General features: G+C 40.2%; 7 protein-coding genes across 12 annotated transcripts in view; 1 reads left to right on the forward strand and 6 right to left on the reverse strand.

Moving 5' to 3' along the window:
- sirt6 (sirtuin 6) overlaps nucleotides 1-5914 on the reverse strand; it is a 9522-nt gene extending 3608 nt beyond the window's left edge. Inside the window, exons 1-4 of the mRNA XM_029452835.1 lie at nucleotides 5822-5914; nucleotides 4165-4292; nucleotides 2042-2224; nucleotides 660-719 (exon numbers count right to left, since the gene is read on the reverse strand). Coding sequence (XP_029308695.1) covers nucleotides 660-719; nucleotides 2042-2224; nucleotides 4165-4292; nucleotides 5822-5887 — 437 coding nt within the window. The 5' untranslated portion in view covers nucleotides 5888-5914. The remainder of the gene's footprint in view (nucleotides 1-659; nucleotides 720-2041; nucleotides 2225-4164; nucleotides 4293-5821) is intronic.
- A 2477-nt stretch (nucleotides 5915-8391) lies between these two features.
- On the reverse strand, nucleotides 8392-12800 carry LOC115022039 (ubiquitin-conjugating enzyme E2 R1-like). Of its 3 annotated transcripts, none has more exons than XR_003833805.1 (6): nucleotides 11962-12800; nucleotides 11276-11362; nucleotides 11027-11124; nucleotides 10349-10483; nucleotides 9980-10226; nucleotides 8392-9359 (listed from the first exon to the last, which is right to left on the reverse strand). XR_003833805.1 is itself a non-coding variant. In XM_029452836.1 (5 exons), the coding sequence occupies exons 1-5, from the start codon at nucleotides 12145-12147 to the stop codon at nucleotides 10043-10045; spliced, it is 690 nt and encodes a 229-aa protein (XP_029308696.1). In that variant the 5' UTR covers nucleotides 12148-12798; the 3' UTR covers nucleotides 8392-10042. The 3 variants fall into 3 exon arrangements, 1 of the variants encoding a protein (XP_029308696.1); XR_003833806.1 differs by having other exon boundaries at nucleotides 8392-9044; nucleotides 9216-10226; nucleotides 11962-12798; XM_029452836.1 differs by having other exon boundaries at nucleotides 8392-10226; nucleotides 11962-12798.
- A 435-nt stretch (nucleotides 12801-13235) lies between these two features.
- Nucleotides 13236-18541, forward strand: cactin. The gene is given in 11 exon segments (XM_029452825.1): nucleotides 13236-13726; nucleotides 14173-14788; nucleotides 14945-15040; nucleotides 15123-15268; nucleotides 15409-15571; nucleotides 16535-16649; nucleotides 16801-16850; nucleotides 16852-16994; nucleotides 17103-17222; nucleotides 17332-17657; nucleotides 17837-18541. Coding segments are annotated over 11 exon segments (2679 nt in total). The 5' UTR covers nucleotides 13236-13313; the 3' UTR covers nucleotides 18328-18541.
- A 90-nt stretch (nucleotides 18542-18631) lies between these two features.
- Nucleotides 18632-27289, reverse strand: sema4e (semaphorin 4e). 3 transcript variants are annotated; one of them, XM_029452827.1, is made up of 16 exons: nucleotides 26904-27289; nucleotides 26742-26798; nucleotides 25421-25733; nucleotides 25120-25265; nucleotides 24072-24134; nucleotides 23897-23995; nucleotides 23666-23765; nucleotides 23455-23565; nucleotides 22335-22486; nucleotides 21967-22145; nucleotides 21704-21860; nucleotides 21310-21532; nucleotides 21076-21191; nucleotides 20777-20934; nucleotides 20635-20687; nucleotides 18632-19826 (listed from the first exon to the last, which is right to left on the reverse strand). In XM_029452827.1, exons 3-16 carry the CDS (start codon nucleotides 25527-25529, stop codon nucleotides 19153-19155), a joined length of 2340 nt encoding a protein of 779 aa, XP_029308687.1. In that variant the 5' UTR covers nucleotides 25530-25733; nucleotides 26742-26798; nucleotides 26904-27289; the 3' UTR covers nucleotides 18632-19152. The 3 variants fall into 3 exon arrangements, with proteins under 3 accessions (XP_029308687.1, XP_029308686.1, XP_029308688.1); XM_029452826.1 differs by having other exon boundaries at nucleotides 26896-27289; XM_029452828.1 differs by lacking the exon at nucleotides 26742-26798 and having other exon boundaries at nucleotides 27106-27289.
- A 1187-nt stretch (nucleotides 27290-28476) lies between these two features.
- stap2a (signal transducing adaptor family member 2a) lies at nucleotides 28477-33489 on the reverse strand. The gene is given in 13 exon segments (XM_029452831.1): nucleotides 28477-29880; nucleotides 30219-30347; nucleotides 30428-30482; nucleotides 30484-30524; nucleotides 30625-30727; nucleotides 31388-31457; nucleotides 31564-31695; nucleotides 31789-31916; nucleotides 31918-31941; nucleotides 32034-32090; nucleotides 32169-32288; nucleotides 32368-32439; nucleotides 33218-33489. Coding segments are annotated over 13 exon segments (1233 nt in total). The 5' UTR covers nucleotides 33464-33489; the 3' UTR covers nucleotides 28477-29824.
- Nucleotides 33490-33715: 226 nt separating this feature from the next.
- Nucleotides 33716-44032, reverse strand: LOC115022037 (endophilin-A2-like). Of its 2 annotated transcripts, XM_029452833.1 has the most exons (9): nucleotides 43988-44032; nucleotides 40227-40295; nucleotides 39836-40052; nucleotides 39505-39638; nucleotides 39145-39303; nucleotides 37983-38086; nucleotides 37502-37632; nucleotides 37286-37345; nucleotides 33716-36568 (listed from the first exon to the last, which is right to left on the reverse strand). In XM_029452833.1, the coding sequence occupies exons 1-9, from the start codon at nucleotides 44030-44032 to the stop codon at nucleotides 36381-36383; spliced, it is 1107 nt and encodes a 368-aa protein (XP_029308693.1). In that variant the 3' UTR covers nucleotides 33716-36380. The 2 variants fall into 2 exon arrangements, with proteins under 2 accessions (XP_029308693.1, XP_029308694.1); XM_029452834.1 differs by lacking the exon at nucleotides 37286-37345 and having other exon boundaries at nucleotides 36381-36568.
- Nucleotides 44033-44789: 757 nt separating this feature from the next.
- LOC115022034 (nuclear receptor ROR-beta-like) lies at nucleotides 44790-59398 on the reverse strand. Its single transcript, XM_029452829.1, has 10 exons — nucleotides 58943-59398; nucleotides 52309-52394; nucleotides 52038-52179; nucleotides 51004-51507; nucleotides 49707-49828; nucleotides 49144-49276; nucleotides 48681-48788; nucleotides 47920-48030; nucleotides 47372-47484; nucleotides 44790-47270 (listed from the first exon to the last, which is right to left on the reverse strand). Exons 1-10 carry the CDS (start codon nucleotides 58947-58949, stop codon nucleotides 47109-47111), a joined length of 1488 nt encoding a protein of 495 aa, XP_029308689.1. The 5' UTR covers nucleotides 58950-59398; the 3' UTR covers nucleotides 44790-47108.
- Between the last annotated feature and the right edge of the window lie 7161 nt (nucleotides 59399-66559).

Here is a 66559-nt window from a genome sequence, read left to right on the forward strand (position 1 = left end):
TAATATTGAAAATTAGAAATGTATATACATGAGTGTACATAAAAGAGTTGTAAGTTGGTTGAGTACTTCAATAAGTTTGCACCAGCATCATTTCCAGCGCATTTAAACAAAAAAGAAAAACAGTAAATGTACAAAGACCGTTGACGTGGCTAATAAACAAAAAGGGGGAAAATAAACATTGTAACATGTTACTGAAGAGCAGCTGCTGAGCTGCTTATTTGCTAAACCATTGTGCCTTCATCCCAAAGGTCTGAAGATGCGACTGAAGTGAAATGAATTCACAGTCATGTTCCTGCTTTCATCCTGAGATAATGAGCGCTCTGTGAAAGGATGAATTATCCTGCTGGAGGTTTCCATTTTACAAAAAGCGGTGCAGCTGGCCAGCCACAAATAGGAGCCACAGATAGAGTCAAGGCGACTGATGTGTGCAGAGAACACATTGACATACATCTACACCAGCGGCTTCCACCTTTGACATGAGACATGATGGTTCATGGATTCATACCTCCCGTCTGCATGCTTCATATATTGTGTTGCAGCCACATGATTTATTTTAACAAACAAGTATAGCAAATAAAAAGCCTCAAAATGAAAGTCAGTGAAAGGAAGCAGCTCGTAAAGGTGTGTGTGTGTGTGTGTGTGTGTGTGTGCACACATACCTGCCACACTTCTCACACTCCTCCACAAACATGTTTCCATGGAGCTCTGATAACATATCCCTAATACAGCCAGAGGGAGGAAAGTCCACAGAAACAGAAAGATTACAAAGATGATATTCACCAAAGTTAACATCAGGTGAAACTTTTTCGCAGTCCCTCTTTAATAAATGTTCATTTCGGCTTTCCTCTTGGCACATCTGCAGATTAGTGCCAACCAGTTTACTTTCCCAGTTCGTCTGCTGCCTCATTGATTTCCTCAGAGAAACACCATTCCGCTGTCTGGCCTCGTCGAACCGGGCTGATGGAGGGTCGAGGAAGAAATGGCTTCCAGGGAAAGCAAGTACATGCGGAAGCTGGGAGTATGTGCTGAATGTAAAATTGAATTTTTTGTCCCTGGGTGAGTCCAATATGTTTTGATGAGCCAGAGTCAGACCAAACATTTTCTATTATACTGAGCAATTGAAGTTACTTGAACAGTATTTTTAAGAGATCCTTATTTCTAGCACTTCTACAGCCGTTTTCAGAAAGGAGCAGCTTCATATTTAAAAACAATGAGTCACAACCCAACATGTAACAAACTGCTGTGAAACAATATGGTTATCTCACACAAGTATTTCTCTTTGTGTACTAGAAATGAATAAAACTAAAACTTATTATAATGTGGTTGTTTTCTCCACAATAAGGAAAGTTTTCCTCTAAATAATCACCTCACGTTCACTTCTCACTTATTCATTCCCTCTCCTCTCCACTCACTCACTTCATCTCCAAATCATTCAGCACAGGCATGTAATCCAACCTGATCTAAAATGGAATATGTATGAGCACATGAAGAACATTTTTATCTTCATTTGGGTCATTTTGTAAAATGTAGGACATTTGCTGCAGGTACACAGTAAACCCAGAGATTTAACCCCCGACTCTGCAGTTCCCCTCAACTCTATGCTGCGCTTTAGTGTCTTCCAGCTCATTGTTTTGGTGTTTTGTTTTGCATTTGGCAGCTAAACAGCTAAATATTTCCCTCAGGAGCTCATCAAGGGGAACACTGTTGGACTATTGGTTCAGACAAAACAAGAAGACACAAGCTTGTGTTGTAGCAAGTTATGATGGGAAATCTCACCGTTATCTGAAGTTTTATGATTAATGATTAAACAATTCATTGAAATGACTGACTAGCAGAATAAACAATTATACATTTAATTAATAGTTGCAGCTCTACAGTTTTTTATTTACAGTTCATTCAACTGCCAATATGTGGGGGGAAAAAACAATTATTACTGCTTTAAGTGATACGAGACGATATGTGGAGATACCTATGATTTCAGTTAGCTACTCAATGTGTAAAATGCTTGACGTGTGTACATCAGGCTGCAGGACAGAGTTACCTGGGGAAGCCTGATCGGACATGTAGGCCGTCCACATTCTGGCTGATTAGATACTTGAGGTAGCCAGCCCTCTGCAGTCCCAGGAGGGCCATGTGAGTCAAACTGGGCCGGGCATCTTCGAATGTGGTGTCAAAGTGAGGTGACTCACCCTTTTCTTCCATAGTCCACACACCCTTTGGACCCCTGAAAGAGAATATAGTAATGAACTGATGACTGACAGTATTTATAATCAGGATTGGACTGGAGGCATTACATGGCTGGAGCGTGGGTTTCTATTCATGGCTGAGGTGAGTATTAAGAATATCATAGGAGGATTTTATGCACCAAATTGACAACATGCTGTCAAATGCTGCACATTCGAGCCCACTGGAAATCTGAGAGACCAATAAAGACAATGTACAAAGATTCTCCCACTGCAAACAATGTAGGAGAAATTATATTAAACAAAAATATCCTAATAATCCTCAGTGTTGTGTGTCTGAATGAGGAATGAACGCAGCAGTCCTATCAGTAACTGGTGCTGTCTAACATCCTGACAGTTGCAAAGTTACTTTGAGGATACACACCTTATCCTAATGCATCAGATGAGGGAACGCATCCTGTGAATCATCAAACACTGCAGTACAACTGCCTCATCTCTCAACACCAATATGATTCCCTGCTTGTTCAGCAAAGACCAGTTCAAAGACGTACCAGCATTAACGGAGAGACTTGTACATGAGAAAGATGCAGCAGGACATGAAACCCACAGGATCGGTACATTCGCTTTGGTGTCGTCAATAATGTATCAACTTGAGGGGCTGAAATTCTCTATCTCAGCTGAAGAACGTGTGTGTGTGTGTGTGTGTGTGTGTGTGTGTGTGTGTGTGTGTGTGTGTGTGTGTGTGTGTGTGTGTGTGTGTGTGAGCAGTGGGAATATGATTTGTGATTGTGGACTTGATGTTCTAGCACAGTAAAGGAAGAACACAGAATGAGCCTGGATTTATTTTTAGTTTGTGTTATTGTTTTACAAAGAACTGGATCTGATATATAATAATAATATAATATATAATAATAAGCAAGTACTGCCCTCATCTGCTCATACAGTGGTACTACAAGGAAGGAGCAGGCGGCGAAGCCATTATGTCTTCTCATTATGGAGGGAAGAAAAGGGTTTCAGCCTAAATGATCATTTCTGGCCTGGATGGACTGATTATTCATCTTAATGAAGAACAGTATTTGTATTCGACGCAGTGGCATTCAATAGATAATTGTTCACAACTTGTCGCCCAGAGTTGTAATGTTCTATAATCTCTTTATAATCCAACTCATTCAGTTGCAAAGTGATATCAAAACAAATACATCATGATGGGGATGTAGTTAAGCTTGGGTACAAAGAAGTGCTAGGAAAAGCAGATTTGTGCGGAGGAGAGGTAAACAGTAACTTCAATTCAAAACAGGAGAAGAAAAAAAAGACATCTCCATTATGTTATAGACATTATCATAATCCATCTGTCCAAGGCTGCAAGCAATCTGAAATAGCACCAAGCAGTCAAGAGTCTTTTCTTCTCTTATCATTCCCATTTCTGATCAACTGTTTGTTTGTTTGTTTATCTCCATCAGATTGCTCTGCTGATTCACCTCAAGCATTTAGATTCACACAATGACTTTACATTCAATGATTTGGGACATTATGAATACACTGCATGCTTGGGACACTATTAAGTTGATTTGAAATCAATCAAAACATCCTAAGAGACATGTTTGGATTCCTACATATATTTTGAATAGATGTAAAAATACTTAGCATAGATTTTGCACCGGCTGGCTTTCACAGTAAAACCTATGAAAGGTATATGCACTGATGTCCCAAAAACCAACAGACACAAAACAAATGGCGTGCAGACACTATATGGATACACATAAACAAGCTAGTGCTGGTATTACAAAACGTTCCTCTAACAAGTTATTAGGAGTATTTCTTTTATAAGGGAAACTTAAACTTGACTTGGAACAGACTTTGCTAGGTCACTGCTGTCTTGCTAATCATAGTTATGAACATGAAATATGATTGTGAAAGAAAAGCAGTTTGTTAAAAAGGCTGATAGATGAAAAGAGCTGAAGAGACTTTGTTTCTGCCTCACCTGAAGTCGGGGATACCTGTTGAGGTGCTGATTCCTGCTCCAGAGTGGACAACCAAGCACTGAGATTCTTTTATCAACTGAGCGAGGGTCTCCACATTCGCCTTCAGCTCCTCAGGACTGTCAAACACCTGCCGCAGAACAGGAAACATCAGGTTCAGAAACAAATAAAACATCACAATATTTTTGAAACAGTACCTAAATTATAAGTCAAATGGAACACAAGCTACTACAACATGAGAATATTTAATTAAGAAACTTCACTGATTTTCAAAAACCCTGATAAAACCAGCGTGGCGGCTGAAATGGTTTGATTTACCTGCAAGGAACCTATGAGTGTGGAACTCATGTGTCTTTTAAGTTAAGTACATTTCATAGGCTGCACGTTCTCCTCTTCTGTCATTTCATGTTAATGTTTTTGTATTTAATGTTACGCATATATTTCTATTGTACCTGAGCAACGCTTTTACTATACATGTAACAGCTGTAAGGACATAATTGTTAAATCTATAACAAAGCTTTACAGAGAGGGTGAGGTTATATTTGCGTGAAAAGTAACACAATAATTTCCATCAGTGTACAATTTGGAAGTATTGGTACTTTTTTATTTTATGCATCGTAAATACTTATTTTCTACATGTCACTAAAATATTGAACTTATTGCCCCTTTACTGATTTCTGAAAATACTGTTTTTAACTAGCTTTGCCTCTCATGCAATCTAATTATTAATGCCTGTCTTGCACATAATAATATAACACATACAATGTAGACTCATAAAATTACTAGGTGCTAGTTAAACGTTGCACACCTGGACCAGCTACAACACTGCTTACACATGAGCTAATAATGATGTCAAATTAATGTGAAACTCTGAATGGAGACATTCTTGACTAGACTAATAATGTCAACACATTTGTGCCCGAAACTGAAATGTTCAAAATCTGTCAAACAGTATGTGAGTTTTTACTCTATTTAGTCTTAAACTACTGTTTCTTTTCTTTATATATATATATATATATATATATATATATATATATATATATATATATATATATATATATATATATATATATATATACACACACACATATATATATAGACATTTCAGGAAAACAACCCATGTTCCCAAATACTAAATATAGATAAGAAAATGGCTGTATCTCAGAAACTACAGGATGCACAATCCAGTATTTGTCAACTTATAACAAGTTGAACATCCACATATGCAGTGTGAATAGATATTTCATAAAGAAGACATTAAATAAACAAAATGTTAGTTTTCCCTAAATTAAAAAAAATATTGACTTGGCTATTAATAAAAGTGTGATTTTTCATGTGAACTTGCCCATTATATGTCCATACCAGAGTTCAAGACTAAATCGGAACAAATGTTGGGGCTTTTTCCCTTCCATAATAAACATAGTAACGTTATTCATAACGTTATCATGCTTCAGTGTTTTCTGTTATTAGCCCACATTTCCGCACTTTTTCTTCAGTAAAAAAGAGGAATGCATAATTCTTACTTGGCATGAAGTATTGATACATTTAAGTATTGCTATTTATATGTATGAATTTCAATTAATTTCCAATTTAACCTGTTAGCAGTTGATTAGCTAGAAGCTAACTATCAAGCGTTAGCTCACGGTCGCTATCTTTTACCTCAGGAAGTCCGCAAACACCTTTGTCTGCGTACGGTGAGAGCCCAGCAGCATAATTCACAGACATGGCTGTTGTTGTTGTTGTTGTTGTTGTTGTTGTTGTTGTCGTATCTTGACGTTATTATATTGTTGTATAGAAAGCTCAATAAGATCTCCCAGGCGGTTGTTCGATTGTGTTGTTTGGTTGACGTCATCTCTGAGCGACGACGAATGCGAAAACGTCACCAGTTGTTCACGCCCCTACATTTTGCCGCTCCCGTCTCCTAGCAACTCTCTGAAGTTATCAAGTGCAGTTGACGGCTTACTTTAACATTTTCCCAGAGAACGGAACCAGAGATACTTTAATTTTCAATCATTATTGAAGATATGCTTTATGACCGGCGATAATGTATTTTAGACAGTGGCGGGGCATCTCATACACACTCTGGACACCCCCCAGATGATGCATCAGGAGACACCAGGGGCTTTATTGTGGCAGCCCATCCAAGTCCAGCAGCAAACTTTATCTGCATGTACTATAAATGTTATATTGTTTTATAATACTTTTGTTTATAATAATCATTCAATCATTTTCTTTGTTAGATCATTCATTTCCATTCATTGATAGGTAGTTTTCTAAATTAAATAATCTCTTTTCTAAATTAATAAATCGTAAAAAATGTACAAAATAAATATTTCTTGAACCTTGAAATCAATTAAGTTTTCATTACTTTTCATTTATAGTTCATGTAAATTAAATGCACAATATATTCATCATTATATATATTATTTATTTCAATTAATTTACATTTCATTTGTCAACAAGTTTCTCCAGCAGAGAGAAGAGTCTCTCCACCCTCTCCTCTCTTCTGCCTCCGTCTCCTTCTCCCTAAAACAAAACAAAATGTTAGAACAAGTTTAGCTATACACCACTAAACAAAAGAGATTAAGTTGCAAAATAAGTACACATATTATAAATAATAAAATATGTATAATCAATCCGAACGATTGCACTGAACTGTTTAAGTGATATTCAACTGTCAGAAAACCAAGCAGGTAATATGAAGTATAAATTATCTGTACAATCGCCACAATCTATGTAAAATATAAATCAACATTTAAAACTCTTAGGTTTGAAAGTTAAGGTCTTAAAAGTTCTACTTTAAAAGGTTAACTTAGGTCGGATGCCGGCAGCCAAGCAGCCGCTCCTAACAGCTGCTGAGCAGCTAGCTTAACTAGCATCGGCACTAAAGTCCCGTAACTTAACCGTCATTTTAGCGAAAATTTTATGTTTTAAGGTCCTTTAATTTTATAAAATTTGTATCGTTAGCTATTCGAGCGAGTTGAAACCCAATACTTATATTTAAAAGTATATCCATTTGCCGCTACTGCTGGGTCGACGGGCGCCATTTTTCGTCAGATTTTTTTTCTCTGGGCGCGCAATGAATCTTGGGATACCTGATGACGTGAAGGATACATCAGATGTGTCCTGCAAATCTGGCAAAAGAAGGCTGCATTAGTCGGCTGCATCTCAAGGAGTCGTCGAAATGGGACACCCCTGTCGCGGCCGCTGTGACGTAATCGGTTTACAAATGCTGCCTGCGAAGGCTGCAGCCCCTGTATTGAGACACAGATATCTCCTCGTCCAGCCGGATTTATAATACAAAAGATACAATAATGGTAAATGGTACCAAAAACTGTTGTAAAATTCCTGAAATTTCCAATTACTCATAAACATGAAGTAATGCATTTTTAAACAGCAGAATAATCAATTAATCAGGTTTAAAGTTGATACATAATTGTCACCACTATGCTACACACATAGAACAAACAGAGAACCTTTTTTATGCTTGTGACAAGATTCAAAATTTATGGAGATCCTTGCATGATTGGCTGAGCTCCAAATCCATAAATATAGATTCCTTTTATTTAAAAACTATCAAACTAGGAGAAATCTTAGAACAAGAATATTGGATTTCTAATTAATAATATCATTATCATTTAAAAAAAAAATGCTAAATACATAAATGTTGCTTTGCAAAACAAAACAAAATGTGCCTCGTCCAGCCAGGATCTGCACCGATTATCTATGTTTCAAAGAATATATCAAATAAGTCTAGCTTTCACATAGACATAGACCTACAAATGAAAGACAAATATTCCTAGCAAATATTCTCTTTTCTTGAAAAACAAACATTTGTTCATTTCTGATCAAATATCCCAAATGAACATTATTTTGCTGGAATCCACAGATCCTATTAGCATTGCAAAGTTGGATGCAGTTTGACACAGAGAGTGGACAGATATAGTAAAACAGACAAAACAGGCCCGTTGTTATATATGCGACAAAGCTAAAGAAGAAAGCTGAAATATGTCAATTAAGAGATTACATCCATAAGAGAGGGAATATTGTAATGCTGTGAAACATGGAGTTTGTGTTGTGGAATTGATCCTTAAAGGAAAATCTCACAAACAGATCTACACAAGCCATTTCAGAAATAGGCATACAGTTTTAATAAAAAGTAAAAGGTGAATATATTTAGAGATAAGATAGTTCATATTTGAAGTGCAACCAATCCAATCACTGCAATAATGTTTTTCCCAATAAATCTTTATTTTTCAGTTTTAAATAGCCAAAAATAAAAAATAAAACACAGGTGAATAAAACAATACGGCGATCATCTATACAGCTACATGTGCATATCAGTTATGCTGAAGCTGTGAACCAACTCTGAAGACCACCTAAAAGAGGAAAATAGTTGCTTGTCTTAATTCTTTTTTCATTTGTAATTCATTATCCTGAGAAATTCAGTATTAAATCCTAATTTGAGTAAATTAAACAATCAATATTGCTGATGCAAAAATACAGAGAAGACCCATGCACTCTAAAAATGATATCAAAACTCTTCTACTCTCCGCTGACACTGAGATAGAAATGAAAATAAAACATGGCGGCCTTGTCGTCTTTCACTTCCGGGGCTGAAAAACTTTGATAATCCTGACAAACTGCAACAACACCTTTTGACAGACACTTTTCCTAAAGATCAATCAAACCTAATAATCTTATCACATAAATCATTCTGAAGCAAAATATTGCAGGCATAATGTCTAACCAAAGAAAGAGACTAAAATAACAAAGTCTGCGTGAGAGCAAAGACAAGAATACAAACAGTCAGAAAATGTTTTGGGTTTTCTTTTACACTGCTTTACGTCTTTGGCTCTGTCAGGCCTCTCAGAGAGCAAACCTGAAGAGAAAATACAATTCTGATCAGTAATTAGTTCTGCCGACCCTGAAAAACTTACACAACTCTTAAATCTGAGCTACTTCAAATAACATAACCCCACACTCAAAATGACACAGAAACACATCCCACAGTAACCAGAAGAAACACAGCAAAAGATCAATTTCTTGTTACCAAAACTGTTCACATGAGGATTTGACGCACTGACGCAGCTTGCAAGCCGGTCCTCCAGATGCAAAGTTCTCTGGGATCTCAGTCAGCACAACTATTTCTTCTCCCCGAGCTGAAAATGGATCGTGACGTAGGTAAACAGACCGTCTGTAAAAGGGACAAAAAGCTTCCGATGATATTCCGGCATGCACAAGAACTTTGAAAACATTGTCCCGTGACATCCCGTCGTATCGAAGAAGACAGATTGTGAAATTTAATGGATTTCTAGTAGATCATTCGTTACAAACAGGCTGATTGAAGTCCTCAATTTTCTGTCAGTCACTGAGACCAACTACTGCTGAGCAACAGCCAGTTACAATTAGGGAAATAAAGATATGCGAGAGAGGCTGAGAACAGTTTGGAAGTGTTTGCAGTTGCACAAGTGCAAATGTTGCTATTGTTAAAAAGTGGTATTAACCCCACAATACTATATACCATACAGGGGACTGAACAACTCAATAGAATTAAGTAATATTCTCTCAAAGTAAGGTTTTAGGTGATAATGAAAATTAATAATGTGTGAAGAAACTGGTGACTTTTGTGCTGGTGCAAATTTGACCAGGTCTGACCTTTCCACAACGGTGCATCGATTATCGCCTCTGAAAATAAGAGGCTCAAGAAAAAACTGCTCTTTTCATTGGTTTAGAAGTGGGAAGCTTTAAACCTTTCTTGGTTGCATGTTGACCAAGACTTTCTGGCAACCCAGACAGAAAAAACGGGTAGCGTACGTCAGCTAGAATGAGGATGCGGGCAAAAAATCTTGTCACGACTCCTCGTTGCCCGAGTCATCTTCATCGTAGCAGCAGTCGCCGTCCTCGCCCGTCAACATCGTCGTCGTCGTAGTAATAGTCATAGAAGAGGTCGGAGCCTTCGTCGGGAGCCGGGGCGCGTGTGCGGACGCAGTACTCCGCCAGTGTGGTGGGCACCTTCACGCCGTCGCGCTCAGCTTCTGCCTTGGTGGCCAATACCTGTTTCCTGAGGGAGATATGAAAGAATATATATATGATGTCTAACACTTGACAAAGAGGCTCTTTAAATTTGGTCGCCTCTTATGAGAAAAGCTTTGCGAACGACGATAATAAAGTGCAACCGTTTACCTGATGATCTCTACATATTCCCGGTCCTTGCCCTTGCTGTCCCTCCATTTGCGGTACATGACGGAGGCGTCCACATTGGCGGGAGAGAAGGTGTTGGGTTCATTCAGCAGAGAGATCACACTCAGCAGAATGGTCCTGGAAGCGAACACAAAGGTCAGTTACTGTACAAGTCAGAGTTAAACATAATGCACAAAAAAATTAAAATCACAAAAAATATCCTCCAGAAATCAGTGATAGCCATTTTGAACAGGATATAAACACATGAATTATTTATTAGATTACCAAATGTAGAGTGTATAATTTACCCTCTCCCTCGTGTCGGATTACTTTTTCGTCTATCAACTAAAAGGTAACATTTAAATTCCCCAATTTAGCATTGACAAGCATTATACAAACATTTAACCCCTGTGCCTAACTAGGGACATTTCTTGCTTTTTAAATTTCTAAATTTCTTTTGGCTGTGTAAATGCATCGGGCTATACATTTTGGCAAAATACAGACATGTTACACATGTGGTGCTAAATACCCAGATATTAATTTAACGCCTGAAGAGACTCCACTGAAGACCAATGCCATGTGACAAGGGTATGAGTCGGGTCACTTTAGCAAAGAAGTCAGAAGACAAAGAAGACAGAAACCAGAGACATATGAGGAAAGATAATGGGGGAGTGTACTAACCGGACATTCTGGGTGGGATTCCACCTCTCTGAAGGCAGCTCTCCGCTCTGTGGGTCGTCCACTGGAGGGTGCAAAATAGAAATACACACATCTCCATTCTAAAAACAGAGAAAATCAACTTCTTTTATTATGAGATTGTCATATAACAACTGAAAGACGTTAAACTAAATATAGTGATAAGAGCATGAAAAGGCGTCACGTTTTATTATAGAACAGATTCAGGGTGTGTGTGTGTGTGTGATACGTCACCTCATAGATGTTGGGGTGCCACATCTTGGTAAGGAACCGGAAGGCAGGTGGGGAGTACGGGTAGTCGATGGGGAACTTGATCCGAGCCTGAGAGGGACACAGAGCAGGTAATTTATATGTGGCTGTGCGCTGTATTACTACAATATACTGTATGACATATGTATATACAGCCGTAGATCAAAGACGTGTCAGGTGCTCTTGGTAAACGGGGAAAAACAGGATAAACAAGAAGGCCATCAAGGCTCTACAAAATACAAGTAACAATGAGGAAGGAATTGTTACTTGTAAATTATATATATATATATATATATATATATATATATATATATATATATATATAAAATGCCAACAACTTTCATAACATGTTTTTTTTATTGATTTCGCCACAACAATAAAGTAACAGTTCCTAAGTTAATTGTATTTTGGAGTAGCCATGCCTTCTTGTTTATGACATATGACAGACATGATTGTCATTGATTCCATATGGTGCTGCTGTCATGCATGTAGTGCAGTAAACTGTCTCATGCAGATTCATTTGAAACTTTGAATTTGTAAATTATATTTTATTATTTGAAGAATACGCACTTCAAATGCTGTTTTTTCATGTGCGTGTTTATTTTTAAATAACCTGCAAAACACGCCAAAGAAAATGTTCCACTTTGGTGGACATAAAGTGGTATTCTTACCTTAAAATAGCCCCCTTCATAATGAGTGTTTGGGGGTCCGAAAATGGCCACTTCCCAGTTGTACATATCAGCCTCGTCCACCAGTGTTATTTTGAATCCCTCGACAGGCTCCTCCTGAAGGCTCTTCATCTCCAACATGAGTGCTTTCTGTGAACTGGCTACATGAGAGTGCTCGTGATGTGCCATACTGGAATAGGTAGTTCTGTTGTAATATTACCTGGAGTCGACAGCTGACGGTTTTGTTTACACGAACACGGCTAGCCTCACTAGCCAAACAACCTACTGACAAAAACACTTGTCTGTTTTCGATGTTCGCAGACAATGAAACAGGCCAAACCAGCCGAGTTGCGCACAAGACGAACAAAAAGGTTGCGTTGATTTGTCCCCAAATCAGATTAATTATTCACTAATGTCAACACTCTGAAATTGATGAACTGACCACACCATTGTGGCGGACCAGCGCGTCTTTAGTTGATCTACCTGACAGGGCAGCCACCGTTATAAGCCGTAAATCTACGGGTAGCTGCTGGCTAATGTAAACTAGCTAACAAGCTCTACCTTACAGACCAACGGAAATCTTGTTTACCGAGTACGCGAGTAGTTTCCAACTCCCTATGAGAGCCCAATTAGAAAAGACAAAACTACTATTTATCTGAAATGATAGCAAACGCAAGTTTTAACGACAATAGTCAGAAATGTAGTTGATATCGCCCTAACAGAAGACTGGGTAAAGAAGAATGTTGCTGAAAGGAGTCTCCTCTACCCTCAACACAGGCAATGGCGCCTTGTGTTGTCTGGGATTTGCAGTCCATGCTTCATCTGTGAACATGACTTCTAACCATTAAAGCAAACAATGAGACACACAACAACGTATACAAGTACTTGTTTATACGAAGACAATGTGAACCAAGGGAAATTGGTTGAGCAATTACCATCATATCTTTAACTATTAATTTAAGAGTGAAGTCAGACAACTACATTTGCCAGCTGCCTGACGTCATGACAACACGAACGTTGTTTGTGTTTCTGAAAAGCAGCTTTGACCTGATTTATCTCTCAATACATTTTAACGAAACAACACATACTTATGATGCTAAATTGATTTAAGATGTCCCGTGTCGCATAACAACTGCAATTAAATCAATGGTAATAATTTTTACTTTATTTTCTCAAGCTATACTCAAGACGTCTAGTATACGCGCCATTTTGCAGAAGGGCCCTTTAAGATGGCTTCCTGCTGCCTGATTAATTCATTTTGAAACCAGACAATTTACCGCTTTGTTTTCATAAGGGTGAATGTGAGAGTCCAACACTTATGTCCATTTACTTCAATACATGTTTTAAAAACACACATGCATACTTTACACTGTGAGGACAGCAAACCGTTTTCTTTGTTACCTCTTATTTACGCGACAGAGGGCACTTCGGACCCCTCATGGACAGAAAGATTCGTGATGGATTCGAAGTCACGACGACGGTCCCGCTCCAAGTCCAGAAGTTGGAGCCGGGATCGGCGAAACAGATCCAGAGTGAGCAGGTCTCGATCTCCGGAGGAAAGGAAAGGTCGCAGTCGGTCTGTGGAAACGAAAAGAACCGCTCGTGGACGGGAGCGGTCGGGCAGCAGGAACTCCAGCGATGGCTCTCCTGATCGGCGTCGGCCTCGACACACGGACCGTCCAGGTGGCTCCAGGAGCGGCTCAGAGACCGAGAGGAGGCGAGGACCACCAAACCGTGCCAGGAGCAAGTCGAGGGGTCGATCATCAAGGTAACCACCATTACTATTATAACGGGCCGAATCCAGCCGTAAAACGTATTAAACGTTAAACGTCCATACCAACCAGCTAACACGAGACATCACATAGTTATATCATGAGTTAATGAGTTTTAATACAGTAGAATAAATAGTATCCGGGTTAATCCATGCATTTAATTGTCTTCCTGGCATATAAATCAACCTGAGCCCATGTCTCTCACTGCATTCTTGGTACTGATAATTGGGCGAATGAACATGCTTGTAATAAACCTCTTCACAACTCGAGCACTGTGAGATGCATACCGATACCATCATGTAATTCAATAACAATTGCATCCGGATTGTAAGTTTTTAGAGGGTATAGGGTTAACCTACCAACTCTAATCCTGAAGAGTAAATAATGAATACGTGGTTGCTCATCCAGGAGCTAAAATGTAAAAAACATTTTTTTGTCTCAGTTCTGATTCAGACGATCCCAAAGTGAATAAGGGGAGAAAGGAAATGGAGAGTCGGAGAGGAACATCTCGAGAGAGGCGGAGGGAAAGGTCCCAGTCCAGCTCTGACTCCAACGATGGAAGCACTGACAGAGAGAGGAGAAAACGGAGAAGTCCTGACAGAGCGAGTCCAATCAGAGACAGACAGAGGAGGGAGAAAAACAGAGATAAAGAGAGGTGGGGGAGCAACAGTAGAGATGTGGAAAGAAAAGGAGACGGAGACAAAAGCCTAGAATGCAGGAAGAGGAGTGAAGACCAAGAGCAAGGGAGGAGTGAGAGTAGCAGGGCTGACAGAGAAAGAGGGAGGCAGCGCTCCAGTTCACCAGAGTCTTCTGATAGCTCAAGGTCTGATCATGGAGGCCGTGTGGTCAAAGAAAAGGAGGATAAGAAAAACCAGAGGGAGATGATGAAAGCTCTGGAGACACCAGAGGAGAAGCGGGCCAGAAGACTGTCAAAGAAGGAAGCAAAGGAGAAGAAACGGAGAGAAAAGATGGGCTGGAGTGAAGAGTACATGGGTTACACCAACGCAGACAATCCCTTTGGTGACAACAACTTATTGGGAACATTCAAATGGCAGAAAGTGAGTTGGAGAGTAGTTTCCAACAGCATTTGAGGAGTTGTTATTGTAAACTGTATTCAAAGTTAGTTTACTGTCCCAGAAATTTGAAACGTTGCCTATCATAACCTAGCTTCCAGTATCTCATCCAAGATTCTTGTATTGTGTGTATTTTCTCAGGCGTTGGATAAGAAAGGTATCGGACATCTTGGAGAAAAAGACCTTAAAGACAGGAACAAATGTATTCAGGAGGAGAATCGCAGAGAGCTTCAGAAGGTATGAGCTGTGTGTTTTTTGTATTTTGTGGCAGTATAATGCTAGAGTCATTTCATTAATCCTACTAACTTTGGGTATGCAGGTAAAACAGTTGCGTCTGGAGAGGGAGCGAGAAAAGGCCATGAGAGAGACTGAGCTGGAGATGCTGCAGAGAGAAAAGGAAGCAGAGCATTTCAAGACCTGGGCTGAACAGGAAGACAACTTCCATCTGCATCAGGCCAAACTAAGGTCAGTGTGCACATCAACCATTACTGTTTATCCTTTTTTCATGTCACAGAGGATTTATTTTACGGTTCAGTTTGTTTGCACAATTCCACTAGAGTTCCAGGCTCCTACACTGTTCCTTAACACGCATTTGCACTTTCCAGGTCAAAGATCAGAATCCGTGATGGTCGTGCCAAGCCCATTGACCTTTTGGCGAAGTACATCAGTGCAGAAGATGACGATCTCGCTGTGGAGATGCACGAGCCTTATACATTTCTCAACGGGCTAACAGTCACCGACATGGATGACCTGCTGGAGGACATCAAGGTCTGTGGTTATGTGTCCATTCAAGCTTAAACGTTTTATGACTATCTTAGAATATCGGCAATCGCACAGAGGGAGATGATGTGCTTTAATAGGGGAGAGGTAGTAATTAATCGACTGACAGAAAAATAATCGGCTACTATTTTTGACAATCGTTTAAGTCATTTCTTCTCTGTTTAATATCATAAACAAAATATCTTTGGGTTTTGAACTGACACAAGTCATTTAAAGACTGATGGACATTTTTCACTATTTTCTGACATTTAATAGACGAAACGCTTCATTTAGAAAATGATCGGCAGATTAATCGATAATGAAAATATGTTATTTGCAGCTCTTACGTGCACTTTAAAGTTTCCAGCCTCTTTTACCTTGTCTTGTAAATATGAACTTGCACAAACATGTCATGTGCGAGTTAACAAATGTGGGATTGGAATTAGTATTGCATCACTTTCTTAGCAATTGGTCAACCGGCTGTAATCCCCTCACTGAGATGAGTCTTCAGTCTGAATGAATCTGTTCTTTGAAAGAACATTTCAACATTAATTGTGCAAGTTAAAGCCATTATATGTAGACTTTGTGATTACATTATAATTCGGATTATTCTGGTGGTGCTTAAATTATTTAGAGAGAAAATCCTACAGACGATCTGTTTTAACAGGTTGATTTAGTTTCCACAGGTCAGATCTGTTTGCCGTTCTTCTTTTAACGGCCACTGATCCCAAATTTCTAAAAGTGTTTCAGATGTCATGCTCTGGCAGATTTAGGTCAAATTTAACTTAGAAAATGTGTCACAATACAGTCATAAACAGACACAAGATTTATCTTGAATGATCAACCTGGCCACAGTGTAAACTAAATGTTTACTCTCATGCAGATTGACCTTTAACAAAAGTTGCTTCACATCTATTATTCTTCAAAAAATGTCCATCTGTATATTACAACATAGTGTTGTTGTGCCTGTAGGTGTACATGGAGTTGGAGCAAGGGAAGAATGTGGACTTCTGGAGAGACATGACGACCATCACTGAGGATGAGATCAGCAAACTGAGAAAACTGGAGGCCTCTGGGAAAGGACCGGGTACATACCCTGCTTTTGTTTTACATGTGAAGTTACATTTGCGGCAGTTCTCATCTGATTGCATAATTAAACTTGTAGCCGTCTCTGTGAACTGTACGTGCAACATCCTCAACCCCATTTTTATCTTCAATACAATCTGTTAAATTCTCAGGTGATCGTCGTGAGGGCATCAACACAGCTGTGAGCATTGATGTCCAGACAGGTGTTCAAAGGGAAGACATACAGCCAGATGCAGGCGCTGCACCTGAACATTGAGACCAAGATTCGGGCTGGAGGGTCTAATCTTGATATAGGTTACTGGGAGAGTCTGCTGCAGCAAGTCAGAGTCTACATGGCCAGAGCGAGGTATGAAGTTCTGCTGTTATCATTTACATTAGAAGTTCCAAGGATGGCTCATTATCTGGATAGACAGGTGTGAAAATTGTGTTTTAAAGCTGCAATATTATGTCCCAGGTTGAGAGAGCGACATCAGGATGTTCTGCGTCAGAAGCTGTTCAAGCTGAAACAGGAACAAGGAGTTGAAAGTGAACCTTTGTTCCCCATCATCAAAGAGGAAACGAGGAGTGATGATGCGTAAGTTACGTCGAAGCAACACATGATACACATCTTGAAACTGTGAGGTGACCTGAGGTTCAACTATATTAATTTAATTTTCACTTGTGTTTAAAAAAAAAAAAAAAAGAGGTCAGTCTTCATCCTCCACAAAACATATGAACAGAGGAACTGAATGGGATGAAGAGGAGGCGGGTCCATCAACGTCCAAGGCAGGAAACCCAGTTGAGGAAGGAGGAGAAAAGGGCGACAAGGATGAAGAGAAGGGGGGCGAGGTGGTGGAGGCCGTGCTGACGGAGGAGGATTTGATCCAGCAGAGTCAGGCGGAGTACGACTCGGGTCGCTACAGTCCCACGCTGCTCACGACTTCAGAGCTGCCGCTGGACTCGCACACGACCACACCGGAAGAAGACACAACCAGGCTGCAGTTAGCACGCAGACAGCTACAAGTCACCGGTAGGAGAATATTAACACACATATGCAGAAACAAACGCACTAAGGCTTCATAGTCATAAAAATAACTAGTGCCTGCAGAAAATAAATCATGTAGCAGCACATACCTCGCTCTAAAGAAACCAATTGTGTTAATGCATTGTTTCTCCCCGCTCATTGTTCTTCTTTGACTTCTCCATCAGGTGATGCCAACGAGAACGCCGAGGACGCCTTCGTACGTCGCGCCAAACAGGGCATGGGCAACGACGAGGCCCAGTTCAGCGTGGAGTTTCCTGTCACGGGGAAGATGTACCTGTGGGCGGACAAATACCGTCCCAGGAAACCGCGCTTCTTCAACAGGGTCCACACAGGCTTCGAGTGGAACAAATACAACCAGACGCATTACGACTTCGATAACCCTCCGCCCAAGATCGTCCAGGGTTACAAGTTCAACATCTTCTACCCGGACCTGATCGACAAGCGCTCCACCCCGCAGTACTTCCTCGAGCCCAGTCCCGACAACAAGGACTTTGGGATCTTACGGTTCCACGCTGGCCCCCCGTACGAGGACATTGCGTTTAAGATCGTGAACAGGGAGTGGGAGTACTCACACAGACACGGTTTCCGCTGTCAGTTTGCCAATGGGATCTTCCAGCTGTGGTTCCACTTCAAGAGGTACCGCTACAGGAGATAGGAGCCACGTACCAAGATGGACCAAGACCCCAGTCGCTGGGTTTTAACCACACACACGCTTTATTATTTAGGCTGTTCAGTCCATTGGTTTGTTCTATTGGTTTTAACTGCTCTCACCAAGCAGGTTTGTTAAAGCTACATTACTCTGTACTTTTGTCTGAAACATAAATTGTAATGTCTGAAAATTCCACATTAAAGATTTGTTTAAATTCTTACTCTTTGCTTGATGTTATTTTGTCGTGAACAATTTAAGACATTATTTTAGAGTAAAAAACATTGAACATCTGAAACTAGGTCAGTCTTCAGAAAGAGACTGGATGTACATAAACAGAAGTACGCAGATGATTCATAACTGCAGCTATCTTCCACATCTGCTCTTCACATTCTTGGCATGTCCGATCTTGTTGAAAACTAGTTCACACTGTTGGTAGAAAAGTTTTAATACAATAAAGCAATTATTGCAGCTAGTGGTTACACATGAAATGGCTCAATTTCAGTTATTGTACATTCCCTGTGAAAATCAAACCAATCTTTCAAAGATATTTAAAATCTATAATGGGATTTACAACGATTAGTAGGGAGCTAAAACACTTTACACAACATTTTAAAACTACAGAATAAAGCAGAAATTCAAGTGTCTCTCATACTTTTACAAAAATCCTGTTATTGAATCTTTGTCTCAAAGATTCAACCACTTATGTTTTATACTCCCATAAATTGAGATTTGATCAATCTGAACTGATGCATCCAAATAGTTTGGGGTATTCTTGTTAATTTCTCAAACTTTAGCGCCGTTCAACGGGAAATTTAAATGCGCTTGTCATTTTCAAATGTCTGATTCGTCATCAATATACTGCAGAGATGGAAGAGTAGCCTGTGGGTTGTCATTCTCCTCTACACTGAATGCCACCGCCTCCTCTCCAGTGTGGTTGTTATTCCTTCCGTTGTTTGCTCCCAACACCAGGGGCTTGTCCTCTGCCGGTGCAGGCCTCAGAGCATCCTGGTACTTCACGCTGGCGTTCAGCCCCCCCTGCTCATGGGTCTCCTGGGATTGCTCTCTATTCTTCTTTCTGCAGTTCCAGGGCAGCGGTAGGTGACCTTTGTAAAAGTTCCAACCCAAAAGGGCAAGCAGAGAAACTAACAGAAGCCCAACTACGACCTGAAGTCCAGCGACAGAGGGGCCGTCCATCCGAGCCTGGGGAGGAATCACACTCCTGCCGCCAGATCCCGCTGTAGCCATGCTAACCTGGTACTCGGCCACAGTGGTCGTGTACTCGTCAGCTTTGGAGAGCTCCACAGACAGGCAGCGGTACCGACCGGTGTCGGAGTCTGTGGCGTTGAGGATGAGCAATCCGTCTCGTAGAAGCTGGAGGCGTGTCGAAGTGGTCAGAGGGCTGCCGTGCCGCTCCCAACTGGTCTTTGCCAGGTTGGAAGGCGAAGGGCAGCGGAGCTTCAGGTTTCCCCCGGGCCAGATGGACCGATTCATAGGCTTCACAGGATCTGGAAACAAAACGGGTCCTTCACATGCACGCATTTTCATTTTAACAATCAACCTCAATTATGGTTCTTTAAAGTTTAAGCAGGCGATAATTAAGATTTCAGTCTTGTTTGATTTGGCGACACCCTACTTACTGTTGGTAACTGCAAATGTAGTTTAATACTACACGTCCCAGAATACCGGGGGCAGCAATACAAACTATTGTCATTTTAATAAAACATCAGGCGATATTTGGCCATTTTTGTACACGGCATGAGTCTGCAAAATCAGCTAAATTAAAAGCAGTTGGTTTCCTCGCTGACGCTTAGAAGTTGGAGGTGTGCAGCCTGTGTTCTTCACCTCTTAATCTAACAGCTCGTTGTGGCTGCTCCTGACACCGTGCAATATTTCAAACTGATCTGCTGTCCAAAAATGCCAAAAATTAAAATAATGTTTTGTTTTGTAGATGCAACGATAGCGGAAACACATTGCATATCATGTGACTACTTCATTGTGAAAGTCAACTCATGTTTCGTCAGTTAAAGAGTTAATGTGAAGCTGCAGCAGTAGGAAATGTTCGGTTTGCATTAGCAGGACTTTTTCCGGGAACGTTGCCACAGACACCCAGGTTGTAATGATACACATTTATAAATATCGCAATATTTGAATCAGTGGGCTCAATCACCATTGTGTTTCCTTATTAGGTGATACATAGTGACTTAACAGACATTTATTAAAATGCAAATCTTTAAGATTACTTTTTTATTACAGTTTTTAATTCATTTAATTTAATTTAATTCAATCATTAGGTGATCGTGTGCACTAACTCACCAGCATCTGGGCAGAGAGAGGCATCGCCTTCTTTCAAACTTTGGATTAGTTCTCTAAAGCAGAAGATAAAATAATGGAAATTTAGTTTGGATAAAATTGGATATCTACATTGCATCCTCTACATGTTGGAACAGCAGCCTACCTTTGTGAACTAGAAAGGAAAACACATTTCCCAACAGCTTTGTCCCAGCCGCAGTATGGGTCTCTGGCTAGAACACAGTCCATACAGGATAAGGACCTCCCGCAGGTGGCCAGTGGTGTCTGTGCTGCTCCGTAGTCTGAGCCGGCATACAGCTGACCCTGTACACAGTGGATCCATCACACACAAACACAGAGCAATGACACCCATGTAGGTGCTTAACCGTAATACCCAATGAACACACATTTAGTGATTTAAAAGTAATAAGACATTCATTAGGCTACAACAGAGTTTTAGATTACCGTGACATTAGAGAATTTGAGAATCTTGATTGGCTCTGGGGGCTGGAAGAGTTGCACTTCCTCTATGATGAACATCTCTCCGTCGTAGTTCACTGCTTTCAACATTGTGCCTTCCTCTATTCGTATGAAAACATGGACACATGCTATATTTAAATGCTGACACCTATGGCCTGATGCTTACCACCGATTCACCAAGTTATCAAAAGCAGCAAAGTGAAATATACTGAGACACACCTGTGCCTATGAACATCACATGGTACATCTCGCCACCTGCAGCCTGCACTCGGTTGACTATGATGCGTGTGAATGTAGCTCCCCTTCGCACCAGAAGAGGCCTCTCTCCTATTGGCTGGATAGCTTGGTCCATGAGGGGCTTATCTTTGATAAATTGAAGGGTCTGGTCTGGGATGTCCAGAGTCTGAGTTATGCCCGCTTTACGAGCCTCATTGTCTATGCACTGGCAAGGGAAGAGGGGAAGGAAAGAGAAAAGAGAGAACAACAGAGACAGAGTACAAAAGGAATCAGTTTCCTGCTGGGACGCTCGTAAAAAAAAAAAAAGAGTTGCCTTTTGAGTTTTGCCTTTGTTTCTAACACACGCACACACACGCTGAATAAAGGGCAGACTCACAGCTCCAGGCCGAGGGACGGGGACTTCTCCGCTGTACATCACCCACTTAACAAAAGAGGTTTCTACGGGGACAGCGGTCTTGTACTTGCCCTCCGCAAACACTTTGCTGATGTCAGACACGCGGTACGCACACACTGCAGACAGGTCTGATGTGTCTCTGAAACACACACAGAAAATGTGAGCCAAATGGTGTGCCAAAGCCCATTAAAGAGAAAGAGACCCCGCTCCCTCAAACACAAACATGTTTGTTAATTCAAACGTACGACTGTGGTGTGAAGACGGCGTAGAACAAACAGTCCTTCCAGTGTTTCTGTGGGTCACACGAGCGGTAAGTGTCCTGGATAATGTACGGCAGCTGAGACTCCAGCACTGGACAGTCCAATCTGGCCTTCAGGAAGGATGTCCATTTTTTCTGCAAGGTCCTCCGACCTCCAAGATCCCCCTGTGAGCACAGAAAGACCCCATAATGCCACATTGGCAAGTGAAAAAACACAAAGACAAACGGGATGCACAATCAAACAGCGGAAAGGGCGTAATAAGCGCCCCTGAGGAAGTGCTGTTTATATGTTAGGAGTGTTTTGGGAAATGGAGCTGTGAGAAATAAGTGCATGCACAATAAACTCTTTTTCACCTTGCATACGCGGGCCACACGGGAAACCAACAGTTTGTTGTAGCAGTCGCACTCCACAGCTGACTCACTGAAGAACAGGTAAACCTTGTCATCATCTCCCTCCTCACTCAGATAACTCTCTGGCATCTGAGCCATGGAAACAAAGTTGGGCTCTGGCATTGAAAGAAGAAAAAACTTTGACTGAGCCACTAATCAGGTTAGACGGTTCACTTCGGTTCAGAGTAGTGCTCATTTTGTCAGCTTTTTTTAGTTATTTAGTCGTAGCCTTAGTCCTATGTCAAATGTTGTTAGTTTATATCATATTTAGTCAACCTCATCCTGTGTTTATGCCTCCGGGCAGGCAACAGCCAGAGGCCCGGAGGCTATGTTTTCTGGGGTTGTCTGTCGGTACGTCCGTCCCAATCTTGTGATGCGATATTTTAGGAAACGCCTTAAAGGAATGTCTTCAAATTTGAAACAAACATCCACTTGGACATAAGGATGAACTGATTATAATTTGGTGGACAAAGGTCAAGGTCACTGTGACCTCATACAACACATTTCTGGCCATAACTCAAGAATTCATACACTAATTATGACAATTTCACACAAATGTCTAAAAGGATAAACTTATGAAGAGACGACATTTTGGACAGACATGGATGTAAACTGCAACTTGACTGATTGGGGGAGGCATACAACCACGAAGCCGTAATTCTGATATATTCAAGTTTTAGTATTAAATCATCAGATTATATTGAAGATTTCAGTGGGTCCGATCTAGCATAAATATTTCCTCGTTGCTTTCTCCCAAACCATGTTGTTGTCATTGTTAGCTTTAACTTAAGTAAGTATGGCGAGTCTTACTGACTGTGCTACCAGTGTAGTCCTGATATGGCACGCGCAGCTCAGGAAACAGAACTGCTGCATGAAAAAAAAGTTTATAATATATTGTCTCCTCTTTTATGTCAATTTCTTTTTACTACATTTTATTCTCATCTCGTCATCCTCTCGTCTCAACATAGAAACAAAGGTCTTTGACAAACATATTTAGTCATAGTTTTCGTTAACAAATGAACACTGGTTCAGAGACAGTGAAGCTCTTGCACGAACAAACACTTTACATACTATCACATCTTACCATGAAGCCAGGAGCTCTTGAACTCAGTGCGTATAGAAACAGGAGAGCTGCGCATCAGGACGGGTTCAGAGCCCAGGAAGTTCATTGAAGTGGCCGAGTATAAGTTGTTTTCTGGCAAAATACAACAGCAGAAACAGAGACACAAATTAAAAATGTTGCTACATCAATCGTTCATCCTCAATTTCTTATATGTTGTATAACTGCTACTCACCAACCATAATGGAGGCGTATCTCTGGAAAGGATCAAATGGACACTTCCCTTTGCCATCCTCTCCTTTCTTCTCAAGAGTCAGCTTTCCCTTGGAGTAGGACTGCACAGACAAACAAAGAGGCACTGCAACTCACAAAGTCTTATCCTAGTTATTTAACGCACTGATGATGATGTTGACAATAAAACTACACAGTATTCATTTATACACTATGGAATATGAATTTGTCTCACCATGTAATCACATTCAGGATCAAAAGCATTGGTTCCACACACATACATCTTATTATCCTCCGTCTGATGCAGGATCCTGATATAGTTCTTGCACTCCGTCTGCAAAGGCATTTTAAAAAGCAATGACAACCTGTGCTCAATACATTTTAAATAGCAAAAGCTAAAAAGGACCTACCTCAGGATCTTTTCCTTTATTTTTACACTCATCTTTTTGCTGTTGTGTCACTTCCCATTTAACCTGAAAGAGTGAAAAACAAATTTAGTTTTTAAATGTTTCTGTTTTTCCGGGTTAAGTGTTTTTCTGTTGCATCTTTCAGTATTGAACATGCCTTTACTTTAAGTTGACAGTGTAAGGAGAGACAGGAAACATGGTGTGATACGTCATCTTCACCAAGAACATTAGACTACTGGGCAGTGGTTGTAGAAGTATTTCAAGCTTTTACAAGTCAAAGTCAAAGTTAAAATTTTACTGAAGTAAAAGTACAAAAGTATCAGAATCTAAATATACTTAAAGTACCAAAAGTAAAGGTACTCTTTATGCAGAATGACCCGTTTGTGAATATTATTTTATTGAATTACAACTATTGATGCATTCATATGTACATTGCTTTATACTTCAGTGTTTTTTGTTTACCATATATACTGCCGGGTAGCGAGGGATCAGTAAAGTCCTATATTTATCTATAATAAAAAAATATTTGTTGATTATATTTTGTGTTATAAATCGGAATCTGTAAAAAATAACTAGAAAATAAAGTTATCAAACAAAGTAAGTAAGTAAAAAGTACAATATTTCCCTATAAAATGTTGTGGAGTAGAAGTAGAAAGTAGCAGGAAATGGAAATACTCAAGTAAAGTACAAGTAACTCAAAATTGTACTGTCCACCATCTACAAAGACACCGAGAGCAACACTTAACCATTTGCACCCTTCACTGAGGAAACAAGCAGTTAGGAAGATAAACGTGTAGAGAAAGTTCAAATGTCCTTGCAAATGTAACTATCGAGGTATAACAGCTGGAATCAGCAAATAACTTCCAGTAATGCTGGTTGCTTTTAGTACGTGTTGAGTGTAAGGCTCCATTCAAAGCAGAGAACTTGGCACAACACACAAGTTTGCTCTTAAAGATTTCATAGCCCTCGGCCAAGAAACATCTGATAATAAATGTCAGACTAGTGCTAACAGAATTGGCCTCGACTGCATTGTTCACATTGGTGTTCTTACGGAAGCAAGTTTCTTGGAGATGTCGTTGAGGTCAAGAGCGTACACTGCCTCCCTGGCACCGAGCAATAGCAGGTCCAGATCTTCTCTCAACAGCATGGTGGAGTAGTTGAACACTCCCTCCTCGTGAAACAGGTGAGCGTTGTCCCCTAGAGAAAGAACATGACTGATTAATAACTCATTAACCACCGGTGATTAAACCCTGTTTCCCAATGAGTCAACCCAATCTTACTCAAACCATATGTGCCAACACGAGTTGACACATTGTAAGCCAATGTTACACAAGACAGATAGCAACACTCACTATGGTAGGGCACAGATCTACGGGGGACACAGTCCAGTGACGAGTCTTCTTCCAGGGTCAAAGCCAGGGGTAGCAGCCAAAAAACACAGAGGGGCAACAGCGGATGCATGGCTCTTTTGTTCAAACTAAGAGGAATTTAAGCTTTATTGTTTCCTTAACGGTCACTCATACAGGGGCAAAGACAGCGAGTGGCATCTATGACGTGATGAGGTCTGCGCTGACTGAAGGGCATTGGCCCCTTTACTGGCCCCGCTCAGCAGGCTGTCCATGATGAGATGGATGGCACAGACCGAAGAAACAAAGCCGAGGAGGGCTGAAAGAGACAAGGTTGTATGGATATCACAATCAATTCACCGGACGCGAGACCTGACAGAAAAGAAGGTTAAAATATGTATAGCAAAACACAGGATAACAAAAATAAATAAAACAACATGTGAGGAGAAACACTTAAGATGTGCTAAAAACAAAAGTGAGAGAAACAAAGAAAAAGAGTAGAGGAATAGCCAGAAAGGGCAGAGTGAGCTAAAGTCAGCACGGCAGTAATTCTGTCAGTGCCATAGTGATGTTAATGTAGCACCGTGAAAGGCATTCAGCAGGGTGCAGGGATGTCAACTTCAGCTCTCCTGCAGCACCAAACACAAGCACACACAATGAGAGATTCACAGAGAGTGCCAAATGCTCGTGCAGATGAGAGAAGAGCTCTTGCAGCAATTTTGTTGCAAGAGCTGTTTCACACACATTGACCACAGGAAACATGTCTACCAGAGTGAAAATTAGCCTGGGTCTGCTTCTCTTTTAATTACAGACACAGCTGTTGTTTTCTGTTATTTTGTCCAGTGTTACTACAACCTGCAGAGTTAGTGGGTGTGTACGGTAGGTGCTTCTTTCCCAAGAGAGGTGTGCTGTTTTAGACTGATGAGCTGCGGCATGTCAGAGAATGCTGCTCCGATAAGATGTTTCACATACTTGGCCCTTGGGCCAAAACTAGCTTCACTCAACAACCTTCTGCGCGCGCACACACGCACACGCACACACAGCCAGAGCAAGAACAAGCCCGTCGTCAAGGGTATAAAAGTCCATCTTGAAGCATAAAAGTTATTATGAAATCACGTGTTGAGTCAAACATGCAGATTTCTAGTCATTTTAGAGCAAGCGTGCGTGTTATTTTAAACATTTTTAAGTAAAATTCTTATTTAGAGGGTTTACAACATACAGCTTTAAGCTCACATTTCCCAGAAAGCTTGCACAAACACACACGCACAGTGCAGCGCGAGCTCAAGCAGGTTAACCGTCAACACTCCTTTCAAAGTTAATCACTTACCTGCTCACTGACACGCCCAAGACTGCGGAGGTTTGCATTAAAAAATAGTCCCAACACCTGTTTAAACGTGATTTCGAAAGCATTAATTTTTCATTCATTAACATTAAAACTAACTCTTAATATTTATAAACGGAGGAGAAGTGTAATAACTTACACACTCACGTCGCTGCTGGAGCTTAACGTACGCTGAGATGTGAAACCTAGATTCGCGCTAGCTTGCAACTTCTTTTGAAAAGGCTGTTCCGTAGAAACGCTGCAGGTTCACCACTTCTCTAAAACCTCAGACGCAGCACAAAAAGCGGCTCTCTAACTCTGTTTGGTCCTCTCAAAGTCACAGCGGTCTTCCGTTATTGTAGAGACTCACATCCCGCGGTGAAAAGGCTGAATAGCTGGCTGCTGCTCCGGTTTGCCTCGCAGGTTATTTTTTGTGCTTTTCTTTTTACTTCCTTCAATCTGCCGTTGAGGCGGCGTAAGGCGCCGATCTCAGGTCTGATTAAATCTTCATTGTTCCCATATACTTTTGTCTGATGGTCTGACAGCTGATTCAAGATGGGCGAGGTTTAAGATAAATAGATCTGGCCTGGAGGGTGTACGTTTTTTTTTTTTACTTGAGCAACATGTCCAAACAGGCGTGATGGAGTAACGTTACCTAGTGGTGTGTCGGGAGATGCCTGTCCTGCATAGGGTCTTATCAATTGTTCTGATATTAAACAGTATCCGTTATAATAATGTTGCACCTGCACAAAATATGTGCCCTATTATACTACGTATAGGCTACTCACTTACTTATGAAATATATAGTGCAGTCCTAATAGACTTAGATGTTATATGTGGTTAATACAACATAACCTCCTACAAAATATGCAATCGAAAACTATTTCGGTTATTTTTGTCCACACATAACAGGCCAATGGTACAGTGCACCCAAATACAATAACAACAAAAACTGCCTCAACACATACATTCACGCCTCTATTAAACTCATGAGCTCTACAGAAGTATTTATTAACAAAAGAAAAAAGTAATTGATTCGAATTGGGACTGCACTTGTGTAAACAACTTTTTGGTCAAATGCATGGACATCAATTCAATCCATTTTTGTGTCTGTTTTTGATTTATATTATTTTCAGTTTTCATATTTCACAAATCAATAGAAAAGATTAAATTAAAAATAAATTAGAATTATAAAAATGAACATAACCTCTAAAATGAAAAATGTGGGTTGGCTGTCCTCATTTGAAGAACAAATAAATAGTACAGCATTGTGCTGGCCCCTGAAAGAGAAATGTGTATTGGTGCTGGATTCAAGTGTCCACTAAGTATTAGAAGAAAGGCTACTAAAGTAAAAAACAACACTTTAGTGTTTTCAGTGCTTCTAGTTTCAGAATTAAATGAGTGTAGCTGTATCATTAGAACAAATGTGTTTTATTTAAGTTTATACAATATATTGATACTAAAGGTGAGATTATGGTAGGTTATCTAAACTAAATAAAAGAGAAAAAAACAAAAACTTTTAAACTGTTAATAAATAATGTGGATCTTTGCAAACACATTTCTCTTTTCTATATTTCTGTGATGATCTCATAATATTGAATAATTCCAATATTATCTGATCTCATTTCTTTGTTGGCACTCACAATTTCAATCAATGGCTGGATCCGTACAGCCTGACATCTTTCAGGAAACAAAGAAGTGGTTTGCACAAGCTATCAATTCACAACAAGGACAAATCACATCCATGCAAAACCATTTAATGCCCTTGATATCTAACAAACACTATTCCTTGATAGTGATCGAGTAGACACAACACATCAGGTACAGACATACAAGACACTGTTTGTTGTAAGAGGACACTTATTGATCACAGTTTGCCACGAGTACTCAGACACTTCAAATCTACTGGCCAATTGACAAATGCCAATGTAGAAATACATGTTGTTATTGTTTAAGCCCCTTCAGACCTGTAGTAAATGATCATTTTGTTATTAAAGGTAGAGAGGTAGGGCGTGGTGTAACACCGCAATAAAGTCTTTGCTGGGTTCAGTTTGAAACATAAAAGTGTTGTACTAGAGTTAATACCCAAAGACTGTGTGCTGATAAGGTTTCTGTCCCTTTAGTTAACAGCCATTCCACTAGAGGGCACTCTCATATATGAATACAGTAGCTTTATTTTCTTGAAGAGGAGGAACAGAAATCACCTGTAGTTTCCAGGTGAGTCATAGCACCATACAGTAGCACGAACACATTAGCAGAGAATAAGGAAACACTTAAAAAAAAAAAAGCACCAACAGTACGGTTACAGTTGCGTCATAAATTAGCCACAACAGTGTCATTGAATCAACAATACATTAACGGTTGCTTATCCATCACAAATAGCACTCATGAGCAGCAGGCAGAGATTGTGCAGTTTTCATTTTGCTGGCCAGCTCGACCGTATTTAGAAGATTTTTTTTTCAGTCATGTTACATATGATGAAGTTGAATGAAGAGAATTGCTCGGCTGAAACCCGATCATGCCTGACTTATTTTACTTTCAGAGCAGATAAAGAGTCTCAGGTCTCAGGTTAGAGTTTGTCTGCTCCGGTGTTGATCTCGGCAGTCTGTGGTTTGTTTGTTCTTAGTCTCCAGTGTTGCAGCAGTAACATCAGCAGCTCAGACGAGAAAACATCAGGCTCAGTTGGTGGTCCAGTATGTGTCAGTCCTTTTTTAGCTGCCAGTTATATTGATTCAGTGTGGACTGTATTCTGAAGGTAAATCATTTGTAGTGGCAAATGTTTTGCTCAGACACAGTTTATAAACCGCTTTATGCAAGTGGACAAAGCTCTAGTGGACTGCTACCCCAACCAAGACGTTTTATTAACCTAATCCGGTGTTTACCAGCCAGTCTTGCTCTTAAGGAGCTAACCAGAGTCCATTTAATCAGTCCAACATGTTGTGTCTCCCTAAAAGAAAGTGGTGGTATTTGCAGTCCCTTGTCTTCCACCTAGAAGGCACAGGATGAATACATAGCTGCGGTGACAAGGGGTTTTGGCACTGAAGATTAATAATGCTGTGACAGGAAAGTTGTTCCTTATGATGAGTAAATCACTCCTGACTGGCTCGTCTCATCTCCAGCTTCATTTTGAGTTCCTCATTGAGTGCTGTGTAAAAGACAGAACAAACGCATCATGTTAGGTCTCTTTCATGTACCGCAGCTCTATGTGTTTCTAGTAGGGCTGCAACTAATTATTCTTTCCTTATTGATTAATCTGACCTTTGGTCAATATAATGTCAGAAAATGGCTAAAACCAGCATTTTCAGCTATTTCTGAATGAAAAATTACTTTAATGATTAATTAATTATCAAAATAGTGAGCGATTATTTTTCCGTCAATCAACTAATCGTTGCAGCTCTAGTTTTTGCTGTGCTTTATTAATTCATATGTTTTACTGTACATCAGGATGGATTGCAGCAGGTGAGCTCTGCATTGTCTACTTACTCTGTGCAAGAGGTGAAGGGGAGAGGATGAGTCGTCTCATCGGGTTGGTGGGCGAGGCCGGCACTGAAGAAGTCAGGATACGCCGGTCCGGGGCGGGAGACCTGGTCAGGGGGCTGCTGGGCCAACGATCTGCACCAGAATAAAAGCATCGATCATTATTGCTGTCTGACTGCGACTGTCTGCATGTGGTTTATGTGACAGAGGCAAACCTTGTTTTGGAGGCAGGGCAGGAGCCTTTGGCAGGGGGCTGGAGGGGGCAGTGTGGAAGTATCCTTTCTCCATTCTCATCATTGGCAGAAACATATGCTGATGACACAAACACAATTAAACGTGGTCAGCCTCATTGATTACTTGGAAGACGACGAATGTATCTCGAGAACACGCGTGTGCTGCATGTTCGCCTCACTGATATTCTCTTCGTAAGGCTCCTCCAGTAGGAAAGGCTGCAGAGTTCCTGCTGTCTTCTCTACCAGAGCGTCGATGACCTCATGAAGTGTAGCACAGGGAATCTGGAAGAGGGAACCTGTTGTATTATACGTCTAGAGCTGCTGGTTTGCCAATGCTGTTTACATACGTCTGAGACATTGTTGATTGCTGTCATCTCAAAGCATGTTCTATATTTATTCTTCAAATAATGTTTAAAAAAGCAGGTTGTTGCCATGTCTCTAAAAAATACAAAAGATTCCTAATAATTGAGAAAGCCCTTTAGACAATACATGGATATATGTGAAGATGCTAGCGTTATTCACTTCTGAGAAGTTGTCCCTTCAGATCTGTCAGCAAACAAGACAGAGAGCCGTTTGAAGATTTGCAGCATCAAACATTTTACTTCCCACTTCAAATATATCAACACCATGACACGGATGCATCGATCCAATATGCCAGTTTTGTATCGATACCAATACAATACAGCAGATCAGGTATCGGCCGTGATGTGACTGATCCACATTAAATACTGTTTCTTTAAAAGGTGTTATTATACAATCATTTGTCACATCAGTTATGGCAAGCTGTGGACGTAAAACACTGGATTCATCCCTAACCTGAGGTTTCCCCCGTAAAAACACAAGCATCATATAACTTTAAAAACTAAATATATATAAAGTCAATTATAATAAGAATTTACACAGAATAATTGTAAAGTGTATCTGCAAATATTATGCACTCACAGGATTTTCTACATCGATGACATAACCCCCTTGGTCCCTCTGAGTCACACGGTAATGTCTAAACACTGACCTGGAGCAAAAGAGAGAAACACACAAAAGTTTGAGACATTAGCGGTGCATGCTGTGTCAGACTGATATTTGCAGCTGTGGTGCTCAGATGTTAAGCAGCCATTTACCCATTGAGGTCCTGCCGAGTAGTGACGGCCAATGAGCACCCGTCTCTGCCTGGACGGAGCAACATGTTGCCACAGTCTGGGTGTCTCTCTAAAAGGACTTCAGCCTCTGTTCGAGACACCGGTCGGAAACACCTGCATGCCACACACTCACATTAAAAGGTCATATGGTCACACAATAATAAAAAAAAAAAGGTGCTATAGTGCATCCTCTCAAGGAGAACTCACGGTGGGATCTCTCCTACTAAAGGCACGGAGAGGGGTGAGGGAGGAGCGCGTGTAGGAGTGCGGGTTCTCCTCCTGGACCTTTCTTTGTCCACAACCTCCTTCAGCATCTGCAGCTGGCCCGGCAGCAACTGTGAGACAGGACGGTACATTCAGCTGGGATTGGACAGAGGGAAGATTATTTTTAAGATGGCACTAGAGAGAGAGAGAGAGAAATTGATGCAGGTGTGCAAAATATGAATATTTACATCTACAACAGAGTAGAGGAAACCTTTCCACAGCTCCCTTGATTCCAAGTTAGGCGCCTGGAAAAGACAACAGCACTGTTACACCTTGCAAAAAGTGTTAATTGTACTGTAAGTGTGTGTGTTGAGTGGCATTACTGTGAGTTTGGTCTCTCCATCCTTCATGCGCAGGATGAGTCTGGCTGCCTCCAGGTTTCTGTCCCGGCTGCAGTCGTCCTTCAGGGACACAAACCCACTGAGGTCCAGCTTCTCCACATACTGTAACACACACAAACATGCATCAGTGTCAACACAATGAGATGCACACACAACTAAATGTACACTGTCTGAAACTTACATGGCTATCCTTGGCATTATTGAAGAAATACAAAGAATTCCCACACAGACAGGTCCACAGTCGCCTGGACGCCTGCCACAAACAGAAATAAGCAGAATTGTGAAAGGCTATTTCCCTTTTTATCACCCTCCATGTCCCAGGAGATGAATAGGAAGTGAGTCACAGCTGCTGTCAATCTGTGGCCAAGGATCAGTGCAATACCCTGCACCTGAGCCAGGCTCACATTACATGTCTATATTGCATTAAAATTGGCCTAATGAGAGGTTGGGCCTGGGGGGAGGGTATCCCATTCTGAATGTATCACTTTATATAGCCTACAGATAAAACAACAACATGCAAAAGAGTTATTGAGGAATAGTTCACTGTATGTAAGTTTCTATTTGAGAGATTAGAAATGCATTTCAGAGATCAGGATGTCAGAACAATATGTCAAAAGAAGTCAGCATTGAGTTCTGGGTGATGAAAAAGATAAGCAGACATACTATATGGGACATAGATGCCTAGTTATTAAGATACAGCCACAAATCGTTCAAGTGATGTGATTTAAATGACATGCAATGTTTTGACAGCAATCGGGTTTCCACCATTCATACGTCGTGATGTGTTCATAGATTGCTGCACGCTTTCCCTGTCAGATTCTTGCAAGAGAAGATTTAGCAGCACAACATATCTGTGATCCGCTATGTGAAGCAATTCCCACCAGCAGTGTACAGTCTCGCCTCGCCCATTCTACACAAGGAAGTTGACAGCTCTCTGGGAATGGGGGATCAGCCGGTGTGCGCTGCATACTGACCACCGCTATCCACAGCATGCATTAGAGACAACATGGCACTGCACCGGGTGAGCCTACCTTTTCTTTCGGTCCTCGCTTTTCCAGGTATCCTTCGTAGTAGCAGGGCGGGAGCTGCGCCCGGGGTCCCCCTGGCCCTGAGCGCTGCCTGACGGGTGCAGCCGCCATGAGTGTCGCTGGCTGGGCACCGATCGAGGACAAAGGGGCGCTGAGTAATTCGGGGAGTGACACGCCTTCCCCGATGAGATAGTACTGTGGCAATAATCCAACAGCTGGCTGGTGAAACCTGCTGTGTCTCGGGATCATGCGGACGGGTGGCTGTGCAGATTAGAAATCGGATGTTTGGGGGATACATGTGTAACGTGTTGAGATGTTTATTGGACAAAACATAGCAGCTGTGCAAATATCAATGGATGGATTTAAATAATGTATGCATGTGAAAATAGATGATCCTAGACCCCTATGATGTTTTCTGAATCAGAGTACATATTTTATCCTTAAATTGTATACATCTAAAATGTCCAATTTAATTGCAAGGTTGTAAAGATACACTGCGAGCCAAATTACTTAATATTTATTTGAAGAAGCAAATGTAGAGCATCCATTTCCCTTTACACAGTAACAAAAATATACAATACACAGAAGATTACATTTAGTATAGAGGTAATCTATACATCCTAAAGATAATCCAGGATAATCCCACTTTTATTCTCCCCCCCATCGTCACAGTTACAAAAGTAAGGCATTGCATAAGACACATAAACTGTAATGAAGACACATGCAAAGCAGGTACATGTTAACAATATCCCATTAAGATTGTGCACAATAAAATAAAGCTTTAAAGTCCAATAATACTTAATTCATCAATATTGCAAATTGAGACACTTATGGTTATGGATGCAATACGAGCAATCACAGAATGTAGTGTTGCAATAAATGTCAGCCGCAGCATTCAGACAACTATTCCAGATGTGACAGCAGCGGCACAGAAAAATTGATCTTAGCCCTTTGTTCCACAACATTATTCATCATCAACATTATACAAGCTGCATAATAGCTCAACCTGAACCACTGACCCTCTTCAACTCCGGGCTTTTGATTTTGCGTAATGAGGGATGTAAACCCACACCTGAACCACACGGTTACTGCTCAGCACAGCAGAAGACCCTGGCCCGATACTTAACAAGAATAACATAGGAGACATTCAAACATAACATTTAAGATGCACATACTATGATAACAATGAGGAGCTTATTCCAGGAGTGGACCAGGAGACTCCAGAGGCACAATGGGATTGGACTGGGGCAGATAATGAGAAAGGGGGTAGGGGTAAAGGGGCAGGTGGTGAATAAAGGCCAGTGGGGGAGGGAGGGCATAATCCACTGCTGTGTGCCCTTCCCTGATGAAAAGACCTGTCTGTTCCGCTCCCACTTTAAACAGAGATGGGGGAGATGAGTGGGGCGGGGGGCGGTCTAACTAGGGGATCATGACAAGAGGAGAACGTTTTTACTTTAGTGAACACCACAAACCCTCGCAGTTCATAGTCAGCTTGTCAAAGACTTAATTGAAACTGAAACCGGCTATTGTGCACAGGCCTTCCTCATTATAATTAAATTCTGTACACAATAGTTTGGCGATAGTTATGGAGCATTTTCTGTCAGGTCTGGTGCACAGATTCAGCCTGAAAACTGAGGCAGGTTCAAAAAACAAAAACAATACACAACACATCAGATTAATTTTCATGCTCCAAATTATAGGTTAGAGTAGTAAAGCCAAGCTTACCCCAGCACTATGGGGGAAACAAATCACAGACTGAAAATTCATTGACAAACAGTTGGGTAAAAGCCCACAAAATATTGTGAGCGACACTGCCAGCAGTATCAATACAGCCTGAGAAAATAGAGGAACTGAAGGACGCTTATGGCTTTGGTGTGATGCTGCTAAATGTTCAGGGTGGGGGTGAGTCATGTTACATTGTTGTGGGTTGCACTTATTGGAAACAAATGTCTGATGTTCTTCTCCAAAATGTGAAGTGAATGTGAAAACATGATGTTTGCATACAATCATCTCATTTAACTTAATTTTGCAGCATGAGGCTGTAAGAAATACGTTTCCTTTTTAATGTCAAACAGCAGTCTCTGGGACTCAGCTCTAAGAGAAGAGTGGAGTGCAGTGAGAAACATTGGAAGGGTTGTAGGTAAATCAGATATTTGACAACGTAGCATAAATGATTGAGATAAAGGTTATAAAACTAAGCATATTTATGGATGCTCTCAAGCTCTTTACAATCAACTATAAAACAACTTATTTTAGTCTCAAATAAACTGCTAATGTTTGTAAAACTGTCAAAGTTTCTCTGATCAGCAGTGGTGTAAGAATGAAAAGACATTTAATACAGCAGTCAGTCAATATTACCGGCTGACTCCGGCTCCAGCTATTTTTGAAGGTTTTTAAGATATATTTTGAAGAAAAAATAATCAACACTAAAACATAAAACAAGCCACCAAACTTGGATTTGGTAAAAGATAACAGAGGCTGTATGACGTATAGCTAAGAATGATCTCTAGGACCACTAGATGGCAGTAAAGGATCGTATCAGACATCGACAGAAGGCCGCCTGTCCTCCTGGTTGACTTTAACTTACTTACATAACTAAAGCCTGAAGGCACAGACGCAAAAACTATGTGTGGAAAATAGTGTTTGGAAGAATGCATGCATATACATGCATTTGTGTAGTACCAATATGAGCAAAATATAGAACAAGAAATGTAATCTTATGAATATAAAATAGGTTGAGAATGCAAGAATAAAGTAGTTGCACTTCTTAGTGTTTGTGGATACTGCTGTACATGTCGTTACAGATGCCATTCTCTCAACATCTTTCTTCATCAGTCCCGGTAATGTTGGTGTAGTGTACAAAGTGCACAGGTGCATAGAGAATGAATACTTGGGATATGGTAAAGGCAACCAATTGTTACACCGTCACTGAACATCCCTCTGTCCTTACTGTTTTGTTTTTTTAGACAGAATCTGACATACTACAAAAAAAAGAGCTTTACTCAAATAACTCCTACGTAAAAATAAGGTCCCTGTTTTGAGATGTTTATCCCTTAATTACAATAAAGAAAAGATATATTTTGGTTATTGAGAGTTGATAATCCACTACCATGCCCCACTTTTCATCCTCTCCATCCTGCTGTTCCCCCCCCTCGCCTTGCTGTTTTCAGTGTTGCAGAGGCACCACCACTTCAACGTAGTTGTTGGGGAAGAATCCTGATCTGCCGCGAATCGATCCTTCAAACCAGTTCTCATCGATTCGATTGATCAAGGTGATGATGTCGCCCTCGTGGAAGCCCAGCTCACCTTCGTTCTCTGGGTCAAAGTCATACAGGGCTTTACAGCATGGCTCAGCTGCAGAAAGAGACAATAAGTAGAGAGATATGAGGAGGGAGAAAGAACAAACACTGTCATTTTGATCATTTCCCTTCAATAAGATTAATATATCCTTTGTCACCAGTATGTTTTCCAGTAGGACTCTGGAATAGACCATAAATCAGAAGACATTAAAACAGGAGATATTTATAAGTTAGTCATCAGTGTGGTAAGGGAGAATCCTTCTGAAGCTCAAGATCGAAATCAATGTACTGACATGTTACATAGTTAAACTATGTTAAAGTTTTAAGCCCCAAGACATTTATTTTCTCCTGCTTGACGGAAGAGGCGAATGATATTAGATTACCCTGACTATGTGTAAAATAAGCCATGTGGCATGGAGTGATTTTTCTTGAGGTTCAGAAGCTTCATCGGTTAGTGAACAGGCATACATACAGATACATACAATACAGCAACACCATGAGTCAATGATCACTTAAAACAAAGCTTGAATGTGGTTTGCTGAAATTTATATATATCTGCAGCATTTGGCAGAGTAATATGTAATATTCACAATCTAACAAGCCCCGTCCTGTTCTGGGGACCTGATGGACTGGACACAGTGGACCCAAAAAACACCATTCCACAAGGTTAGTCAAATACTTGACCGTCACACAGACATGCATACATCTCTCCGAGGGAAAGTAGCGAAACTTTCTAGTTCCCTGTAAGTGACACGTTATCTTTCTCACTCACGCTGTCTGCTCTTCATGGAGGTTCTTTGAAAGGATGGAGCTGGATATTGTGCTTGGGGGGCTTAACATCGCAGAAGGGAAGACACATCAGTCACAATGAAAGTTTACAATGAAATTGACCTCCACACATGCCTCCTTGGGAGAAGGCGTTATACACATCAACACACACAGTTGATGCTCAAGCACACTTTCACAAAGTATACAAAAGTAAGTTTACCGGAAGAGTAAGTTTGAGGGGTTGTAGCAGCTGGTGAGTATCCGCCGTTAGAGTTTTCCTCTCCATAGTCATATTCTGGTCTGGGTTTGGGTATGTATTCACGCCTTGGACGAGACTGAGCGTCAGTCACCCTGCACACAATCAAAATTAAAAAAACATCACCTCTGTGAGCTGGCAGGCAGGTTAAATAAAGAGATGTTAATTCATTTTCTTGGGGGCTTTAATCCAATTACTACAACTATAAGTAAATTAGCAAAAGCAAAACACATCTTTATTAGATAATAATTACCTAAATATAGATTGTTTAGTAAATAATAAGTAATTGGTGCTCAGCATCAGCTGCCCCATGACATTCAGTACTTATAATCAGATGAGTAAAAAGAAATATGGTACTTATGAATCATCCCACGTCACGAGCCAGAGGACACAGCCTCAACATACAAAAGGCAAGATGTCTTCCGCAAATAGTCATGGCACTGACCTTTCTCTCAGTTTGTCAGAAAGCTCCTCGAGGACCTGCGAGGCCTGTTTGTGGTACTGCAGCAGAGACTCCACAAAAGAAGACAGCTGACTCACCTGCTCCACCTGCAGACATAAAACATTTTAGAACGAGACCAAACACAGTAACAGCAGTGGTCCTTCAAAACATTCTTTACTGGTTAAGGCCCTGTCACACATGTCCGTATGACAGAAACGTATGCCGGCGCATATGAAAGTCAAAATACGTCCAACTTTTCATCGGATCGGAAAAGTGAACATATACAGATACACATGTCTAACCTGTTGATAGCGCTTCACATTTTGGAGCTAATTTGGGCCTTTAACTGTTTTTGCATTCCCGTCACTCATCATTATATATCATCATAATGTCAAGAGTTGTTTATCACAACATGTAAAACACATCTCTTGTAAATCTCTTAAGAGGTATGAAAGCAGTAAACACCAAGCAAAACGGGTTCGACAAGCTCACACTACTGTGAGTCACTGTGGAAAAGAACAAGACATGTCACCTGACACATACTGTTCTTAAAGAAGTAACATGGGGCTTGCTAGCTGAGAAGCTGTGAGCTGCAAGCAACATGCATACTTAATGCAAGTGCAAACAGGGAAACTACCAAGAATAAATATGATCAAGTAAGTTTTGAGTTGGTCCAACTAGTTCTTAAGGGCATTCAATTAATTTACTGCATTAATGCACCATTATAGAATATTCCACTTCAACTCGATCTGCTTCAGTCATAAATGCTTATAATTATATCACAATAATCATTTTTTATTTGATATATTTTTTCAGCTCCCCCAAAATCTTCAGGACTGAAGTATTGATATATGTTAGCTCAATAAAGAAAACCATTGGTATTATAAAATAATATATTAAACCACCCTTTAAGGTAGTGCAGCACTTTTAATGCACTGAATGAATGATATGACTTATTTATTACATTAAGCCTATTATGAATGATTATATCGTACAAAACAATGTTTGTTGACATTGGACATGTGGATATCACTTAGCCGTACTTTATCAACCAGTACTAAAATAAGAGTTACTGCAGTGTTTGCAGCGTTTTATAAACAAGTCGAATAGGTTTCAATGAGCCATCTGCAATGCAAAGTGAATCAAGATGTAACAGGTTACTCACATCTGTTTCCAGCAGGTTGTGCATGGAGCCTTCAGCCATCTCTTTGGATTCATGGAACTTCTCCAGGGCCTGCCTGATCTCTTCTTCTGGGATTTTACCTTGACGTTTCTTTTTATAATCATAGTCTAGACGGCGGCCCTCCAGCTTCTTCAGGTGGTACTGAGGGGCCAAAAGAGTATTTTCACTTGTTTATGATAGTTTTGAGAACATTGCGTGATTTAAACATTTGCATGTAATTTAACCATTATGTACCTTGTAAATACTTTATTCATACTTATTGCAGCCCACACACAGACTGCGGAGCTCATTGGTCAACGCCCAACCTGTACGTGCAGAAGCACACCACCCCTTTGATTTTACCTGAATGTCTTTGATATCCTTCTCAGCGACTGCCTGCAGTGGGTCAATAAAGTTCTGCTTCACATCAATATCCAGAGAGTCCTTGACCTCGGCCATCCTCTTCATTGATTCCCCAATATCTGTTAGAGCCACACCTGCAGTACATACACATATGCACAAAACCAGCATTAGGGAGTGTGGGGCATCGTGTGGCATGCTAATAATAATCATTGGCTCTATGGCAAGCAGATTAATGGGCAACCCCTGAACAACATACACAATAACATACATAATAACATACATATCTCTTCCACCCTAGATCTCGTCCTCCAACTGCCTCCACTGTTCTTACCAAAGTTGGTGTCTTCGCCCATATCCCGTCCATACTTAGTCATGCACTCCCCCAGGAGGCCCTCAGGCTGGGGGTAACCCGGACTATTGACCTGCCCGCGCATCTTTGACATTGTATTGAGCATGGAAAGCTTAGCTCTCGTTGCCGGGTTGGGCTGGAGGTACTCTGATGTTTTATTGATGACTTCCAGGACTGCTTTGCTGGTAACATCTGCTTTCTGGTTTAAAGGTTAGAGAGAGAGAGAGAGAGACCATTTATATGCTAAGTTGTACTTTGAGCTGAGAGATAATTTAACTTTCTTTATATATACTGAAATGTAACTTTATATATTCACAGTCATATTGTTATTCTACATGTTTTATATATATGTTTTTAAATATATGAATGTTACCCTCTCGAGGTCCTTGAAGTCTTCATCCAGTTTGGTTCCCTCTGCACCTCCAACCTTCTCACTCACCATCTATGAACACAGAGCATTCAGAGTAATGAAGCCAGATTCACTGACAAACTTCACTATCTACACATGGTTATATAAGAACACAAAATATTTGTTTAAGCCCTTGAAATTTATTATTTTATTATTAATATATGTATAAAAAATATTGTTAATATTTGTTAACTGGGGCTGACTACAGAACATCATTTCTGGAGCTGATGGGGAATCAGAGCAGAGGTTGGGTTAACTAAATAGTTTCCTTCATTGACTAAATTTTAGGGAAAACTCTGAAGGTCGTCTGTCATTTTGACAGATTAGAAAACTGAGGGTGATCTACAGTAACTTTAAGTAATTCACAGTAGCGCGTTGAAGAGCCACGGACTGGAAGCTTTGTAGTGCTTCTGTGAACAGTACGGGTCGTCGAGGGGTGCAGCTGCACTGCTGGTGCAGAAGGAGTGCATACTCCCGGTGAGCGCTTACAGGATCGGAAAATCCTACGTTCAGAGTCTTTCCGACATCGGATCACTTCCCAGGCAGAAATTTTCCCAGACTTCAAAACTTTGGCTGAAGTGGTGTTGGTAATTCCAGTCTCCGGTGTGGCAGCAGAGAACTGTTTCAGCAGTCAAAAGGAAATTCAAACGGCCTCAAAACGTTGTCTGTCCGAGGCAGAGATGCAAAAAACTTATTTTGTAAAATTGCATTGTTCATAATACGACCCTCATCATCATCATCATCATCATCATTTACGACCCCGTCTGTCAAAATGAGGGGTGAGAAAGTCTAACACAACGCCTGTATCAGAGGTTTGCTCAAGGACACTTCAACAGGGTGAGAACCTGTTGAAGGGGCTTGAACCGTACCTTCACAATCACACTGCGGTCCGTTTTCAAACTTTAATGGATATTTATTAGATTCTTTTTTTTCCAGGCCTGGTTTACACAGTTCTCTAACTCCAAGAAATACCCATGTTTTCCATCAGTGCAGGAAACTCAAGTCTGCATGAGGGACTGAATGCTGAAAACTGGACTTTACTCTTTACAGAGAGAGTTCTACTAAAAGGGCTTTCCTTATTTCCATCAGGTCAGCACACACATTGCAGTTTCCTACGCTACAACCACATCCATGGATACTTTTACTAAACACACACACGTTAACTTCATCTCACTTTCAATTCATACCCTGACTCACACATGGCACATACATTCTCCATTTCTCCCCCAGAGCGACAAACTTTAACATCCAGCGCAGTTGGCTGGCCGGCCAAACAGAGACTCATTGTGTGCGCGTTTTCTCTTTTGGTTCAACTTTGTGCAGCTGTCGGCACCACATTGCACATAAGACTATGACCAGATGGATCGATCCATCTCTCTAGTTTATACAATGTACATGCTTGGTAAAATTATTTTGTAGGAAACGGTCAGTGGCTCTGAAAATGCCATAAGCACTCATTATCAATTGATTCATGGGATATAATTCAGCCCCACATGTTCCTTAATTATGAAGTCTAATAAACAGCATTTTAATTGCAATTAATTAATCTCTTGGTACCAGATGTGAATTTGTGGCATGTAGATGTGTAGCATGCTTTCACCGCCCCATCTGGTTTCATAATTGCCAGAAACCATTTGTGTCCTTCATGACTAATAAACCGGTCCATCCTGGTGAAAAACTTGTATTTGGAGTTATGACAATTAGCTTTAAATTATGCATGCCTTTTGTTAGTTAAAATTGGGAAAAGCTCAATCTGAATAAGTAAATACACAAGGTTTAAAATGACATAAGCACATTTGATAGAGAGTATGTGGGTTTAGTCTTGTGTAGGTCAATGAGAAAAGCAAGATACATAACAAGGAATAAAATGAAACCGCAGGAGCACAGTATTAAACACCATGTGGACAGCCGTGTATGTTTGCTAAGCAATATATCTGACAATTCTGCTAAATCATTTATTAAATCGGGTATTTTTTATGGTGGTATGACGTGGAGCTTCTAAGACAACTAACATAGAGAATTGATTACCCTCTTCCACCCTGTTTTATAGACCCAATAGTTGAGGCATTCAAAATGGGAGTTGGTCAGTATCACTCTGGTGTTAGCAAAAGCCTATATGGAATATAAGATTTGTGTGTGATATTATTGCTGTATTGTTAACATACTGACTAAATCTTAGTCTACTGGATTACTTGATAGCTGGAAGCTGGTTTCGGCAGAGTATTCACATAACTAGGATTCCATTACACACCCACTGAGAAAAAAGGCATCACTTACAAGTGACATAATGTCAGGCCAAAGCAAGGTCCTGTTGCAAGGCAGGTGTCATCAAAACATAGGCCACTAGTTTAGCAGGCTATGTCTTGTTGAGCTTTATGTTTGTGGTGGTGTGTTTAACTTAACTGTCTTCAGATACAGCAGTTATATATCTTTCCTGAGGGATGAGTGAATTTGAATATTAAAAGCATAAGGCAAACCTTACTCAGTAAACTCCAGATTTTCAGAATACAGTGAATGTCTATACATAATCTAGCAGTAAGACATTTGTCTGTTTGACTTCTGTTTGAATAAATATTTGACTAACTTCCAGATGCTTCAGGTGTCATTGTTAACTTGTGCTTTCGGTTTTACTGTCACACTGAGAGTCAAAAGGAAATTGGAGTTATATTCCAAAATTAGAACATTTTTGGAATTAATAGTCTGTATGATCAATAAATAATTGACTTTAGATCATGGCTTTTCTTTAATTAAAATATATAGTGTGTGGATATAAATGATTGAATATGTAACTTTAGGCCTATGTCATGATATTATTCATGGCTGACAGGTCAGCTCAGTTCTATTGTTGGAAACATAGGGGACACTTACAGTTGAGAGATGACAGCAAACATGTGTTGTGTGATGACAGCAAACGTGTGATTAAAGCTATAGTATCACCACAACACATTGGGAAATTTGACTTGACACATGTGTTTTTGAAAACATTGTGTAATCCAACACTTTAAAAATAGCAAACATGAGAATTACTTTCGGGTATTAATAACACTTGAGTGATGAATCTCCCTGCTTTTTTTTACATAACACAGCAAACGGAATAGCAAAACAGGGCGAAACCAAGCACCAACAAACACATGCAGTATCTCCATCAAACCAGAAACTCATCTTTTTAATGGCTGACTTCTGTGTCAGTCATGAACTTCGACAAATTAGCGTTGATCTTGTATTAAAAGTTAATTTAGTGAAACTACCGTCGACTAAGTTAACTAAATTTAATGTAACGTTACCCAACGCTAAGGGAAAGTAGTTCTTCATTATAACATTAGGGCAAAAAACTACAAAGGACAACAACGGCTACTAGCCAAGTTTAACGTTAGCAGCAGTTAGGGTGAAGCTGACTAGCTAAGTTACAAACGTCAACTTGCCAACTCTCTAGAGTTAACGTTAGCTTAATAACGCTCCGTTAAGGGTTAACGTTGGCGTTACCTGTGATCCACAACACATTTGACAGTTGTTGAAGAATAAAATAACAGTAAAGCTAGTCCTATACTTTTCTACAAGTTAAAGCGTTTCAAATAGCTAATAGTTATCTACCCATTACTATTTCCACTGGTTAAACAGCTAACGTTTGCTTGAAGATGGCGAAAACTCGTAACAAACTAACGATAGTTAGCTAGCCCTAGCTACCAGCTAATGTTTTTTTTCTTCAAAAAAAGTCGCGCTTTTACCTGGCTCGCTTTGTAAAATTGCTTCTTAAATCCCGCGACGGACATCTTGCACTGTCAGTATTGCCACCTGGACCTCGACAGGGAAATAATAGTCGCTGTAAGTTTGCAGTTTACAGAATCCACAGACAGCAACCGAGCAACACGTCTTCAAACTTTGCACCGTGGATGTGAAACTTGCTAGGCAACCACAATTTCCTGGCCCCAGATTCATGTGGGAGGCTCCATCCTGGTGGATAAAGTGGGTCAACACACACACACACACACACGCACACACACACACACACACACACACACACACGCACACAATGCAGCCAAACATCCTTTTTTTTTACTGCAAAATTAAATGACAATTAATTAACTGCTGACTTTGATTCTAGCTGAGACAGACAGTTACTTACAGATAAAACATAACTTTACTGTGTATTGCATTGCTGCTGTCTACTTTTAGTTTATAGTGAACTAATAGCTAAATATTATTGAGTCTATTTTTTCTAGGAAGTGCGTTAGTTATTTAGGTTCATCAGAATTGTTGAAGATTTTTTTGTTTATTGATCAAACTTATCGTTGCAATTGTTAGTTAATGGCATTGGACGAATACAGTATGCACACTACATAAATGCTAGTCTGCAATTCAAAATATTAGAGTGGTCATGGCCATTTACATTTTGCAGATTTATATTATCAGATCAGTGATTTTAGAGACAGCTTAGACGTCTGATCAGTCAACAATATGCAAAGACCCATCATACATGAATATCAACACAAAAGTCACATTCAATTTCAAATAAGACTCAATAACACGTTTCAAAAGAAAAAGAAACCATTTATTACATTCTTAAAACCACATATAATGTATCCCATGGGACAACAATATATATCGAGCTGTGTAACTCAGTTACTTTTGGACTAGTAATATACCTCTTGTACATTTTGTCATACAGGGAAAGAAGGGAGACAAACTATTATTTTTTGTTTGTACCTAATCTTTCTCCAATAAAAGAAAAATAGATCACGGACTTTACAAGACAAAAGTGGAGACAGAGAAAAAAGGTGGATTAAAGACTGACAAATAATTGAAAATCACAGCAAAAAGAAACATTAAACCCTAATAATGAATTCATCTTTAACTCTAACAGATTTATTTGCGTTTTTTTACTTCCTATGTCTTGTAAATTTGATTTCACAATATTAGGACAAATGGGAAGGGCTTTGACACTTTGTGAGTAACATTCACAAAAATAGAACTTACGTCCACAGTGAGTATGGTTATGGGTCTCATCTTAGGTGCACTAGGCTAAAAGACGACACTGGTAATAAAAAGGGACAAGAGACCACAGCTAGCTCCCTGAGCGGCAGGTCCTCAGACTCTGCTCAAGAACTTCACAGCACCCCGAGTAAGACATTATCATCATAATCTAGAACAACCTTCAGAGAGAGTGTTATTTATGTACATGAAAAATGTAAACACTTATGGGCGGCCTTATGTGAAAGATATGGAATAAAAAAACAAAAGAAATAAAACAGATTGACTGAGAATTATTAAGTCTTAATGGCATTGAGGCCTCACTCAAGGGGCAGCTGTTAGCTCTGTCTGGCCTAAGACTAGTGTCCAGTGAGGAAGAGGAAAGTATAAGTGCTTGGTGTTTGGACAAGTGTTGGGTTAGGGACGAAAAGTGAGAGGAACAGCAAATGTACAAAATAATACAGTTGCTCCAACCAGCAAGGAGGGTTTATGATACACATTATGGATCATCGTTGTTCCAAGTGAAACATTATGAGTGAAAGACAATTATACTACATAGACTGTACTGACTGCTGGTTAGAAACAGGTGAAGAGACCCTGTGTATCCCATTTTATTATACAGTTCATGAAGTCATCTTTTGCCTTGCTTTCTCTTGTCCTTAGTGTCCTTGTTTGTCCTGTTGTATTTCCAGGCGGGGCAGAAAGACGAAGGCAATGTTTCTCCTCCTTTGGTTTGGTACACTGCCCCCCCCCCCCCCCCTGCATATGCAACAAGTGTCCACCCCATTGCTTGCGTGATGACCGCGCCTAACCCAGCTGGGCTTTGCCGTCAGGGCAAGAGGGGATTGTTGCCATGGTAACCTTAGAGCACTGTCAGGAGTGGAAGTAGTCCAGAAAACGATTTGAGTCCAAATATCAGCTTTCCTGAAATATCCATCTTTTCTCTACGTCTTACTCCGCACTTTTCTCTCTGAACTGAACTCACACATTCTAACTCTCTCCATATACTTATATAGTCATCTATTTACATTCTTATTTAAAATATTTGTTTATAAATGTGTATATAAATTAAAGATAATTTCATTTTGTCCTGTCTCTAAGTGGCATTTACAAGGAAAGGGGTGCGTGGGACTGAGGTTTTCTCATTGCATTACAAGAGCCTACAAAAAGGCAGCACCGAACACTGTCTACATGTGTGTGAAGCTGATTAAAGAGGACAGCCTGAGCCGTGACTCATATCAGATCTGTGTGTTTTATTTTAATATCTGAGAAAATGACTCATGATCTTGGTCCCTAAGTGATGGTCAGTACAAGCATACTGTCTGTATGAATACGCAGGCGTACCATACTGAGATGTATTAATATAGAGAGATATATTGACTGAGAGCTGTATTAATAGTGAGATCTGTGGATCAACACGACTTCCTTCTAATACCTTGTGTAAAACTCTGTCTCAGAGTGGCAGGGTTGTACATTCACTGTTGTAAGGTTCTTGCTTTGTGCACTGGTGCTTTTCCATGAGGTACATTCATAACTGGTTGGGCGATCCACAGTGGATCTGATGTTAAATAAGTGTTCGAGAGCTTGGAGCTGTATCATGCTTCCTGGGCTTTTATTATTACGTTGCCCATCTGCTTGTTAATGCTACAATATGCAGAGATCCATGAGCATGTGTGGTCTGTAGTGTAAGGTGCTTTGCCTGCTGGGAAAGTGGAGGATTACTTTGGGATCATGGGAGACTATTTAGTCCTGGATTGTCACTTAACTGCTGGTTGTTGAGCTTCAACGTCTCTATCCTTCTCAGTCTCTCCTTTCTTTTTTTGCTTCCCTACTTCTTAACACACGCTCTCCTTCTCTCTTGTTTGTTTCTCTGTCTGTCTAGCTGTTGGAGGAGTCTGGCAGAGACATCTCGCTGCCAAACACTTCCCGGTACAGTGGTGGGAAACTGAAAGCGGTCTCTGGGTGAACCAAGCGGAAAAACTCGAGTTTATCAACGTGGAGGTTACAGATAGACTTCATTATGGGCAGCTTGGACACCATCTGTGGGGACAGAAGATATATAAGGGTAAGTTCACGTACGTGAGTCTTTCTGTGTGTACATTTGATTGCGTTTATAAAGAGTTGGGACTGTTTGTCTTTACTTTGTCCAGTTTCTCGTCTAAAGCTCCACTCTTGTGTAGACTGTGCTGCAGAGCAAGGTAGACTTTCTCCTGGAGTTTCTGAACCTTTTGCCCTTCTGTTAGCCAGGGTCGATCTACAGGAAAGAAAAATATAAACCCATACTGTTTTTGTTTTGTTTTACTTCTTAAGTAGTTTTAATCCACAATGTGTGGCAGGCAGGGTTAGGGTTAGTTTTGCTGTGGTATTACTATCTCAATACTTCTTCCACTGCTATCAGAAGTTGATATGTAGACACATGGGGGAACATGTCCAGTTTTATAATGAGAAACAAGATAGCAAAAATAATTCTCAACAACAAATTGAAAACCTACATGTGTGAGACATCTACAACTAAAAATATATTGAATGTCGAATTTGTATGTTAAAATAAACACCCTACAGTCCAAACCTTATTTACCAAGGACAGACCAGCATTTAAAAGACTGCAATGATTTTGATTATAATGTGTACTTCTTCTTGAACATATTCGTGTAAAAGAGAAAGATTAAAAAGGAAAACAAATAATCACCAGGAGATAGAAGAACGGCAGCGCTAAACAGAGCCATCTCTTCGTCAGACAGCTGTAGACGGCAGAGTCCTTTACCCAGGTCAAACACTGCACTGACCAGGTCATCACAACCTGCATAGGCAGTAAATCAATACATTAATGGTCTATAATCAAAGCTTGAAGACTTTAATAATCCTGCTTAATTGAATTAACTGACCAAAAGATGCCTGAGATGATCAGGGCATACATTTTTACTCAGTTTGCTCATTTTGGTCGTATTGGTCATGATGGGAAATTCTGGCTCTTCTACAATCAAATTACGATCCAAGTGTTTTCAACAACACACAGAGAAACTGACATAATCTATATTTTAATTTTCCCTTCAATGAGTTTATCACAATGCTGTGTTTAACGGTGTTTGTTTTTTCAATATGTCTGCATTGTTAAACAGTTCTGATGATACTAAAGAGGCAAGACAGTGCTTCAGAAATTCAAAACCAACAGCCAGCTGGAGGCTTTCAATTACATCTCTTCAAAGCCAGCCTGTTGACAAGACAGTACTGTCTTATGAAGTCATTTTAAGAACAATTACCACAGTTAAGTCATTAAAGATAATGAACTGCTTCAGTCAAGCAGGGGCATTTTCCTAGGCATTAATGGTGCATCTGAAAAAGACTTACTCTAACTTACATTAAGAGTGAGAGACATAAGAGGTCTTCATTCGTTACCCTGTCAATTATCTGAATGCTTTTAGAGCTTACACAACAACATCTGATCCTCACCAAGTGCTTTGAAGAACTGAGCCGGGGCAAACTTTCCATTAAAGAAAATGGAGCTGTTGTTGACGTTGAACGCTCGGCACATGCGTATGAGCAGGACCTCCAGACAGCCTGACAGGTTAGCCACAGATAACGGCAAAAAACAGAGAGAGATGGAGAAAGAAGAGGAAGGAGGGAGGGAGGGAGGGACATGAGGGGCATGATGCTCCAACATGCAGAAAACAACACAACAAAATGTAAATCATTTTGATTCAGATTAGTGCACAGTTTAAAAATCAAAAGGATAATGTGGATATTGTTATTTATTACAACAAACAGACAGACAGCAAAACAAAGGTAGAGGGTTGGAGACAAAAAGAACAGGAAGGAACCAAATTTAGCAAGTTTCAGACATTGTTTACTTTGCAAGAATTTAATCTGTGAATCAAGTATTTGAGATGTGAACATTTTTAGACTGTGCACTGACCTGCTTTCAGTAATATGATCTGATCATTCTGGCACAAGTCCATAAAGCCAGCAATGCGTTTGGCAAACTCCACTACATACTGAATGGCATTGGTGATGTGATGTGCACACTGCTGCCACATCCACTCAGCTGACTGAAAGAAAGTGACATAAAAAAGAGATGTGTTACAAGTCCACTGACATCACTTCAGCATATACACCTTCTTAGTAAGTGTTTAACATCAGATCGCATGCAGTACGTTTTTTGTTGACTAAAACAATATAATCAGCAATATAAGCTAGTTAGTTAAAAAAGATATATATTTATTTCTGATATTGTGTTTTATCACTGATAAAATGATCCAAAGCACACGTGTGACAAGTGTTGGGTTAGGGACGAAAAGTGAGACATGTGATGACAGCAGACTTCACACACGCACACGCACACACACACGCGCATACACACACGTACACGCACGCACACACACACACACACACGCACACAGCACACGCACACGCACACACACGCACACCACACACACGCGCACACACACACACACACGATTTAAAGTGTGCATCCTGTACCTTGTTTTGAAAAGCACGCGTTTCCTCAGATGCGTATTGTACCCAGGTGAATCTCTTCATGTCTTCAGCGCTGTACTGACACGTCTCCAAGTGTGACTTTACAATACTCTGAGTGATGCGCTCTGTCAAAAAAAAAAAAAAAAAAAAAAAAGCATACACAGATAAACATCAGTGTTTTCTCACTCAGGTCGTTTGTTGTGCCAGCAGGTTTTGAGTAAAACAGTTGTAATATTTATATATCTACAGATCATGGGATCAGTGTTACCTTGAATAACTCTGCTACTACTCTGCTCTTTCGTTTGCCAGTGATGCTCCCGACAAGATTAAGTGCTTATGGTTCATTTCCTCATTTTATCTCTGCAGCTGTTTGGATCTTTTCCACCTCCTGCACTTATAAACCCCACCAGTCTCAATATTTACTCATTGCTTCCTTTAAAAAGGTCCCCAGAGCCCCATTAAAGCCTCCATGAAGTTTGGTGTTGCCAGCAACCATAAAGATGTAGGCCTTGGGGACACCTCTCTAAAAACGCCTTCGCTTCCTTACAACTGCACCATCATCCCTTTATCGGTCCCTGTTGTTGAGCTGATACTGATCATACTTTCATACTGATTGTTTCCTGCCTGTTTTGCCCATTTAATCTTGTCCTTGTCCGGTTCTGGTGTTTCTATCTCCCATGTATCATTCTGGTTCTTTATGCCATCCTGTTTGTGAGATATGTTCTTTGTTTTTGTATTGAATCATTTCAATTAGATTTACTTTTATTTCATTTAGTCTAATTTCCTTCATAATTTACTGTTTACTGTGCGTAAAGCACATAATGTCTACGACAGTTACTCTACTTACATTTTTTATAGCATTACAGTACAACATGCTCATGTCTTAGTCTTCTTTGTTCTACCAGAAATACTGTTCTTACTCTGATTTATTATGATAGAATCTGCATCGCCTTGCTGTCTTAATGTTAACTGGTGCTATTGAAATTAAACACTTCACGAGGAAACGAATAATACTGCCTGAACTGCTGTTCAGTGAGTGATTTAATGTGAAACACTTTAAACAAGTGTTAGGTTTGTCTTAGAAGCATGCAGTTGGACTGACATGAAGAAACATGAGCAATAGGACACATTATATTAAAAAGGGACCTCTTATAAATACCCTGTCTTATGTAAAGGTCTGGTTCCCTCTTTATTTAAGTACATAAGAGCCACTACTCGAGAGTTTGACTTACACTCTGTGTTTGTAAAAGGTGAATATAAAAACCAAACACATTTGTTCTTCATCATTGTTAGTACTCACCAAGTTCTGTTATTGAGCAGTCATCAGGCAGATGGTCCAGCAGTGCATGCGTGTGAGAATGCAGGAGCTGGATCCCGTTGCCGTCTGCCCCGTCCAACATAGTCTGCTGCGGGGAATTCTGACTGGACAAGGATGGGGAGGAGGAAGAGGAAGAAGAGGATGAGTTGGAGGTGTTCCCCGCGCTGGCTCCGCGGCCCAGCAGTTCGACGCTGCAGTAGTCGTTGGCCTCCTCGGGAGTCAGCGGAAGGTCAAACAGGTCAGGCAGCGTTGCGATGTCATCCAGGTCGCTGATGGTGGAGCTGGAACCCGCTCTGCTGTAAGACCGGCTCAGACCCTCTTCTCCATCCTCCCTGGTACCGCCACAGACACCGTCCTCCTTGGGTAAGGACAGAGCATTAGCGCCCCCGCCTGCGGAGCCCACACACTCCTGGGACTTCTGGTGTTTTTGCACTTCAGCGTAGAGGCTGTCACGCTGCTTCTTGGACATACGACCAAACTTGACCGCTGCAGAGAGAAAATGACATTTCATTATTGTAGATGAACAACCAAACAAAACAACAACAAAGAATGTCTCTAGCGCAGTGATTTCGCAGGTTTGCTGTGGCCATAAAATAATGAATTTCACCTTTTCTACAGCTTTAACCTTTTTTTTACTTCTGCCACCTTATCCATAAGTACTTTTAGTTTTTAGTTTTAGTCCCTATATCCAGTTTGCATGATGAGTCACCTCCTAAGTTTGTATACTGTATTTGTTTTCTCTCTGCAACTTACAGAGCAGGGCAACAAGTGGCGAGCCCTCTCACGATGTGAACGATAGCTGAAAGCGCTTCAAATTCTCCTGGTATCAGATTCAAATTAAAAAAGGAGCACACGTACTGGGATTCGCCGGAGAAACACATCTACGAAACGTAACCCTAACCCGTCCCCAATGTAAGAGAAGGTTTAACAAAGGTCAGCTGTGGTAAATTATTAAGGATACAGCTGAATGTCATGGTTAAAGGAAGTGTGTAAAGAGAATACAGTGTGTTGTTTACCATCTCTGCTCATGCCCAAAGCCAGACACTTCTGTAGGCGGCAGTGCTGGCAGCGGTTACGGTTAGTTCGGTCGATCAGGCAGTTCCTCTGGCGGGAACAAGAGTACATGGCATTGTTCTGCTGGCTGCGACGGAAAAATCCCTAGGACACACATAAACACACACACACACATACACACATACTGTAAATGACAAGCACATTTGAGATAATAAAGAATAAAAAAACAGTTCAGTTTGGTAGCCTGGTTTACTCTCTGTGTTTCCTCCTCACCTTGCAGCCTTCGCAGGTGATGACGCCATAGTGGATTCCTGAGGACTTGTCCCCACAGATCTTACAGGGGATGACCTCGATCTGAGCTGCAGGACCAAAAACAACGTGGAAAAGAGAGGTCAGATCTAAATATAATGTGAACTAGAGTTCAGTCAATCATCAACATCTGCTAAGCAAAGTGCAGCTGTAACATCTTTTGCTCTTTTGACACTGTTGATACATACTGTGGACCGTCGCCAAAAGACTGTAAATATCTAAACACTAACACAACATTGAGTAACATGATTAATTCAGACATAACACACACTTTCACAGAAGCCCATATTTGACATGTATAGACTTTGTCAAGATTTTCTTCATGAATAATATTTTTGAGAAACTCCAAATCAGACATCTGCGTTCTGTACGGCCGTGCAACTGTTCTTATCAAAATGAATAATGATCGTTTGTTCTGCCTCCTTGGTTTGCGACCACTCAAAGCGTTTTTACAACACATGCATTCCCCATTCACACAGACCTAGAGGCTACCATACAAGGGAGCAGGTGGCACCTTGGGTGAATCAGTAGTGATAAACATGCACACACAATTTAGGGTTCAATATGTTGCCCAAGGACACTTTGACATGTTGACCGCAGGGGCCGGTCAGTCAGTTAGTCAGTTATGTGTCTCTTAATACTCTCCATTTATTTGTAACCATTTGGGCATATTGTCAACAAACATATTATCCATTACCAAAGAACCACTTAAACCTGTGTTTTTAACGTGATGTAAGAGAACTGCTTCCTGCTTAATGACATAAAAATATAAGATAATTTTATTTGAAGTCTTTGTGGCTTCTCCATCACTATAATAGCAAGCCAGGCACGATTTCTGGCTCTCTCGTTTGCGGGTCGATAATGTTGTGCATGTTTTCTCCAAATGTAAACCATTGCCAAAGGTTGCTTCTTTGTATCTTCTGTATACCATGAAAAGGTCGCCCATGCTTTTATCTTGTCACAGTTAGTAACTCTCTGTACTCTGCGCTCTATTGGAAGGCCATCTCTCTGACTCCAGCTGATGCAAATGTATCTGCTTTTTAACAATCACACACCTATCCTGGCCTCTCTTCTCTAGGAGCCCTTGAGCTTCAGATTTTGGTTTTACGGACAATTTAGAGGCAATGTTAGAAGGTTTAGACACATAAATATATTTTATGTCAGTCCCTTTTGAGTCTGAGTACAGTCTGTGGTTCAGTCCTTCTGGTTAAATTAGTAGCCATTGGTGGCCGTGTCTTTGAAACTTCCTATCTGTAAACCCAATGCTAGTAAAAATTGGTACCCACTTTCATGTGGAGACCTCTAACATAAAACATTTCTCTTATCTGACCGTCTTCTGAACTTTGCTGTATTTATCAATGATGAGACAATTACTGTACTTTGCACCAGAGTGTAGTAATCAATGACAAAAACATATCTTGTAATGGAACTAATGAGTGAGCAACAGTGTAGCATCAATTAAGTCATATATTTTTATTCCTTTTATCTACAGATGGCAAACAACCCTGCAGACAAGCGGTCCCACAATAAGCAGTGCAAGAGAAGATAGCTTGAACTGTGTTTGTCTGCACCCTTCATGTGGCCCCCATGAGGGAACAGAGTACACACACAGATAAGGAATCACATGACGCCTGCACACATGACACATACACAAAAGACTCCTTTCTTGACCAAGTAGAAAAATAACAGCCACTACATCATAAGATAGCTGTTGCTCAGCCCTGCCGAGTGCAATCTTGGACCCATTTACAAAAATCCCCTTTGTACCAATTATGTGATTATGGAGGAATTGTTACACTCTTAGGTACTGGAAAACACATTTCCACTTCTTTTCCCCGTTAATGACAGTCGGCTGCCTATTCTCTAAAACAGTTGACTAAAATACTCCCAACTGATCAGGGCAGCTGCAGGCATGCAATGGAAAAATATCTCCCTCTCTCCCTTCCTCTCTTTCTCTCCCCCCATCACCCCTCCCTCATTTCTCGATTATATAACTATCCAATGTGAGCATTCCTCACAACACTCATTCAGCAGGGCTCACTCTTGCAACACTGACATCCCGTCCCTCCTCAGACTCTCTCAGACTGGCTGAGCGCCGCTCAGCCGCCTCCTTGGTATTGGCTGAGTCATCCATCGCTCAAGCACTGTAGCCTGTCAGCCCATGTGGCCATTCTGTCCTACTGACACACTTTCCCACTGCAGGGGGAGAGGGAGGAGGGAGAAGTGCACGATCTCGACTCTCCACAGACCAGTTTTAAGGTGGAGCTGAACAATGCTCAGACTCATGAAACATTTCCCTGTAGGCTCGTAGATTAAACCAGAAAACGGGCAATGTTACATAACGACAAAGTAAACCAAGCAAGCCTGGAAAAACTACACTTACCAGTTTGGTTAATGCGCAACACTGAATTCTCATTGGACACTGTGCTGTTCTATTAATGAGAAAGCACTTTGATTGGACCGTAAAGCCCATATTGTACCTGGCCACAGTCCACTCAAAGCAGATAAAACTGAATTTGAACGTCAGCTATTCGGCCCACTCCCCAGTCTTTGACATTGAGCCTCCGCTTAAACTCGATCTATTCTTGTCCTGTGCTGAGAGCCAGAATTACACAGTTGCCCAGCCGCCCCCTCCCCCTGTAGCTACAACCACACATTCATGCTTTCTCACTCCTCTTCCCTGACACTCTGCAGATATCTAGAGACAGTCAAATATTTATAGCCTTTATGTTCCATTATTTATTGTGATGGTCTTGCCTGTAAACTGGAAGAAATTACGAACCAGTTAAACCAGTTACCTACATACAAAGGATAAATACGTACAGAAACAGGGACGTCTTGAAGACTTTTTAAATAATTAATTACCCTTATCCATTATTTTTTCATTATTCGATTAATCGTTTTCAGTAAAAACATCAGAAAACGTTGGACCAACTGTCCAAAAACCAACACTATTCTGTTTTATGTCATATAAGACTCCATATATGCACTACTGAGAAGCTGCAACAAGTGCATTTTCTGTGTTATCACTTTATAAGTGACACATTTTCTCTCTATCTACTAAATCGATTATTTAAATAATCGTTTAATCTCTACAGAAAAAAACGCTGTTATGAGATAAACACCCAGTGATACTGAGCTTACACAGATAGAGACACAGCAGCAGTAGCCACACTATTATTAAAGCAACATTTACCTTTAACCCTGAATATTATTGCTGATCTGCACTAAAACACCACTCTTAGGAATCATCTTAAAAGGTTCAATGTGTAGTTTCGAGCCACCTGCTCCAAATAAATAGGGGGCAGTATTTCACCTCTATTATTTTCGTCCATACAAATTAATTAATTAATTAAAATTAATTAATCATCAAAACCATCAGTTATTAAAAAACAACTAGAGTATGTTAACCTGTTTATATTTTAGTTGTAGTAGTTTGTTATATTTATTTTATTGTATTTATTGTCATATTATAGTGTATTCTTTATACTTTGTATTGTATTTTAGAGCTACAGTATATATCTCTCTCTCTTCTAGTGTTGATATATTTACTGTGTATCTTTATGTATATATATATATATATATATATATATATATATATATACACACACAGTATATACATATTTATATATATATGTGTATATATATATATATATACACAGTATATACATATATATATATATATATATATATATATATATACACACACAGTATATACATATTTATATATATATATGTGTATATATATATATATACACAGTATATACATATATATATATATATATATATATATATATATATATACACACAGTATATACATATATATATATATATATACACACAGTATATACATATATATATATATATATATATATATATATATATATATATATATATATATATATATATATATATATATATGTGTGTATAGGTCCTGTTTGTCCATGTGTTTATTTCAGGCCTATGTTTGTGTAAAAAAACTAAACAAAAACAGTGAAAATTGAATTTCCTCTCAAGGGATTAATTAAGTATGTCTTCCTTTCTGTTTTATAAATCGTATAACACAGGCTGTTCAATTGTTTAGCAAATCCCAATAACATGCAGACTAGTGCTAAATGCCCGTTGAGCATCAGATTGACATAAGGCTCAACGGGAGCTGCCGTTCTTTGAACTATTTTCATTACCTTGACATAAGAATGACTGATAGCACGAGAAGACGCGCTCAGTAGGAGGTGGGGGCCCACTTATTAGCAAAGCTGAAGCACTTGTTGTGTCATGCCTCACAGTTGGGTTTAAATTTACAGCGCAGCACAAACCTGTATCACAACAATCCACTGTGGTTGCTGTTGTCGTCTCTTCATCTTTTGAAATCATGTTTACGGGAATGTTTTCCAGATTATTTCTGTAACATGAAGTGTTTGCAAAGCCTCAAGGCCTGCGGCGACAACCCAAGGAGAGCAAATATATTCCAAGATATGAAAACAAAAACCATGTTTGTTTTCACACCCTGCTGGAATCTATGAAGTGTCTTACTGATTACACTTGACACCTAGTAGCACACAGCCCCATTCTCTAACATGCAGCTCTCAGAAAATAATTTGATTTCACTCTCCAAGGATGATACTACTTGAGAAACAAAACGGATGGGACTTCACTCACATACTCAAAATGCATATATACAATCAGGCTGCTTGGCTGCTGGTGCACTCAGATCAAGGGGCTCTATTTTAAAAGATGCAAATACCAGTGGAGGCCAGGCTGAGGCACACTGAGGGGGGATTAACAGAGCTAAGAATTCCATAGGCCTCTTCTACTGGGTGTCAGTGAGTGCATCTTCAGCTCTTTCACTATGTCTTTATGAAATAAATAGTAATACAGTCTACAGAACTGCACTCTATCCAGTATCACAGGTGGTGTCAGAGGTCCAGATATCACAACTGGCCTCTTAAAGTCTGTCAGCGTGACAAAAACTGTTAGAATGACTCAACAACTTGGACGAATTGAGATTGCAAATGTATGTATGCATGTTCAAACTGGGATAAAAATGCTGACATGCTTTTCTAGTGAGGAAACGGCTGGTTAAGTAACTAACCTACAATTTCAATGCAGTGAGCTAAGGGTCGTGGTTTGTTTACATTTGGATATCCTGCCAGAAATGGAACCTCCCTCCAGAAGAGGCCCCCTCTGCTTCTTTCTCCCTCCCCAAAAAAATCCATCTCTGTCCTCCCTTGCCAAAAAATAACAAAACTCCTTGCAGCTGTCCTGCACAACACAATATTGTAATGCAAGACAAGATTGTTGCACAAGAACACAACCAAACATTATTAAACACTGAGGATTATTTAAATTGTTATATGTACTGGTTTGCAACAAAAACTGCTGAATGATGCCTTTCAATTAAAAGTGTTATAAGTGCACAGCAAGAAAAGTATTTCATGTATACAACATTTATTTTTAATTAACATCACCAAGGCTATATATGGCTAATAAATATATTTGAGGCCTTTTAAAATGTTTTATTAGAAGGCTATTTAAATTAAAGAATATTTCGATGTTACCAATACTAAATCAGATGGCTGAATGCAAACAACCTTCCTTGCTAATAACAATGATCTGCTGCCCTCTGCTCAAGTTCAAACTCAGCCTGTGTTATGGAGCGACACATTGAAGGCCGACTGTCAGTGAGCGCCTGTACCCGCACATGGCGCTGCACGCCCGGCGGCACGGCGCTTCCCAGCGCATCTCCCCCTCCCGCCGCTGCCTATGCTGTATAACGTTGGATGACATAACTAGGTCAGTGGAACAGCCAGATCCTTCTCCCTCCGTGCACACAGTCGGCCATGCTGGCACAGCCGTCACATCACAACAACGTCACACAACTACACTGGCATTGCTCAGATTCATTTTGTACATTTTCTACAAAAGAAAGTTTGCAAGCATCTTCAGAAATGCTTTATTTTCACAAAACGAGATAAGTGTGTACCAAGAAATTGACAGAAAATAGCGTATTACATTTAAAGTGAAAGTGTGCAAAATGTTCACTATTTAAATGTTTAATTAATCAGAAACCTGATAAGCTTGAACAACGTCTCTATTACATAATTGCAGTTTTGGTTAACAACAACCTCCTCTCATGCCCCTCCCTCTCCTTATTGCATAACTCCTAACATGGATGTCCTGGCAAAATCTACAGAAGATTTCCCAGGTAAAATATGACTCGCATATCTTTAAAGATAGACACATTTAGCACCGCCATAAAGCAACATTTGTCATATGTGCAAATGAATGTCTGATTCCACCATAAACAGACCTGAGAGATAATAAAAACTAAATTAATCTGGTTGAGCAAATTCTCATGATTGGAGAATATGCCTCCAGCTGTTTATCATTGCATACTGAACTTCAGTGTGGAGCATGCACCCTGGGGCTCTGTGCAGTCATAATCCAGTCATGAGGGATTAATGCGCATTGGGAGAAAAACAAGCGCACTCAAATCCCCGTGCGCACACATGTGGCGGTCCAAAGCCCGTACAAAACCCCACTGTGATCTTTACCAAGTTTAACTGCATAGATTTACTGCGAAATAAAATCAATTTACCTCTCATTTTGATGTTTTCTTTCTCTTGGATGAACGATGTTAAAACTCGGCTACATGTGGTTAATGTAGGTGACACGGTCGAGGAGAATAAACCGCTGGAGCCAGAGCGAACTGGCTTTTTAAATATGAACTTCGTCCCGGCTGCAGGCAGCTCTCGTAGAACACGACCAAAAAAAGAAAAGGGAAAAACAACTACCCGAAACTCCTCTCCCCTAGCGCTCTGTCAAGTCCGAGCGAAATAAAAGAGTGAAAAAAGTCGCTATGGATTGCATCGTAACCGTCTCGGCGCACAGGCGAATAGATTTGTCTCAACTTCTTTTGACAGAATAGTCCCACGGTCACAGTGGACGACCGGTGATCAGACCCCCCCTCTGCGCTCTGATTCTCCGCCTGCTTTCCTCTCAGTCTACCCTGCTAACCTACTTTCACCAAGCGTGGTGGACTCTCCCATGATCTCACTGCCGACAGCTCCTCTCGCAGCTCTCGCGGGAGCGCGCAGACGGGTGAGAGTTTAAGGTGGCAAATGATTGACGAGAGCTCAGTTAGTCGTGAGAAATAATTATCATCCCTTCCAGGATATAATAGGAAGGTAATTAGACCCACAATCAGTTCTGCTTTAACATACATTATGTGTGCTGTCGCCCTCAATTCTCTGATTTAGATGTAGCCTGTAAGAGGGATCTAATTTAGTAAGCAACACATAATTAGATATAAGAAGCTTTATCAAACTGGCTCTTTGTTTACCAGAAATCTGACACCTTGTTTAGCTATTTACTGTATTGCACTAGTGCCCAGCCTGAGGCTCGGGACTCCCACGGGGGTTTAGAGAAGTATGCAGTTAAGACAACCAAAGAGCTATTAGAACAATGGCCAAGCACCAGGGAGAAGAGAACACAGAATTTGTCAAAAAAGGAAGCCTGTAAGAATAATTGTTAAAATTATAAAATAAAATAGAAACATAAAACAGACAGAGAATTGTATTAAAGGTTCCTAAAAATAACAGGAAAACTGCAGTTATTGTGTTTACTATTTGGGCTAATTGTACAGTTTATTAGTTGTTCTGCACTTTCATTGTTATTGTTATTGTTATTGAATATAATATGTAATATGTCACTTAACGTTAGTCAGGGGTCATCAGTTTACTCAATAATAATAATAATAATAATAATAATAATAATAATAATAATAATAATAATAATAACAATAATAATAATAATAATAATAAGCTGTATTTGTATAGCACCTTTCATACAAGAATTGCAGCCCAAAGTGCTTCACATCAAAAACATAACAATTAGTACAAGGACAGAATAAGAGCATTTACAGTGTAGATGTAAATGAGTCTGAAGTACCATTATAAAAATAGCCAAATTAAAATAGTATAAAATAGCAGATAAAATAGCAGAATTAAAATAATATAATATAGCAGAATTAAAATTGTATAATAATAGCTGAATTAAAATAGCAGATAACACGTTATGGTTTCCCCAATTGTTAGAGTTGTGTTAAACTTTTAGACTTCTCTGGCCGATACTTTACTTCCCTTTGTCCCCGTTGTGGTGTTAACCAATCAGATTTCGAGTTGGCGAGGGTCTAAGGACAGAGGGTGTTGTATGCTGTACAGTCTGTAAACCACACTGAGACAAATGTATAATTTGTGATATTGGGCTATACAAATAAATTTAATTTGATTTGATTTGATTTGAACGGCCAACCCCGACGCTAGCGAGACTATCACAGCCGGGAAAAGGGTTTGTCCGCCACTTTCAAATCACTAACTACGAGTGGTACCCCCGGCTCACAGCCTCCGAGAGGCACTGCACATTGTACTGCTGCTATTTACAACTAAATGTTTCGTAAATATTAATATAACTCTGTTGTTAGGGTGATGCAACGCGTATGCGTTTCTGTCTAAATGTATAGTTTCTAGAGCCATGGCGTCATAATGATGGTATTAAGAGGGGGAATAATTCAGGTAGGACTGTGTAGGACATCACTGAAGGCCTAGCTGTGAAACATCTGACTACTCGTCTTCTCTGCTGTGACTAGTATGTTTCTGTCAGATATCCCTTAGGCTAAAGGAGTTCAATATTTGACTACTCGTCTTCTCTGCTGTGACTCGTATGAAATACCTCTGTCAAATATCTGTTAGGTCAAAGGAGTTCAATATTTAACTACTAAATATCTCTGTCAAATATCCACCCTTGCTTCCCCTTCTCCTTTCCGTACTTTAAATGATGATAAAACCATTTCTTCACTTGATTTTTTCATCAACGCCAAGCAGGCCCATCAAGAAGCAAACAACACAAAACCCGCAAATTAAACTAAGAGTTGTGTTAAACCCATAGTCTTGCCAAGTTTTTCAGTGTTTACAACTCTCTGCACCATGACTGACCCTCATCAAAAACTCAGGTGGGCTTTCGACTTCTCTGGTTGATACTTTACTTCCCTTTGTCCCCGTTGTACAAAGTAAGTTAAAACACAATCGTCACTGTGAGTCCCAGATTTTGTTTATGGTAAAATGATAGAAAAGGGATCCCTTAAGGAAAAAGATTGAACATTACTGCTATATTTCATTAGTTCTGTTGACCTGGATAGTTTTATGGAAACATTTGGCCCAAATGAGCTAACAAACAGTAATGTGACATGGTATTACAAGTAACTGTCTCAGAGAAAGACAGTCGAGTTATCAATTTAGACTTTAGAAATAATTGTTTACAGCTTCTCAAATGCTTAATACATGTTTGTAGCTTTACATAATTCAATGTTTCTTTAGGTTGTGGACAAATAAAGACATTTAAATTGGTCACCTTGGGCTTGTGTTCAGCATTTTTCCTTATTTTCTTATATTTTATTGACCAAACGATTATTAAAAGAAGAAAAATAATAATATCTGTTACCCCAACACCCTTCAACATTAATGAAAGTGGACACGATTCCTCCAAAGACTGCTTTTCCTAACTGCACAATGCCACTCAGTTGAGACTGTATATTTACTTGCCACATTTAATAGTACTTGTGTTTGGAGCTGCAACAATAAGTCGACAAATTGATAGTCGATCAACAGAAAAATAATCGCCAAATATTTTGATAATCGATTAATCGTTGGAAGTCATTTTTCATTCAAAACTGTCAGATAAGTTTCAAATATGGAGATTTCCTGCTTGTCTTATATAATATTAAAATGAACATCTTTGTGTCTGGACTGACAAAACTGGACATTTAAAGACATCTGACATTTTCACTATTTTCTGACATTTTATAGTCGAAACGATTAATCGCTTAATCTAGAAAATAATTGTTAGTTGTGATATTTATGAAAACTCTTTTCCCAAAGAAACGAAAATATAAATGAATATACTTTGATGGAAATATAAATACAATGTAGACTTGCTGCAGCGACTCACAGGCTAATTTCCTGGACCTGTAAAATATTAATTTGAGCCATTGTTCTCGAATGAGCTTTGCTCCTGTGTAGTTAAGTCTCAGACTATAATCATTAAGAGAATATGCCTCGCTGCTCTCCCAATGGCTGCTCACTATCGTACAATTTAGTTGTGACGTCGCAAAGTTTGATCCACGGCAGTCTGGTTCCACTTTCCTTGTTCACATTTATGCATTGGACATGCAGGAACATATCACAGAAATACTTCTACTTACTTGTATCTCAGTATTACATCATCCGTAAACAATTGTACCATATGTGATATATATATTTTTTGCTCGTATGAATCGTCTCTTTCTTTGCACATTTTGTACTTGTAAAAAAATAATTTGACATCTCTTTTTCCCTGTAAAATAAATATGAATCAAAAGGATTATGATGTAATTGTGTGCTTGGGTGCAGGAGGTGGACGGGTACTAAGGTGGGTGTGTGTGTGTGTGTGTGTGTGTGTGTGTGTGTGGGGGGGGGGGGGGGGCTTTATGATGCAATGGTGTGATAGCAGTGTTATGAAACAGCATGAAGGCAGAGATTACTCAAACTAGGTTAGTGGAGCAGCCAAGCACTTACGGTCAAATCTTTTTTATTTATACACCTCCTTGTCTCCTTTGTCTAAGCACAAATTATATTGTACCAGCTTGATGTTTTTAATCGTGCACACATGTTCAAATCCTTACTTTTCCTCCTTTTCGGCACAGCTTTTTCCTCTCAGCCGTTTGTGTCTGCAGTTTTTCCCTCTCTCTCGCCCCGTGCACATCTCCTCTAAAGCCCCTCTGTTCTACGTCTCCCTTGACAACGGCAGTGACACTTTGACCTTAGCTCTTACGTAACTGCTGTGCAGCTCCGTTAGACAGCAGAGGAAGGAAAGAGTGAGAGAGAGAGGGAGAGAGTGGGAGAAGGGCTTCGGCATGGCTCGTATATGGCAGACATTTTGTTGCCCGATGATAAAGTAAGAGGTGGAAGAAGAAGGCAAGGAAGAAGAAGCTTAGAGCTGGAAAAGGATTTTGGAAGGTTACCAGCAGCAGCATAACAGGATGAGGGAGCAGATGCGGAGGGGATACATAAATGGACGGATATTTACATCAAAGACTGTGTGACAACAAGCAAAGCTGCAACACACACAAGCAGGCGAAAAAGCACACTTTGCTTCAAATCTTTAAAGTACAGAAAACCAAACACAGTGGTTTAAACTGTCAGCCCCGTGGTGTAAGTGAAATACATGAATTATCTACCTGCCCAGACGCATAATGACATATTTCTAGTTCACACCTGCCAGGTTTTTACGCCTTTTTGTAATAAAACGCACTGCAACAGAGTATCTGTTAGAAAAATGCAACCTAGTCGACGCTCTTTGATTACTGTGTATAAGAAAATATGTGATGCGAGGTACTGCTACACCGGGTTAAGAGACACTTGCTGTTACCTCCACCAGCTTCATTGTTTTCATGGACAGATGTCGCATACAGTGTGTTTAGCAAGTTGATTTTCAGCACCAACCCATGACTCCGTGCTTGTCGCCGACACTTTGAATGTCAGGCGAGCGAGCATTTTGTTGTTGGGCAGAAGGTCCTTGTTGTTAGAAACGGCATAAGGTTTCTCCTGACTCAGATCAAAGCCAGTGTAGCCTTGTGACTCCCCGGGCTTGAATTTAAAGGCCTCGCTCACATCAAAGAGTCTTTGTAGGGATGAGGGACCGACTGTAACTGATTGGCTGCACATGGTTTCAGTATGGCCCCACGGTCAATCTCTCTGCTTTAGCAGCATCAACTGCTTACATTCCTCCAGTCTGTCATCTCACACGTCACATTGTAAAACGTTTGCATGCATGTTTATGTAAACAGGGGTGATTTAATAATCTGTCACACATGACTTTCACCCCGTCATGTCTTTCATTTCATAATTTGTTCTAATTTAACCCACAAAAAGGCCAACACACACACACACACACACACACACACACACACACACACACACACACACACACACACACACACACACACACACACACACACACACACACACACACAGACACAAGCATACAAGCACACTACAGTACAGCACCAGTAAATTTGCTTGGATTATTTCAGGCTCCTGCCATCCATTGAGCTGTAATCCTTCACTCCCTCTTCTCTCATTCTATTAATCTCCCTGTTTTCTCCTCCACCATTAATCCCCCTCCTGCAGTCTCTGCTCTGTAATCTGGAGCTGTGAGCTGTGCTGCGTCACTAGGTCAGTGTGTCAGATGGAGTATAAACATCATTCCCTCCTGTCACAATGTATTCATCCTCCTCCACTCGATTCCACTTTACATCTACGGCCTATCTCCGTCTTTTCTATTTCTCATTCCCTGTTCATTTCTTTCTTTTTCTTTTTTTTTTTATCTCCCCAGCTCCTGTTACCGCTCTACACTGGAGCACATGTGTTTCTTTTTTTAGCTCTCAGTTAAATTTTTCATGCTCTGTACAAGTTTGATAAAGCCTGTAGAATAATAGAATATGAGTTTAATCTCAGGTCATTAGGTACAGATGTTATTTCACTCAGCACTCACACTCCTCCCACTCCTCCCACTCACATGCATTACAGGAAGAGCACAAACATGTATTCTTGTAGTCTCCTTGGCCTCCATTACATCCAGTTACACTACTGTAAATGAACTATTGTGAAGTCTCTTACTATTTATCACATACATATACATACAGCACATCACGTAAATCTAAAAACATTTAGATTTACACATAAAAAAACCATCAACACCTGTTTTGGAGGTCGAGCGCAACCAGCTCCCAAGGAAAACTTGAATTTAGCTTATAGAGGAAGAAGTACTCAAAACTTGATCAGTGACTAAATATGCAAACATTTTAACATCATAATATGTCAATAAAAAATAAATGTCATGTATATTTTTAACCTGAGCCTAAGCCCTGATCACTACACGGCAGTTAAATGAGGATTTCCTGAGGATTAAAGGCTCGAGAACTATGTGAGAAATAGGATCTTGCATGAACGCATGGTTTTCTGCCAAATTAACACACTTTGCATTACTACAGAAGAAATATCTGTATTTCTGTTTTTCCGCTCTTTCCACTAGTTTGAGATGAGTCGACCAATCAGGATTTTGCAATATTTAAATTAGGATCTAATGACAGCTGGTGTATCATTTGGTTACTGTCAATCAAACGTCTCCACCTCTACAGATTAGCTAAATTTAAGTCTTCTTAAATATAACCTAAATATGTTTTAAACTTATCATTACCTTATTTAGTCATGTTAAATTGAAATACTTAAGATTTGGTAGCAAGTTTTCAGGGGATTTAGGTTTAAGTTCAACACTAACTGCATGCACTGAGTTTAATTATAATGTGTATTTGTTTAAGCAAATGTCTGCTTTCTGAAAACACCATTACATTGACTCCTGAGATCTGCACAGTTGAACCACAACATTTTACTACAACCTGCACTTTCCTGTTCCTGCGCTCGACAGTAGCTACTGGACAGGGGAAGTATGGTTGTTCTCTATTTCCCCTGTACAAATAGTCACATGAACTAGTAACCCTCTAAACAGGAGCCCACTTCTCTAAACACCCGTAAGACACCATGTCTTCTAACATGTTGCAAAACTCAGGCTGCACATCTTCATGGAAATGTTTTTCATAACTGTTTGTATCTGTAGGAGAAAAACACACAGGAACTTATACGTTTACATTTCTAAAGTATGTCCAGACTTGTCTTGACAAACACAATCAGAAGCAAATCTCTCTCTCCGTCACTCACAGTCTCCCTTTGCTTTCCCCCACCCTTCTACATCTCTCTTCCTTTGTTTCTCACAAAGCAGGTTCTTTATCTAACCCTCAGGACTCTGAGGTGTTGGCACATTCACCTTACTGAGCCTCTAATTTGGTTAATACCCAACCTATGATTAATACATTAGCGAAACAGAAGAAGCGTCATGATTGATTAAAGGTGTGAACCGGTTTATAATCAGAAACGATACAGCACTGTCCTTTAAAGCTCATGTTTGCTTCTCAGTTTTGGGGAAATAAAAAAACTGTGTGTTGTCTGTGTCAACATTAAGATAGAAATCTGATGCAAATACAAATATGTGTCATGTAAAGACGTGGAGAGAGTAAAAAAGAGGTTGCCACAGGCTGTGTTTATCTCCAGTGTGGATCAATGTG

This window comes from Cottoperca gobio, chromosome 17 (assembly GCF_900634415.1).
Source record: "Cottoperca gobio chromosome 17, fCotGob3.1, whole genome shotgun sequence".
In the NCBI taxonomy this organism is placed as follows: Eukaryota; Metazoa; Chordata; class Actinopteri; order Perciformes; family Bovichtidae; genus Cottoperca; species Cottoperca gobio.

Bases quoted from the DNA above. Each gene is read 5' to 3' on its own strand.
- LOC115022034 (XM_029452829.1), bottom strand. The intron at 47,485-47,919 runs GTGATTATTTGT...TCTTTCCTGTAG, and splicing joins TGCCGTTCTTCTATCTCCTG to ATCGACCCTGGCTAACAGAA. The intron at 47,271-47,371 runs GTAAAGACAAAC...CTGTCCCCACAG, and splicing joins TAGACGAGAAACTGGACAAA to ATGGTGTCCAAGCTGCCCAT.
- LOC115022037 (XM_029452833.1), bottom strand. From the start codon at position 44,032: ATGTCCGTCGCGGGATTTAAGAAGCAATTTTACAAAGCGAGCCAG. The intron at 37,633-37,982 runs GTCAGTGCCATG...GATTGTGTGCAG, and splicing joins TCTGACAAACTGAGAGAAAG to GGTGACTGACGCTCAGTCTC. The intron at 36,569-37,285 runs GTGAGTGAGAAA...CTCTTTCTGCAG, and splicing joins CTCCATGAAGAGCAGACAGC to CTGAGCCATGCTGTAAAGCC.
- LOC115022039 (XM_029452836.1), bottom strand. From the start codon at position 12,147: ATGGCACATCACGAGCACTCTCATGTAGCCAGTTCACAGAAAGCACTC. The intron at 11,363-11,961 runs GTAAGAATACCA...TGTCCCTCTCAG, and splicing joins ATGAAGGGGGCTATTTTAAG to GCTCGGATCAAGTTCCCCAT. The intron at 10,227-10,348 runs GTAAACGGTTGC...TATCTCCCTCAG, and splicing joins GAATATGTAGAGATCATCAG to GAAACAGGTATTGGCCACCA.
- sema4e (XM_029452828.1), bottom strand. From the start codon at position 25,529: ATGCATCCGCTGTTGCCCCTCTGTGTTTTTTGGCTGCTACCCCTGGCT. The intron at 20,688-20,776 runs GTAGGCTGCTGT...CTTCTGCTTTAG, and splicing joins TTCCTTTCTAGTTCACAAAG to AGAACTAATCCAAAGTTTGA. The intron at 19,827-20,634 runs GTGAGTTAGTGC...TTTTGTTTCCAG, and splicing joins CTCTCTCTGCCCAGATGCTG to ATCCTGTGAAGCCTATGAAT.